Genomic DNA, 69,852 nt, shown 5'->3' with positions numbered 1-69,852 from the left:
TGGAGAGCTTGCAGAGCACTGGGGAAAGGCAGGCAGAGAATTCCCTGCTAGCACCTTCTCTGTGCCTGTTCACATTGCTTCGCAGAATTGCTTTTGTGCAGAAAACAGTAACACTTGTTCAGAACGAAAGAAAGCACAGAGCCCCAGATTCTATGTTGTCCTGGAGAGCTTGCAGAGCACTGGGGAAAGGCAGGCAGAGAATTCCTTGCTAGCACCTTCTCTGTGCCTGGGAAGCAGATGTGTTCACATTGCTTTGCCGAATCGCTTTGTGCAGAAAACAGTAACACTTGTTCAGAACGAAAGAAAGCACAGAGCCCCAGATTCTATGTTGTCCTGGAGAGCTTGCAGAGCACTGGGGAAAGGCAGGCAGAGAATTCCTTGCTAGCACCTTCTCTGTGCCTGGGAAGCAGATGTGTTCACATTGCTTCGCAGAATCGCTTTTGTGCAGAAAACAGTAACACTTGTTCAGAACGAAAGAAAGCAGAGAGCCCCAGATTTTATGTTGTCCTGGAGAGCTTGCAGAGCACTGGGGAAAGGAAGGCAGAGAATTCCTTGCTAGCACCTTCTCTGTGCCTGGGAAGCAGAAGTGTTCACATTGCTTCGCAAGAATCGCTTTTGTGCAGAAAACAGTAACACTTGTTCAGAAGGAAAGAAAGCACAGAGCCCCAGATTTTATGTTGTCCTGGAGAGCTTGCAGAGCACTGGGGAAAGGCAGGCAGAGAATTCCCTGCTAGCACCTTCTCTGTGCCTGGGAAGCAGATGTGTTCACATTGCTTCGCAGAATCGCTTTTGTGCAGAAAACAGTAACACTTGTTCAGAACGAAAGAAAGCAGAGAGCCCCAGATTCTATGTTGTCCTGGAGAGCTTGCAGAGCACTGGGGAAAGGCAGGCAGAGAATTCCCTGCTAGCACCTTCTCTGTGCCTGGGAAGCAGAAGTGTTCACATTGCTTCGCAAGAATCGCTTTTGTGCAGAAAACACTAACACTTGTTCAGAAGGAAAGAAAGCACAGAGCCCCAGATTTTATGTTGTCCTGGAGAGCTTGCAGAGCACTGGGGAAAGGCAGGCAGAGAATTCCCTGCTAGCACCTTCTCTGTGCCTGTTCACATTGCTTCGCACAATCGCTTTTCTGAAGACAACAGTAACACTTGTTCAGAACGAAAGAAAGCAGAGAGCCCCAGATTCTATGTTGTCCTGGAGAGCTTGCAGAGCACTGGGGAAAGGCAGGCAGAGAATTCCTTGCTAGCACCTTCTCTGTGCCTGGGAAGCAGATGTGTTCACATTGCTTTGCAGAATCGCTTTTGTGCAGAAAACAGTAACACTTGTTCAGAACGAAAGAAAGCAGAGAGCCCCAGATTTTATGTTGTCCTGGAGAGCTTGCAGAGCACTGGGGAAAGGAAGGCAGAGAATTCCTTGCTAGCACCTTCTCTGTGCCTGGGAAGCAGAAGTGTTCAGATTGCTTCGCAAGAATCGCTTTTGTGCAGAAAACAGTAACACTTGTTCAGAAGGAAAGAAAGCACAGAGCCCCAGATTTTATGTTGTCCTGGAGAGCTTGCAGAGCACTGGGGAAAGGCAGGCAGAGAATTCCCTGCTAGCACCTTCTCTGTGCCTGGGAAGCAGATGTGTTCACATTGCTTTGCAGAATCGCTTTTGTGCAGAAAACAGTAACACTTGTTCAGAACGAAAGAAAGCAGAGAGCCCCAGATTCTATGTTGTCCTGGACAGCTTGCAGAGCACTGGGGAAAGGCAGGCAGAGAATTCCCTGCTAGCACCTTCTCTGTGCCTGGGAAGCAGAAGTGTTCACATTGCTTCGCAGAATTGCTTTTGTGCAGAAAACAGTAACACTTGTTCAGAAGGAGAGAAAGCACAGAGCCCCAGATTTTATGTTGTCCTGGAGAGCTTGCAGAGCACTGGGGAAAGGCAGGCAGAGAATTCCCTGCTAGCACCTTCTCTGTGCCTGTTCACATTGCTTCGCAGAATCGCTTTTGTGCAGAAAACAGTAACACTTGTTCAGAACGAAAGAAAGCTCAAATCCCCAGATTCTATGTTGTCCTGGAGAGCTTGCAGAGCACTGGGGAAAGGCAGGCAGAGAATTCCTTGCTAGCACCTTCTCTGTGCCTGGGAAGCAGATGTGTTCACATTGCTTCGCAGAATCGCTTTTGTGCAGAAAACAGTAACACTTGTTCAGAACGAAAGAAAGCACAGAGCCCCAGATTCTATGTTGTCCTGGAGAGCTTGCAGAGCACTGGGGAAAGGCAGGCAGAGAATTCCTTGTTAGCACCTTCTCTGTGCCTGGGAAGCAGATGTGTTCACATTGCTTCGCAGAATCGCTTTTGTGCAGAAAACAGTAACACTTGTTCAGAACGAAAGAAAGCACAGAGCCCCAGATTTTATGTTGTCCTGGAGAGCCTGCAGAGCACTGGGGAAAGGCAGGCAGAGAATTCCTTGCTAGCACCTTCTCTGTCCCTGGGAACAGAAGTGTTCACATTGCTTCGCAGAATCGCTTTTGTGCAGAAAACAGTAACACTTGTTCAGAAGGAAAGAAAGCACAGAGCCCCAGATTTTATGTTGTCCTGGAGAGCTTGCAGAGCACTGGGGAAAGGCAGGCAGAGAATTCCCTGCTAGCACCTTCTCTGTGCCTGTTCACATTGCTTCGCAGAATCGCTTTTGTGCAGAAAACAGTAACACTTGTTCAGAACGAAAGAAAGCTCAAATCCCCAGATTCTATGTTGTCCTGGAGAGCTTGCAGAGCACTGGGGAAAGGCAGGCAGAGAATTCCTTGCTAGCACCTTCTCTGTGCCTGGGAAGCAGATGTGTTCACATTGCTTCGCAGAATCGCTTTTGTGCAGAAAACAGTAACACTTGTTCAGAACGAAAGAAAGCACAGAGCCCCAGATTCTATGTTGTCCTGGAGAGCTTGCAGAGCACTGGGGAAAGGCAGGCAGAGAATTCCTTGTTAGCACCTTCTCTGTGCCTGGGAAGCAGATGTGTTCACATTGCTTCGCAGAATCGCTTTTGTGCAGAAAACAGTAACACTTGTTCAGAACGAAAGAAAGCACAGAGCCCCAGATTTTATGTTGTCCTGGAGAGCCTGCAGAGCACTGGGGAAAGGCAGGCAGAGAATTCCTTGCTAGCACCTTCTCTGTCCCTGGGAACAGAAGTGTTCACATTGCTTCGCAGAATCGCTTTTGTGCAGAAAACAGTAACACTTGTTGAGAAGGAAAGAAAGCACAGAGCCCCAGATTTTATGTTGTCCTGGAGAGCTTGCAGAGCACTGGGGAAAGGCAGGCAGAGAATTCCCTGCTAGCACCTTCTCTGTGCCTGTTCACATTGCTTCGCAGAATCGCTTTTGTGCAGAAAACAGTAACACTTGTTCAGAACGAAAGAAAGCACAGAGCCCCAGATTCTATGTTGTCCTGGAGAGCTTGCAGAGCACTGGGGAAAGGCAGGCAGAGAATTCCTTGCTAGCACCTTCTCTGTGCCTGGGAAGCAGAAGTGTTCACATTGCTTCGCAGAATCGCTTTTGTGCAGAAAACAGTAACACTTGTTCAGAAGGAAAGAAAGCACAGAGCCCCAGATTCTATGTTGTCCTGGAGAGCTTGCAGAGCACTGGGGAAAGGCAGGCAGAGAATTCCCTGCTAGCACCTTCTCTGTGCCTGTTCACATTGCTTCGCAGAATCGCTTTTGTGCAGAAAACACTAACACTTGTTCAGAACGAAAGAAAGCAGAGAGCCCCAGATTCTATGTTGTCCTGGAGAGCTTGCAGAGCACTGGGGAAAGGCAGGCAGAGAATTCCCTGCTAGCACCTTCTCTGTGCCTGGGAAGCAGAAGTGTTCACATTGCTTCGCAAGAATCGCTTTTGTGCAGAAAACACTAACTCTTGTTCAGAAGGAAAGAAAGCACAGAGCCCCAGATTTTATGTTGTCCTGGAGAGCTTGCAGAGCACTGGGGAAAGGCAGGCAGAGAATTCCCTGCTAGCACCTTCTCTGTGCCTGTTCACATTGCTTCGCAGAATTGCTTTTGTGCAGAAAACAGTAACACTTGTTCAGAACGAAAGAAAGCTCAAATCCCCAGATTCTATGTTGTCCTGGAGAGCTTGCAGAGCACTGGGGAAAGGCAGGCAGAGAATTCCCTGCTAGCACCTTCTCTGTGCCTTGGAAGCAGATGTGTTCACATTGCTTTGCCGAATCGCTTTGTGCAGAAAACAGTAACACTTGTTCAGAACGAAAGAAAGCAGAGAGCCCCAGGTTTTATGTTGTCCTGGAGAGCTTGCAGAGCACTGGGGAAAGGCAGGCAGAGAATTCCTTGCTAGCACCTTCTCTGTGCCTGGGAAGCAGAAGTGTTCACATTGCTTCGCAAGAATCGCTTTTGTGCAGAAAACAGTAACACTTGTTCAGAAGGAAAGAAAGCACAGAGCCCCAGATTTTATGTTGCCCTGGAGAGCTTGCAGAGCACTGGGGAAAGGCAGGCAGAGAATTCCCTGCTAGCACCTTCTCTGTGCCTGTTCACATTGCTTCGCAGAATCGCTTTTTGCAGAAAACAGTAACACTTGTTCAGAACGAAAGAGAGCACAGAGCCCCTGATTCTATGTTGTCCTGGAGAGCTTGCAGAGCACTGGGGAAAGGCAGGCAGAGAATTCCCTGCTAGCACCTTCTCTGTGCCTGGGAAGCAGATGTGTTCACATTGCTTCGCAGAATCGCTTTTGTGCAGAAAACACTAACACTTGTTCAGAAGGAAAGAAAGCACAGAGCCCCAGATTTTATGTTGTCCTGGAGAGCTTGCAGAGCACTGGGGAAAGGCAGGCAGAGAATTCCCTGCTAGCACCTTCTCTGTGCCTGGGAAGCAGAAGTGTTCACATTGCTTCGCAGAATCGCTTTTGTGCAGAAAACAGTAACACTTGTTCAGAACGAAAGAAAGCAGAGAGCCCCAGATTCTATGTTGTCCTGGAGAGCTTGCAGAGCACTGGGGAAAGGCAGGCAGAGAATTCCCTGCTATCACCTTCTCTGTGCCTGGGAAGCAGATGTGTTCACATTGCTTCGCAGAATCGCTTTTGTGCAGAAAACAGTAACACTTGTTCAGAACAAAAGAAAGCAGAGAGCCCCAGATTTTATGTTGTCCTGGAGAGCTTGCAGAGCACTGGGGAAAGGCAGGCATAGAATTCCTTGCTAGCACCTTCTCTGTGCCTGGGAAGCAGAAGTGTTCACATTGCTTCGCAATTATCGCTTTTGTGCAGAAAACAGTAGCACTTGTTCAGAAGGAAAGAAAGCACAGAGCCCCAGATTTTATGTTGTCCTGGAGAGCTTGCAGAGCACTGGGGAAAGGCAGGAAGAGAATTCCCTGCTAGCACCTTCTCTGTGCCTGTTCACATTGCTTCGCAGAATCGCTTTTGTGCAGATAACAGTAACACTTGTTCAGAACGAAAGAAAGCACAGAGCCCCAGATTCTATGTTGTCCTGGAGAGCTTGCAGAGCACTGGGGAAAGGCAGGCAGAGAATTCCTTGCTAGCCCCTTCTCTGTTCCTGGGAAGCAGATGTATTCACATTGCTTCGCAGAATTGCTTTTGTGCAGAAAACAGTAACACTTGTTCAGAAGGAGAGAAAGCACAGAGCCCCAGATTTTATGTTGTCCTGGAGAGCTTGCAGAGTACTGGGGAAAGGCAGGCAGAGAATTCCCTGCTAGCACCTTCTCTGTGCCTGTTCACATTGCTTCGCAGAATCGCTTTTGTGCAGAAAACAGTAACACTTGTTCAGAACGAAAGAAAGCAGAGAGCCCCAGATTCTATGTTGTCCTGGAGATCTTGCAGAGCACTGGGGAAAGGCAGGCAGAGAATTCCTTGCTAGCAACTTCTCTGTGCCTGGGAAGCAGAAGTGTTCACATTGCTTCACAGAATCGCTTTTGTGCAGAAAACAGTAACACTTGTTCAGAACGAAAGAAAGCACAGAGCCCCAGATTCTATGTTGTCCTGGAGAGCTTGCAGAGCACTGGGGAAAGGCAGGCAGAGAATTCCTTGCTAGCACCTTCTCTGTGCCTGGGAAGCAGATGTGTTCACATTGCTTCGCAGAATCGCTTTTGTGCAGAAAACAGTAACACTTGTTCAGAACAAAAGAAAGCAGAGAGCCCCAGATTTTATGTTGTCCTGGAGAGCCTGCAGAGCACTGGGGAAAGGCAGGCAGAGAATTCCTTGCTAGCACCTTCTCTGTCCCTGGGAACAGAAGTGTTCACATTGCTTCGCAGAATCGCTTTTGTGCAGAAAACAGTAACACTTGTTGAGAAGGAAAGAAAGCACAGAGCCCCAGATTTTATGTTGTCCTGGAGAGCTTGCAGAGCACTGGGGAAAGGCAGGCAGAGAATTCCCTGCTAGCACCTTCTCTGTGCCTGTTCACATTGCTTCGCAGAATCGCTTTTGTGCAGAAAACAGTAACACTTGTTCAGAACGAAAGAAAGCACAGAGCCCCAGATTCTATGTTGTCCTGGAGAGCTTGCAGAGCACTGGGGAAAGGCAGGCAGAGAATTCCTTGCTAGCACCTTCTCTGTGCCTGGGAAGCAGAAGTGTTCACATTGCTTCGCAGAATCGCTTTTGTGCAGAAAACAGTAACACTTGTTCAGAAGGAAAGAAAGCACAGAGCCCCAGATTCTATGTTGTCCTGGAGAGCTTGCAGAGCACTGGGGAAAGGCAGGCAGAGAATTCCCTGCTAGCACCTTCTCTGTGCCTGTTCACATTGCTTCGCAGAATCGCTTTTGTGCAGAAAACAGTAACACTTGTTCAGAACGAAAGAAAGCAGAGAGCCCCAGATTCTATGTTGTCCTGGAGAGCTTGCAGAGCACTGGGGAAAGGCAGGCAGAGAATTCCCTGCTAGCACCTTCTCTGTGCCTGGGAAGCAGAAGTGTTCACATTGCTTCGCAAGAATCGCTTTTGTGCAGAAAACACTAACACTTGTTCAGAAGGAAAGAAAGCACAGAGCCCCAGATTTTATGTTGTCCTGGAGAGCTTGCAGAGCACTGGGGAAAGGCAGGCAGAGAATTCCCTGCTAGCACCTTCTCTGTGCCTGTTCACATTGCTTCGCAGAATTGCTTTTGTGCAGAAAACAGTAACACTTTTTCAGAACGAAAGAAAGCTCAAATCCCCAGATTCTATGTTGTCCTGGAGAGCTTGCAGAGCACTGGGGAAAGGCAGGCAGAGAATTCCTTGCTAGCACCTTCTCTGTGCCTGGGAAGCAGATGTGTTCACATTGCTTTGCAGAATCGCTTTGTGCAGAAAACAGTAACACTTGTTCAGAACGAAAGAAAGCAGAGAGCCCCAGATTCTATGTTGTCCTGGAGAGCTTGCAGAGCACTGGGGAAAGGCAGGCAGAGAATTCCTTGCTAGCACCTTCTCTGTGCCTGGGAAGCAGAAGTGTTCACATTGCTTCGCAAGAATCGCTTTTGTGCAGAAAACAGTAACACTTGTTCAGAAGGAAAGAAAGCACAGAGCCCCAGATTTTATGTTGCCCTGGAGAGCTTGCAGAGCACTGGGGAAAGGCAGGCAGAGAATTCCCTGCTAGCACCTTCTCTGTGCCTGGGAAGCAGAAGTGTTCACATTGCTTCGCAGAATCGCTTTTTGCAGAAAACAGTAACACTTGTTCAGAACGAAAGAGAGCACAGAGCCCCTGATTCTATGTTGTCCTGGAGAGCTTGCAGAGCACTGGGGAAAGGCAGGCAGAGAATTCCCTGCTAGCACCTTCTCTGTGCCTGGGAAGCAGATGTGTTCACATTGCTTCGCAGAATTGCTTTTGTGCAGAAAGCAGTAACACTTGTTCAGAACGAAAGAAAGCAGAGAGCCCCAGATTTTATGTTGTCCTGGAGAGCTTGCAGAGCACTGGGGAAAGGCAGGCAGAGAATTCCCTGCTAGCACCTTCTCTGTGCCTGGGAAGCAGAAGTGTTCACATTGCTTCGCAGAATTGCTTTTGTGCAGAAATCAGTAACACTTGTTCAGAAAGAAAGAAAGCACAGAGCCCCAGATTTTATGTTGTCCTGGAGAGCTTGCAGAGCACTGGGGAAAGGCAGGCAGAGAATTCCCTGCTAGCACCTTCTCTGTGCCTGTTCACATTGCTTCGCAGAATTGCTTTTGTGCAGAAAACAGTAACACTTGTTCAGAACGAAAGAAAGCTCAAATCCCCAGATTCTATGTTGTCCTGGAGAGCTTGCAGAGCACTGGGGAAAGGCAGGCAGAGAATTCCTTGCTAGCACCTTCTCTGTGCCTGGGAAGCAGATGTGTTCACATTGCTTTGCCGAATCGCTTTGTGCAGAAAACAGTAACACTTGTTCAGAACGAAAGAAAGCAGAGAGCCCCAGGTTTTATGTTGTCCTGGAGAGCTTGCAGAGCACTGGGGAAAGGCAGGCAGAGAATTCCTTGCTAGCACCTTCTCTGTGCCTGGGAAGCAGAAGTGTTCACATTGCTTCGCAAGAATCGCTTTTGTGCAGAAAACAGTAACACTTGTTCAGAAGGAAAGAAAGCACAGAGCCCCAGATTTTATGTTGTCCTGGAGAGCTTGCAGAGCACTGGGGAAAGGCAGGCAGAGAATTCCCTGCTAGCACCTTCTCTATGCCTGGGAAGCAGATGTGTTCACATTGCTTCGCAGAATTGCTTTTGTGCAGAGAACAGTAACACTTGTTCAGAACGAAAGAAAGCACAGAGCCCCAGATTTTATGTTGTCCTGGAGAGCTTGCAGAGCACTGGGGAAAGGCAGGCAGAGAATTCCCTGATAGCACCTTCTCTGTGCCTGGGAAGCAGAAGTGTTCACATTGCTTCGCAGAATTGCTTTTGTGCAGAAATCAGTAACACTTGTTCAGAACGAAAGAAAGCACAGAGCCCCAGATTTTATGTTGTCCTGGAGAGCTTGCAGAGCACTGGGGAAAGGCAGGCAGAGAATTCCCTGCTAGCACCTTCTCTGTGCCTGTTCACATTGCTTCGCAGAATCGCTTTTGTGCAGAAAACAGTAACACTTGTTCAGAACGAAAGAAAGCAGAGAGCCCCAGATTCTATGTTGTCCTGGAGAGCTTGCAGGGCACTGGGGAAAGGCAGGCAGAGAATTCCTTGCTAGCACCTTCTCTGTGCCTGGGAAGCAGATGTGTTCACATTGCTTTGCAGAATCGCTTTTGTGCAGAAAACAGTAACACTTGTTCAGAACGAAAGAAAGCAGAGAGCCCCAGATTTTATGTTGTCCTGGAGAGCTTGCAGAGCACTGGGGAAAGGAAGGCAGAGAATTCCTTGCTAGCACCTTCTCTGTGCCTGGGAAGCAGAAGTGTTCACATTGCTTCGCAAGAATCGCTTTTGTGCAGAAAACAGTAACACTTGTTCAGAAGGAAAGAAAGCACAGAGCCCCAGATTTTATGTTGTCCTGGAGAGCTTGCAGAGCACTGGGGAAAGGCAGGCAGAGAATTCCCTGCTAGCACCTTCTCTGTGCCTGGGAAGCAGATGTGTTCACATTGCTTCGCAGAATCGCTTTTGTGCAGAAAACAGTAACACTTGTTCAGAACGAAAGAAAGCAGAGAGCCCCAGATTCTATGTTGTCCTGGAGAGCTTGCAGAGCACTGGGGAAAGGCAGGCAGAGAATTCCCTGCTAGCACCTTCTCTGTGCCTGTTCACATTGCTTCGCAGAATCGCTTTTGTGCAGAAAACACTAACACTTGTTCAGAACGAAAGAAAGCAGAGAGCCCCAGATTCTATGTTGTCCTGGAGAGCTTGCAGAGCACTGGGGAAAGGCAGGCAGAGAATTCCCTGCTAGCACCTTCTCTGTGCCTGGGAAGCAGAAGTGTTCACATTGCTTCGCAAGAATCGCTTTTGTGCAGAAAACACTAACACTTGTTCAGAAGGAAAGAAAGCACAGAGCCCCAGATTTTATGTTGTCCTGGAGAGCTTGCAGAGCACTGGGGAAAGGCAGGCAGAGAATTCCCTGCTAGCACCTTCTCTGTGCCTGTTCACATTGCTTCGCAGAATTGCTTTTGTGCAGAAAACAGTAACACTTGTTCAGAACGAAAGAAAGCTCAAATCCCCAGATTCTATGTTGTCCTGGAGAGCTTGCAGAGCACTGGGGAAAGGCAGGCAGAGAATTCCTTGCTAGCACCTTCTCTGTGCCTGGGAAGCAGATGTGTTCACATTGCTTTGCGGAATCGCTTTTGTGCAGAAAACAGTAACACTTGTTCAGAACGAAAGAAAGCAGAGAGCCCCAGGTTTTATGTTGTCCTGGAGAGCTTGCAGAGCACTGGGGAAAGGCAGGCAGAGAATTCCTTGCTAGCACCTTCTCTGTGCCTGGGAAGCAGAAGTGTTCACATTGCTTCGCAAGAATCGCTTTTGTGCAGAAAACAGTAACACTTGTTCAGAAGGAAAGAAAGCAGAGAGCCCCAGATTTTATGTTGCCCTGGAGAGCTTGCAGAGCACTGGGGAAAGGCAGGCAGAGAATTCCCTGCTAGCACCTTCTCTGTGCCTGTTCACATTGCTTCGCAGAATCGCTTTTTGCAGAAAACAGTAACACTTGTTCAGAACGAAAGAGAGCACAGAGCCCCAGATTCTATGTTGTCCTGGAGAGCTTGCAGAGCACTGGGGAAAGGCAGGCAGAGAATTCCCTGCTAGCACCTTCTCTGTGCCTGGGAAGCAGATGTGTTCACATTGCTTCGCAGAATTGCTTTTGTGCAGAGAACAGTAACACTTGTTCAGAACGAAAGAAAGCACAGAGCCCCAGATTTTATGTTGTCCTGGAGAGCTTGCAGAGCACTGGGGAAAGGCAGGCAGAGAATTCCCTGCTAGCACCTTCTCTGTGCCTGGGAAGCAGAAGTGTTCACATTGCTTCGCAGAATTGCTTTTGTGCAGAAATCAGTAACACTTGTTCAGAAAGAAAGAAAGCACAGAGCCCCAGATTTTATGTTGTCCTGGAGAGCTTGCAGAGCACTGGGGAAAGGCAGGCAGAGAATTCCCTGCTAGCACCTTCTCTGTGCCTGTTCACATTGCTTCGCAGAATCGCTTTTGTGCAGAAAACAGTAACACTTGTTCAGAACGAAAGAAAGCACAGAGCCCCAGATTCTATGTTGTCCTGGAGAGCTTGCAGAGCACTGGGGAAAGGCAGGCATAGAATTCCTTGCTAGCACCTTCTCTGTGCCTGGGAAGCAGAAGTGTTCACATTGCTTCGCAAGAATCGCTTTTGTGCAGAAAACAGTAACACTTGTTCAGAAGGAAAGAAAGCACAGAGCCCCAGATTTTATGTTGTCCTGGAGAGCTTGCAGAGCACTGGGGAAAGGCAGGCAGAGAATTCCCTGCTAGCACCTTCTCTGTGCCTGTTCACATTGCTTCGCACAATCGCTTTTGTGCAGAAAACAGTAACACTTGTTCAGAACGAAAGAAGGCACAGAGCCCCAGATTCTATGTTGTCCTGGAGAGCTTGCAGAGCACTGGGGAAAGGCAGGCAGAGAATTCCCTGCTAGCACCTTCTCTGTGCCTGTTCACATTGCTTCGCAGAATTGCTTTTGTGCAGAAAACAGTAACTTGTTCAGAACGAAAGAAAGCAGAGAGCCCCAGATTCTATGTTGTCCTGGAGAGCTTGCAGAGCACTGGGGAAAGGCAGGCAGAGAATTCCTTGCTAGCACCTTCTCTGTGCCTGGGAAGCAGATGTGTTCACATTGCTTCGCAGAATCGCTTTTGTGCAGAAAACAGTAACACTTGTTCAGAACGAAAGAAAGCAGAGAGCCCCAGATTCTATGTTGTCCTGGAGAGCTTGCAGAGCACTGGGGAAAGGCAGGCAGAGAATTCCCTGCTAGCACCTTCTCTGTGCCTGGGAAGCAGATGTCTTCACATTGCTTCGCAGAATCGCTTTTGTGCAGAAATCAGTAACACTTGTTCAGAAAGAAAGAAAGCACAGAGCCCCAGATTTTATGTTGTCCTGGAGAGCTTGCAGAGCACTGGGGAAAGGCAGGCAGAGAATTCCCTGCTAGGACCTTCTCTGTGCCTGTTCACATTGCTTCGCAGAATCGCTTTTGTGCAGAAAACAGTAACACTTGTTCAGAACGAAAGAAAGCACAGAGCCCCAGATTCTATGTTGTCCTGGAGAGCTTGCAGAGCACTGGGGAAAGGCAGGCATAGAATTCCTTGCTAGCACCTTCTCTGTGCCTGGGAAGCAGAAGTGTTCACATTGCTTCGCAAGAATCGCTTTTGTGCAGAAAACACTAACACTTGTTCAGAAGGAAAGAAAGCACAGAGCCCCAGATTTTATGTTGTCCTGGAGAGCTTGCAGAGCACTGGGGAAAGGCAGGCAGAGAATTCCCTGCTAGCACCTTCTCTGTGCCTGTTCACATTGCTTCGCACAATCGCTTTTGTGCAGAAAACAGTAACACTTGTTCAGAACGAAAGAAGGCACAGAGCCCCAGATTCTATGTTGTCCTGGAGAGCTTGCAGAGCACTGGGGAAAGGCAGGCAGAGAATTCCCTGCTAGCACCTTCTCTGTGCCTGGGAAGCAGAAGTGTTCACATTGCTTCGCAGAATCGCTTTTGTGCAGAAAACAGTAACACTTGTTCAGAAGGAAAGAAAGCACAGAGCCCCAGATTTTATGTTGTCCTGGAGAGCTTGCAGAGCACTGGGGAAAGGCAGGCAGAGAATTCCTTGCTAGCACCTTCTCTGTGCCTGGGAAGCAGAAGTGTTCACATTGCTTCGCAAGAATCGCTTTTGTGCAGAAAACAGTAACACTTGTTCAGAAGGAAAGAAAGCACAGAGCCCCAGATTTTATGTTGTCCTGGAGAGCTTGCACAGCACTGGGGAAAGGCAGGCAGAGAATTCCCTGCTAGCACCTTCTCTGTGCCTCTTCACATTGCTTCGCAGAATCGCTTTTGTGCAGAAAACAGTAACACTTGTTCAGAACGAAAGAAAGCACAGAGCCCCATATTCTATGTTGTCCTGGAGAGCTTGCAGAGCACTGGGGAAAGGCAGGCAGAGAATTCCTTGCTAGCACCTTCTCTGTGCCTGGGAAGCAGATGTGTTCACATTGCTTCGCAGAATCGCTTTTGTGCAGAAAACAGTAACACTTGTTCAGAACGAAAGAAAGCAGAGAGCCCCAGATTCTATGTTGTCCTGGAGAGCTTGCAGAGCACTGGGGAAAGGCAGGCAGAGAATTCCCTGCTAGCACCTTCTCTGTGCCTGGGAAGCAGAAGTGTTCACATTGCTTCGCAGAATCGCTTTTGTGCAGAAAACAGTAACACTTGTTCAGAACGAAAGAAAGCACAGAGCCCCAGATTTGCTGTTGTCCTGGAGAGCTTGCAGAGCACTGGGGAAAGGCAGGCAGAGAATTCCCTGCTAGCACCTTCTCTGTGCCTGTTCACATTGCTTCGCATAATCGCTTTGTGCAGAAAACACTAACACTTGTTCAGAACGAAAGAAAGCACAGAGCCCCAGATTCTATGTTGTCCTGGAGAGCTTGCAGAGCACTGGGGAAAGGCAGGCAGAGAATTCCTTGCTAGCACCTTCTCTGTGCCTGGGAAGCAGATGTGTTCACATTGCTTCGCAGAATCGCTTTTGTGCAGAAAACAGTAACACTTGTTCAGAACGAAAGAAAGCACAGAGCCCCAGATTCTATGTTGTCCTGGAGAGCTTGCAGAGCACTGGAGAAATGCAGGCAGAGAATTCCCTGCTAGCACCTTCTCTGTGCCTGGGAAGCAGAAGTGTTCACATTGCTTCGCAAGAATCGCTTTTGTGCAGAAAACAGTAACACTTGTTCAGAAGGAAAGAAAGCAGAGAGCCCCAGATTCTATGTTGTCCTGGAGAGCTTGCAGAGCACTGGGGAAAGGCAGGAAGAGAATTCCCTGCTAGCACCTTCTCTGTGCCTGGGAAGCAGAAGTGTTCACATTGCTTCACAGAATCGCTTTTGTGCAGAAAACAGTAACACTTGTTCAGAACGAAGGAAAGCAGAGTGCCCCAAATTTTATGTTGTCCTGGAGAGCTTGCAGAGCACTGGGGAAAGGCAGGCATAGAATTCCTTGCTAGCACCTTCTCTGTGCCTGGGAAGCAGAAGTGTTCACATTGCTTCGCAAGAATCGCTTTTGTGCAGAAAACAGTAACACTTGTTCAGAAGGAAAGAAAGCACAGAGCCCCAGATTTTATGTTGTCCTGGAGAGCTTGCAGAGCACTGGGGAAAGGCAGGCAGAGAATTCCCTGCTAGCACCTTCTCTGTGCCTGTTCACATTGCTTCGCACAATCGCTTTTGTGCAGAAAACAGTAACACTTGTTCAGAACGAAAGAAGGCACAGAGCCCCAGATTCTATGTTGTCCTGGAGAGCTTGCAGAGCACTGGGGAAAGGCAGGCAGAGAATTCCCTGCTAGCACCTTCTCTGTGCCTGGGAAGCAGAAGTGTTCACATTGCTTCGCAGAATCGCTTTTGTGCAGAAATAGGTAACACTTGTTAAGAAAGAAAGAAAGCACAGAGCCCCAGATTTTATGTTGTCCTGGAGAGCTTGCAGAGCACTGGGGAAAGGCAGGCAGAGAATTCCCTGCTAGCACCTTCTCTGTGCCTGTTCACATTGCTTCGCAGAATCGCTTTTGTGCAGAAAACAGTAACTTGTTCAGAACGAAAGAAACCACAGAGCCCCAGATTCTATGTTGTCCTGGAGAGCTTGCAGAGCACTGGGGAAAGGCAGGCAGAGAATTCCTTGCTAGCACCTTCTCTGTGCCTGTTCACATTGCTTCGCAGAATCGCTTTTGTGCAGAAAACAGTAACACTTGTTCAGAACGAAAGAAAGCACAGAGCCCCAGATTCTATGTTGTCCTGGAGAGCTTGCAGAGCACTGGGGAAAGGCAGGCATAGAATTCCTTGCTAGCACCTTCTCTGTGCCTGGGAAGCAGAAGTGTTCACATTGCTTCGCAAGAATCGCTTTTGTGCAGAAAACAGTAACACTTGTTCAGAAGGAAAGAAAGCACAGAGCCCCAGATTTTATGTTGTCCTGGAGAGCTTGCAGAGCACTGGGGAAAGGCAGGCAGAGAATTCCCTGCTAGCACCTTCTCTGTGCCTGTTCACATTGCTTCGCACAATCGCTTTTGTGCAGAAAACAGTAACACTTGTTCAGAACGAAAGAAGGCACAGAGCCCCAGATTCTATGTTGTCCTGGAGAGCTTGCAGAGCACTGGGGAAAGGCAGGCAGAGAATTCCCTGCTAGCACCTTCTCTGTGCCTGGGAAGCAGAAGTGTTCACATTGCTTCGCAGAATCGCTTTTGTGCAGAAATCAGTAACACTTGTTCAGAAAGAAAGAAAGCACAGAGCCCCAGATTTTATGTTGTCCTGGAGAGCTTGCAGAGCACTGGGGAAAGGCAGGCAGAGAATTCCCTGCTAGCACCTTCTCTGTGCCTGTTCACATTGCTTCGCAGAATCGCTTTTGTGCAGAAAACAGTAACTTGTTCAGAACGAAAGAAACCACAGAGCCCCAGATTCTATGTTGTCCTGGAGAGCTTGCAGAGCACTGGGGAAAGGCAGGCAGAGAATTCCTTGCTAGCACCTTCTCTGTGCCTGGGAAGCAGATGTGTTCACATTGCTTCGCAGAATCGCTTTTGTGCAGAAAACAGTAACACTTGTTCAGAACGAAAGAAAGCAGAGAGCCCCAGATTCTATGTTGTCCTGGAGAGCTTGCAGAGCACTGGGGAAAGGCAGGCAGAGAATTCCCTGCTAGCACCTTCTCTGTGCCTGGGAAGCAGAAGTGTTCACATTGCTTCGCAGAATCGCTTTTGTGCAGAAATCAGTAACACTTGTTCAGAAGGAAAGAAAGCACAGAGCCCCAGATTTTATGTTGTCCTGGAGAGCTTGCAGAGCACTGGGGAAAGGCAGGCAGAGAATTCCCTGCTAGCACCTTCTCTGTGCCTGTTCACATTGCTTCGCAGAATCGCTTTTGTGCAGAAAACAGTAACACTTGTTCAGAACGAAAGAAAGCACAGAGCCCCAGATTCTATGTTGTCCTGGAGAGCTTGCAGAGCACTGGGGAAAGGCAGGCAGAGAATTCCTTGCTAGCACCTTCTCTGTGCCTGGGAAGCAGAAGTGTTCACATTGCTTTGCAGAATCGCTTTTGTGCAGAAAACAGTAACACTTGTTCAGAACAAAAGAAAGCAGAGAGCCCCAGATTTTATGTTGTCCTGGAGAGCTTGCAGAGCACTGGGGAAAGGCAGGCAGAGAATTCCTTGCTAGCACCTTCTCTGTGCCTGGGAAGCAGAAGTGTTCACATTGCTTCGCAAGAATCGCTTTTGTGCAGAAAACAGTAACACTTGTTCAGAAGGAAAGAAAGCACAGAGCCCCAGATTTTATGTTGTCCTGGAGAGCTTGCAGAGCACTGGGGAAAGGCAGGCAGAGAATTCCCTGCTAGCACCTTCTCTGTGCCTGTTCACATTGCTTCGCAGAATCGCTTTTGTGCAGAAAACAGTAACACTTGTTCAGAACGAAAGAAAGCACAGAGCCCCATATTCTATGTTGTCCTGGAGAGCTTGCAGAGCACTGGGGAAAGGCAGGCAGAGAATTCCTTGCTAGCACCTTCTCTGTGCCTGGGAAGCAGATGTGTTCACATTGCTTCGCAGAATCGCTTTTGTGCAGAAAACAGTAACACTTGTTCAGAACGAAAGAAAGCAGAGAGCCCCAGATTCTATGTTGTCCTGGAGAGCTTGCAGAGCACTGGGGAAAGGCAGGCAGAGAATTCCCTGCTAGCACCTTCTCTGTGCCTGGGAAGCAGAAGTGTTCACATTGCTTCGCAGAATCGCTTTTGTGCAGAAAACAGTAACACTTGTTCAGAACGAAAGAAAGCACAGAGCCCCAGATTTGCTGTTGTCCTGGAGAGCTTGCAGAGCACTGGGGAAAGGCAGGCAGAGAATTCCCTGCTAGCACCTTCTCTGTGCCTGTTCACATTGCTTCGCAGAATCGCTTTGTGCAGAAAACACTAACACTTGTTCAGAACGAAAGAAAGCACAGAGCCCCAGATTCTATGTTGTCCTGGAGAGCTTGCAGAGCACTGGGGAAAGGCAGGCAGAGAATTCCTTGCTAGCACCTTCTCTGTGCCTGGGAAGCAGATGTGTTCACATTGCTTGGCAGAATCGCTTTTGTGCAGAAAACAGTAACACTTGTTCAGAAGGAAAGAAAGCAGAGAGCCCCAGATTCTGTGTTGTCCTGGAGAGCTTGCAGAGCACTGGGGAAAGGCAGGAAGAGAATTCCCTGCTAGCACCTTCTCTGTGCCTGGGAAGCAGAAGTGTTCACATTGCTTCACAGAATCGCTTTTGTGCAGAAAACAGTAACACTTGTTCAGAACGAAGGAAAGCAGAGTGCCCCAAATTTTATGTTGTCCTGGATAGCTTGCAGAGCACTGGGGAAAGGCAGGCATAGAATTCCTTGCTAGCACCTTCTCTGTGCCTGGGAAGCAGAAGTGTTCACATTGCTTCGCAAGAATCGTTTTTGTGCAGAAAACAGTAACACTTGTTCAGAAGGAAAGAAAGCACAGAGCCCCAGATTTTATGTTGTCCTGGAGAGCTTGCAGAGCACTGGGGAAAGGCAGGCAGAGAATTCCCTGCTAGCACCTTCTCTGTGCCTGTTCACATTGCTTCGCACAATCGCTTTTGTGCAGAAAACAGTAACACTTGTTCAGAACGAAAGAAGGCACAGAGCCCCAGATTCTATGTTGTCCTGGAGAGCTTGCAGAGCACTGGGGAAAGGCAGGCAGAGAATTCCCTGCTAGCACCTTCTCTGTGCCTGGGAAGCAGAAGTGTTCACATTGCTTCGCAGAATTGCTTTTGTGCAGAAATCAGTAACACTTGTTCAGAAAGAAAGAAAGCACAGAGCCCCAGATTTTATGTTGTCCTGGAGAGCTTGCAGAGCACTGGGGAAAGGCAGGCAGAGAATTCCCTGATAGCACCTTCTCTGTGCCTGTTCACATTGCTTCGCAGAATCGCTTTTGTGCAGAAAACAGTAACACTTGTTCAGAAGGAAAGAAACCACAGAGCCCCAGATTCTATGTTGTCCTGGAGAGCTTGCAGAGCACTGGGGAAAGGCAGGCAGAGAATTCCTTGCTAGCACCTTCTCTGTGCCTGGGAAGCAGATGTGTTCACATTGCTTCGCAGAATCGCTTTTGTGCAGAAAACAGTAACACTTGTTCAGAACGAAAGAAAGCAGAGAGCCCCAGATTCTATGTTGTCCTGGAGAGCTTGCAGAGCACTGGGGAAAGGCAGGCAGAGAATTCCCTGCTAGCACCTTCTCTGTGCCTGGGAAGCAGAAGTGTTCACATTGCTTCGCAGAATCGCTTTTGTGCAGAAAACAGTAACACTTGTTCAGAAGGAAAGAAAACACAGAGCCCCAGATTTTATGTTGTCCTGGAGAGCTTGCAGAGCACTGGGGAAAGGCAGGCAGAGAATTCCCTGCTAGCACCTTCTCTGTGCCTGTTCACATTGCTTCGCAGAATCGCTTTTGTGCAGAAAACAGTAACACTTGTTCAGAAGGAAAGAAAGCACAGAGCCCCAGATTCTATGTTGTCCTGGAGAGCTTGCAGAGCACTGGGGAAAGGCAGGCATAGAATTCCTTGCTAGCACCTTCTCTGTGCCTGGGAAGCAGAAGTGTTCACATTGCTTCGCAGAATCGCTTTTGTGCAGAAAACAGTAACACTTGTTCAGAAGGAAAGAAAGCACAGAGCCCCAGATTTTATGTTGTCCTGGAGAGCTTGCAGAGCACTGGGGAAAGGCAGGCAGAGAATTCCCTGCTAGCACCTTCTCTGTGCCTGTTCACATTGCTTCGCAGAATCGCTTTTGTGCAGAAAACAGTAACACTTGTTCAGAAGGAAAGAAAGCACAGAGCCCCAGATTTTATGTTGTCCTGGAGAGCTTGCAGAGCACTGGGGAAAGGCAGGCATAGAATTCCTTGCTAGCACCTTCTCTGTGCCTGGGAAGCAGATGTTTTCACATTGCTTCGCAGACTCGCTTTTGTGCAGAAAACAGTAACACTTGTTCAGAACGAAAGAAAGCACAGAGCCCCAGATTCTATGTTGTCCTGGAGAGCTTGCAGAGCACTGGAGAAATGCAGGCAGAGAATTCCCTGCTAGCACCTTCTCTGTGCCTGGGAAGCAGAAGTGTTCACATTGCTTCGCAGAATCGCTTTTGTGCAGAAAACAGTAACACTTGTTCAGAAGGAAAGAAAGCAGAGAGCCCCAGATTCTATGTTGTCCTGGAGAGCTTGCAGAGCACTGGGGAAAGGCAGGCAGAGAATTCCCTGCTAGCACCTTCTCTGTGCCTGGGAAGCAGAAGTGTTCACATTGCTTCACAGAATCGCTTTTGTGCAGAAAACAGTAACACTTGTTCAGAACGAAGGAAAGCAGAGTGCCCCAGATTTTATGTTGTCCTGGAGAGCTTGCAGAGCACTGGGGAAAGGCAGGCAGAGAATTCCTTGCTAGCACCTTCTCTGTGCCTGGGAAGCAGAAGTGTTCACATTGCTTCGCAAGAATCGCTTTTGTGCAGAAAACACTAACACTTGTTCAGAAGGAAAGAAAGCACAGAGCCCCAGATTTTATGTTGTCCTGGAGAGCTTGCAGAGCACTGGGGAAAGGCAGGCAGAGAATTCCCTGCTATCACCTTCTCTGCGCCTGTTCACATTGCTTCGCAGAATCGCTTTTGTGCAGAAAACAGTAACACTTGTTCAGAACGAAAGAAAGCACAGAGCCCCAGATTCTATGTTGTCCTGGAGAGCTTGCAGAGCACTGGCGAAAGGCAGGCAGAGAATTCCCTGCTAGCACCTTCTCTGTGCCTGTTCACATTGCTTCGCACAATCGCTTTTCTGAAGACAACAGTAACACTTGTTCAGAACGAAAGAAAGCAGAGAGCCCCAGATTCTATGTTGTCCTGGAGAGCTTGCAGAGCACTGGGGAAAGGCAGGCAGAGAATTCCCTGCTAGCACCTTCTCTGTGCCTGGGAAGCAGAATTGTTCACATTGCTTCGCAAGAATCGCTTCTGTGCATAAAACACTAACACTTGTTCAGAAGGAAAGAAAGCACAGAGCCCCAGATTTTATGTTGTCCTGGAGAGCTTGCAGAGCACTGGGGAAAGGCAGGCAGAGAATTCCCTGCTAGCACCTTCTCTGTGCCTGTTCACATTGCTTCGCAGAATCGCTTTTGTGCAGAAAACAGTAACACTTGTTCAGAACGAAAGAAAGCACAGAGCCCCAGATTCTATGTTGTCCTGGAGAGCTTGCAGAGCACTGGGGAAAGGCAGGCAGAGAATTCCCTGCTAGCACCTTCTCTGTGCCTGGGAAGCAGAAGTGTTCACATTGCTTCGCAGAATCGCTTTTGTGCAGAAAACAGTAACACTTGTTCAGAAGGAAAGAAAGCACAGAGCCCCAGATTCTATGTTGTCCTGGAGAGCTTGCAGAGCACTGGGGAAAGGCAGGCAGAGAATTCCTTGCTAGCACCTTCTCTGTGCCTGGGAAGCAGAAGTGTTCACATTGCTTCGCAAGAATCGCTTTTGTGCAGAAAACAGTAACACTTGTTCAGAAGGAAAGGAAGCACAGAGCCCCAGATTTTATGTTGTCCTGGAGAGCTTGCAGAGCACTGGGGAAAGGCAGGCACAGAATTCCCTGCTAGCACCTTCTTTGTGCCTGTTCACATTGCTTCGCACAATCGCTTTTGTGCAGAAAACAGTAACACTTGTTCAGAACGAAAGAAAGCAGAGAGCCCCAGATTCTATGTTGTCCTGGAGAGCTTGCAGAGAACTGGGGAAAGGCAGGCAGAGAATTCCCTGCTAGCACCTTCTCTGTGCCTGGGAAGCAGAAGTGTTCACATTGCTTCGCAAGAATCGCTTTTGTGCAGAAAACACTAACACTTGTTCAGAAGGAAAGAAAGCACAGAGCCCCAGATTTTATGTTGTCCTGGAGAGCTTGCAGAGCACTGGCGAAAGGCAGGCAGAGAATTCCCTGCTAGCACCTTCTCTGTGCCTGTTCACATTGTTTCGCAGAATCGCTTTTGTGCAGAAAACACTAACACTTGTTCAGAACGAAAGAAAGCACAGAGCCCCAGATTCTATGTTGTCCTGGAGAGCTTGCAGAGCACTGGGGAAAGGCAGGCAGAGAATTCCTTGCTAGCACCTTCTCTGTGCCTGGGAAGCAGAAGTGTTCACATTGCTTCGCAGAATCGCTTTTGTGCAGAAAACAGTAACACTTGTTCAGAAGGAAAGAAAGCACAGAGCCCCTGATTCTATGTTGTCCTTGAGAGTTTGCAGAGCACTGGGGAAAGGCAGGCAGAAAATTCCCTGCTAGCACCTTCTCTGTGCCTGGGAAGCAGATGTGTTCACATTGCTTCGCAGAATCGCTTTTGTGCAGAAAACAGTAACACTTGTTCAGAACGAAAGAAAGCACAGAGCCCCAGATTCTATGTTGTCCTGGAGAGCTTGCAAAGCACTGGGGAAAGGCAGGCAGAGAATTCCCTGCTAGCACCTTCTCTGTGCCTGGGAAGCAGAAGTGTTCACATTGCTTCGCAGAATCGCTTTTGTGCAGAAAACAGTAACACTTGTTCAGAAGGAAAGAAAGCAGAGAGCCCCAGATTCTATGTTGTCCTGGAGAGCTTGCAGAGCACTGGGGAAAGGCAGGCAGAGAATTCCCTGCTAGCACCTTCTCTGTGCCTGGGAAGCAGAAGTGTTCACATTGCTTCACAGAATCGCTTTTGTGCAGAAAACAGTAACACTTGTTCAGAACGAAGGAAAGCAGAGTGCCCCAGATTTTATGTTGTCCTGGAGAGCTTGCAGAGCACTGGGGAAAGGCAGGCAGAGAATTCCTTGCTAGCACCTTCTCTGTGCCTGGGAAGCAGAAGTGTTCACATTGCTTCGCAAGAATCGCTTTTGTGCAGAAAACACTAATACTTGTTCAGAAGGAAAGAAAGCACAGAGCCCCAGATTTTATGTTGTCCTGGAGAGCTTGCAGAGCACTGGGGAAAGGCAGGCAGAGAATTCCCTGCTAGCACCTTCTCTGTGCCTGTTCACATTGCTTCGCAGAATCGCTTTTGTGCAGAAAACACTAACACTTGTTCAGAAGGAAAGAAAGCACAGAGCCCCAGATTCTATGTTGTCCTGGAGAGCTTGCAGAGCACTGGGGAAAGGCAGGCAGAGAATTCCCTGCTAGCACCTTCTCTGTGCCTGTTCACATTGCTTCGCAGAATCGCTTTTGTGCAGAAAACAGTAACACTTGTTCAGAACGAAAGAAAGCAGAGAGCCCCAGATTTTATGTTGTCCTGGAGAGCTTGCAGAGCACTGGGGAAAGGCAGGCAGAGAATTCCTTGCTAGCACCTTCTCTGTGCCTGGGAAGCAGATGTGTTCACATTGCTTTGCAGAATCGCTTTTGTGCAGAAAACAGTAACACTTGTTCAGAACAAAAGAAAGCAGAGAGCCCCAGATTTTATGTTGTCCTGGAGAGCTTGCAGAGCACTGGGGAAAGGCAGGCAGAGAATTCCTTGCTAGCACCTTCTCTGTGCCTGGGAAGCAGATGTGTTCACATTGCTTCGCAAGAATCGCTTTTGTGCAGAAAACAGTAACACTTGTTCAGAAGGAAAGAAAGCACAGAGCCCCAGATTTTATGTTGTCCTGGAGAGCTTGCAGAGCACTGGGGAAAGGCAGGCAGAGAATTCCCTGCTAGCACCTTCTCTGTGCCTGTTCACATTGCTTCGCAGAATCGCTTTTGTGCAGAAAACAGTAACACTTGTTCAGAACGAAAGAAAGCACAGAGCCCCAGATTCTATGTTGTCCTGGAGAGCTTGCAGAGCACTGGGGAAAGGCAGGCAGAGAATTCCTTGCTAGCACCTTCTCTGTGCCTGGGAAGCAGAAGTGTTCACATTGCTTTGCAAAATCGCTTTTGTGCAGAAAACAGTAACACTTGTTCAGAAGGAAAGAAAGCAGAGAGCCCCAGATTCTATGTTGTCCTGGAGAGCTTGCAGAGCACTGGGGAAAGGCAGGCAGAGAATTCCCTGCTAGCACCTTCTCTGTGCCTGGGAAGCAGAAGTGTTCACATTGCTTCGCAGAATCGCTTTTGTGCAGAAAACAGTAACACTTGTTCAGAACGAAAGAAAGCACAGAGCCCCAGATTTGCTGTTTTCCTGGAGAGCTTGCAGAGCACTGGGGAAAGGCAGACAGAGAATTCCCTGCTAGCACCTTCTCTGTGCCTGTTCACATTGCTTCGCAGAATCGCTTTTGTGCAGAAAACAGTAACACTTGTTCAGAACGAAAGAAAGCACAGAGCCCCAGATTCTATGTTGTCCTGGAGAGCTTGCAGAGCACTGGGGAAAGGCAGGCAGAGAATTCCTTGCTAGCACCTTCTCTGTGCCTGGGAAGCAGATGTGTTCACATTGCTTCGCAGAATCGCTTTTGTGCAGAAAACAGTAACACTTGTTCAGAACGAAAGAAAGCACAGAGCCCCAGATTCTATGTTGTCCTGGAGAGCTTGCAGAGCACTGGAGAAATGCAGGCAGAGAATTCCCTGCTAGCACCTTCTCTGTGCCTGGGAAGCAGAAGTGTTCACATTGCTTCGCAAGAATCGCTTTTGTGCAGAAAACAGTAACACTTGTTCAGAAGGAAAGAAAGCAGAGAGCCCCAGATTCTATGTTGTCCTGGAGAGCTTGCAGAGCACTGGGGAAAGGCAGGCAGAGAATTCCCTGCTAGCACCTTCTCTGTGCCTGGGAAGCAGAAGTGTTCACATTGCTTCACAGAATCGCTTTTGTGCAGAAAACAGTAACACTTGTTCAGAACGAAGGAAAGCAGAGTGCCCCAGATTTTATGTTGTCCTGGAGAGCTTGCAGAGCACTGGGGAAAGGCAGGCAGAGAATTCCTTGCTAGCACCTTCTCTGTGCCTGGGAAGCAGAAGTGTTCACATTGCTTCGCAGAATCGCTTTTGTGCAGAAAACATTAACACTTGTTCAGAAGGAAAGAAAGCACAGAGCCCCAGATTTTATGTTGTCCTGGAGAGCTTGCAGAGCACTGGGGAAAGGCAGGCAGAGAATTCCCTGCTATCACCTTCTCTGTGCCTGTTCACATTGCTTCGCAGAATCGCTTTTGTGCAGAAAACAGTAACACTTGTTCAGAAGGAAAGAAAGCACAGAGCCCCAGATTCTATGTTGTCCTGGAGAGCTTGCAGAGCACTGGGGAAAGGCAGGCAGAGAATTCCCTGCTAGCACCTTCTCTGTGCCTGTTCACATTGCTTCGCACAATCGCTTTTCTGAAGACAACAGTAACACTTGTTCAGAACGAAAGAAAGCAGAGAGCCCCAGATTCTATGTTGTCCTGGAGAGCTTGCAGAGCACTGGGGAAAGGCAGGCAGAGAATTCCCTGCTAGCACCTTCTCTGTGCCTGGGAAGCAGAAGTGTTCACATTGCTTCGCAAGAATCGCTTTTGTGCATAAAACACTAACACTTGTTCAGAAGGAAACAAAGCACAGAGCCCCAGATTTTATGTTGTCCTGGAGAGCTTGCACAGCACTGGGGAAAGGCAGGCAGAGAATTCCCTGCTAGCACCTTCTCTGTGCCTGTTCACATTGCTTCGCAGAATCGCTTTTGTGCAGAAAACAGTAACACTTGTTCAGAAGGAAAGAAAGCACAGAGCCCCAGATTCTATGTTGTCCTGGAGAGCTTGCAGAGCACTGGGGAAAGGCAGGCAGAGAATTCCCTGCTAGCACCTTCTCTGTGCCTGTTCACATTGCTTCGCAGAATCGCTTTTGTGCAGAAAACAGTAACACTTGTTCAGAACGAAAGAAAGCACAGAGCCCCAGATTCTATGTTGTCCTGGAGAGCTTGCAGAGCACTGGGGAAAGGCAGGCAGAGAATTCCTTGCTAGCACCTTCTCTGTGCCTGGGAAGCAGATGTGTTCACATTGCTTTGCAGAATCGCTTTTGTGCAGAAAACAGTAACACTTGTTCAGAACAAAAGAAAGCAGAGAGCCCCAGATTTTATGTTGTCCTGGAGAGCTTGCAGAGCACTGGGGAAAGGCAGGCAGAGAATTCCTTGCTAGCACCTTCTCTGTGACTGGGAAGCAGATGTGTTCACATTGCTTCGCAAGAATCGCTTTTGTGCAGAAAACAGTAACACTTGTTCAGAAGGAAAGAAAGCACAGAGCCCCAGATTTTATGTTGTCCTGGAGAGCTTGCAGAGCACTGGGGAAAGGCAGGCAGAGAATTCCCTGCTAGCACCTTCTCTGTGCCTGGGAAGCAGAAGTGTTCACATTGCTTTGCAAAATCGCTTTTGTGCAGAAAACAATAACACTTGTTCAGAAGGAAAGAAAGCAGAGAGCCCCAGATTCTATGTTGTCCTGGAGAGCTTGCAGAGCACTGGGGAAAGGCAGGCAGAGAATTCCCTGCTAGCACCTTCTCTGTGCCTGGGAAGCAGAAGTGTTCACATTGCTTCGCAGAATCGCTTTTGTGCAGAAAACAGTAACACTTGTTCAGAACGAAAGAAAGCACAGAGCCCCAGATTTGCTGTTTTCCTGGAGAGCTTGCAGAGCACTGGGGAAAGGCAGACAGAGAATTCCCTGCTAGCACCTTCTCTGTGCCTGTTCACATTGCTTCGCAGAATCGCTTTTGTGCAGAAAACACTAACACTTGTTCAGAACGAAAGAAAGCACAGAGCCCCAGATTCTATGTTGTCCTGGAGAGCTTGCAGAGCACTGGGGAAAGGCAGGCAGAGAATTTCTTGCTAGCACCTTCTCTGTGCCTGGGAAGCAGATGTGTTCACATTGCTTCGCAGAATCGCTTTTGTGCAGAAAACAGTAACACTTGTTCAGAACGAAAGAAAGCACAGAGCCCCAGATTCTATGTTGTCCTGGAGAGCTTGCAGAGCACTGGAGAAATGCAGGCAGAGAATTCCCTGCTAGCACCTTCTCTGTGCCTGGGAAGCAGAAGTGTTCACATTGCTTCGCAGAATCGCTTTTGTGCAGAAAACAGTAACACTTGTTCAGAAGGAAAGAAAGCAGAGAGCCCCAGATTCTATGTTGTCCTGGAGAGCTTGCAGAGCACTGGGGAAAGGCAGGCAGAGAATTCCCTGCTAGCACCTTCTCTGTGCCTGGGAAGCAGAAGTGTTCACATTGCTTCACAGAATCGCTTTTGTGCAGAAAACAGTAACACTTGTTCAGAACGAAGGAAAGCAGAGTGCCCCAGATTTTATGTTGTCCTGGAGAGCTTGCAGAGCACTGGGGAAAGGCAGGCAGAGAATTCCTTGCTAGCACCTTCTCTGTGCCTGGGAAGCAGAAGTGTTCACATTGCTTCGCAGAATCGCTTTTGTGCAGAAAACATTAACACTTGTTCAGAAGGAAAGAAAGCACAGAGCCCCAGATTTTATGTTGTCCTGGAGAGCTTGCAGAGCACTGGGGAAAGGCAGGCAGAGAATTCCCTGCTATCACCTTCTCTGTGCCTGTTCACATTGCTTCGCAGAATCGCTTTTGTGCAGAAAACAGTAACACTTGTTCAGAAGGAAAGAAAGCACAGAGCCCCAGATTCTATGTTGTCCTGGAGAGCTTGCAGAGCACTGGGGAAAGGCAGGCAGAGAATTCCCTGCTAGCACCTTCTCTGTGCCTGTTCACATTGCTTCGCACAATCGCTTTTCTGAAGACAACAGTAACACTTGTTCAGAACGAAAGAAAGCAGAGAGCCCCAGATTCTATGTTGTCCTGGAGAGCTTGCAGAGCACTGGGGAAAGGCAGGCAGAGAATTCCCTGCTAGCACCTTCTCTGTGCCTGGGAAGCAGAGTGTTCACATTGCTTCGCAAGAATCGCTTTTGTGCATAAAACACTAACACTTGTTCAGAAGGAAACAAAGCACAGAGCCCCAGATTTTATGTTGTCCTGGAGAGCTTGCACAGCACTGGGGAAAGGCAGGCAGAGAATTCCCTGCTAGCACCTTCTCTGTGCCTGTTCACATTGCTTCGCAGAATCGCTTTTGTGCAGAAAACAGTAACACTTGTTCAGAAGGAAAGAAAGCACAGAGCCCCAGATTCTATGTTGTCCTGGAGAGCTTGCAGAGCACTGGGGAAAGGCAGGCAGAGAATTCCCTGCTAGCACCTTCTCTGTGCCTGTTCACATTGCTTCGCAGAATCGCTTTTGTGCAGAAAACAGTAACACTTGTTCAGAACGAAAGAAAGCACAGAGCCCCAGATTCTATGTTGTCCTGGAGAGCTTGCAGAGCACTGGGGAAAGGCAGGCAGAGAATTCCTTGCTAGCACCTTCTCTGTGCCTGGGAAGCATATGTGTTCACATTGCTTTGCAGAATCGCTTTTGTGCAGAAAACAGTAACACTTGTTCAGAACAAAAGAAAGCAGAGAGCCCCAGATTTTATGTTGTCCTGGAGAGCTTGCAGAGCACTGGGGAAAGGCAGGCAGAGAATTCCTTGCTAGCACCTTCTCTGTGCCTGGGAAGCAGATGTGTTCACATTGCTTCGCAAGAATCGCTTTTGTGCAGAAAACAGTAACACTTGTTCAGAAGGAAAGAAAGCACAGAGCCCCAGATTTTATGTTGTCCTGGAGAGCTTGCAGAGCACTGGGGAAAGGCAGGCAGAGAATTCCCTGCTAGCACCTTCTCTGTGCCTGTTCACATTGCTTCGCAGAATCGCTTTTGTGCAGAAAACAGTAACACTTGTTCAGAACGAAAGAAAGCACAGAGCCCCAGATTCTATGTTGTCCTGGAGAGCTTGCAGAGCACTGGGGAAAGGCAGGCAGAGAATTCCTTGCTAGCACCTTCTCTGTGCCTGGGAAGCAGAAGTGTTCACATTGCTTTGCAAAATCGCTTTTGTGCAGAAAACAGTAACACTTGTTCAGAAGGAAAGAAAGCAGAGAGCCCCAGATTCTATGTTGTCCTGGAGAGCTTGCAGAGCACTGGGGAAAGGCAGGCAGAGAATTCCCTGCTAGCACCTTCTCTGTGCCTGGGAAGCAGAAGTGTTCACATTGCTTCGCAGAATCGCTTTTGTGCAGAAAACAGTAACACTTGTTCAGAACGAAAGAAAGCACAGAGCCCCAGATTTGCTGTTTTCCTGGAGAGCTTGCAGAGCACTGGGGAAAGGCAGACAGAGAATTCCCTGCTAGCACCTTCTCTGTGCCTGTTCACATTGCTTCGCAGAATCGCTTTTGTGCAGAAAACACTAACACTTGTTCAGAACGAAAGAAAGCACAGAGCCCCAGATTCTATGTTGTCCTGGAGAGCTTGCAGAGCACTGGGGAAAGGCAGGCAGAGAATTCCTTGCTAGCACCTTCTCTGTGCCTGGGAAGCAGATGTGTTCACATTGCTTCGCAGAATCGCTTTTGTGCAGAAAACAGTAACACTTGTTCAGAACGAAAGAAAGCACAGAGCCCCAGATTCTATGTTGTCCTGGAGAGCTTGCAGAGCACTGGAGAAATGCAGGCAGAGAATTCCCTGCTAGCACCTTCTCTGTGCCTGGGAAGCAGAAGTGTTCACATTGCTTCGCAGAATCGCTTTTGTGCAGAAAACAGTAACACTTGTTCAGAAGGAAAGAAAGCAGAGAGCCCCAGATTCTATGTTGTCCTGGAGAGCTTGCAGAGCACTGGGGAAAGGCAGGCAGAGAATTCCCTGCTAGCACCTTCTCTGTGCCTGGGAAGCAGAAGTGTTCACATTGCTTCACAGAATCGCTTTTGTGCAGAAAACAGTAACACTTGTTCAGAACGAAGGAAAGCAGAGTGCCCCAGATTTTATGTTGTCCTGGAGAGCTTGCAGAGCACTGGGGAAAGGCAGGCAGAGAATTCCTTGCTAGCACCTTCTCTGTGCCTGGGAAGCAGAAGTGTTCACATTGCTTCGCAGAATCGCTTTTGTGCAGAAAACATTAACACTTGTTCAGAAGGAAAGAAAGCACAGAGCCCCAGATTTTATGTTGTCCTGGAGAGCTTGCAGAGCACTGGGGAAAGGCAGGCAGAGAATTCCCTGCTATCACCTTCTCTGTGCCTGTTCACATTGCTTCGCAGAATCGCTTTTGTGCAGAAAACAGTAACACTTGTTCAGAAGGAAAGAAAGCACAGAGCCCCAGATTCTATGTTGTCCTGGAGAGCTTGCAGAGCACTGGGGAAAGGCAGGCAGAGAATTCCCTGCTAGCACCTTCTCTGTGCCTGTTCACATTGCTTCGCACAATCGCTTTTCTGAAGACAACAGTAACACTTGTTCAGAACGAAAGAAAGCAGAGAGCCCCAGATTCTATGTTGTCCTGGAGAGCTTGCAGAGCACTGGGGAAAGGCAGGCAGAGAATTCCCTGCTAGCACCTTCTCTGTGCCTGGGAAGCAGAAGTGTTCACATTGCTTCGCAAGAATCGCTTTTGTGCATAAAACACTAACACTTGTTCAGAAGGAAACAAAGCACAGAGCCCCAGATTTTATGTTGTCCTGGAGAGCTTGCACAGCACTGGGGAAAGGCAGGCAGAGAATTCCCTGCTAGCACCTTCTCTGTGCCTGTTCACATTGCTTCGCAGAATCGCTTTTGTGCAGAAAACAGTAACACTTGTTCAGAAGGAAAGAAAGCACAGAGCCCCAGATTCTATGTTGTCCTGGAGAGCTTGCAGAGCACTGGGGAAAGGCAGGCAGAGAATTCCCTGCTAGCACCTTCTCTGTGCCTGTTCACATTGCTTCGCAGAATCGCTTTTGTGCAGAAAACAGTAACACTTGTTCAGAACGAAAGAAAGCACAGAGCCCCAGATTCTATGTTGTCCTGGAGAGCTTGCAGAGCACTGGGGAAAGGCAGGCAGAGAATTCCTTGCTAGCACCTTCTCTGTGCCTGGGAAGCAGATGTGTTCACATTGCTTTGCAGAATCGCTTTTGTGCAGAAAACAGTAACACTTGTTCAGAACAAAAGAAAGCAGAGAGCCCCAGATTTTATGTTGTCCTGGAGAGCTTGCAGAGCACTGGGGAAAGGCAGGCAGAGAATTCCTTGCTAGCACCTTCTCTGTGACTGGGAAGCAGATGTGTTCACATTGCTTCGCAAGAATCGCTTTTGTGCAGAAAACAGTAACACTTGTTCAGAAGGAAAGAAAGCACAGAGCCCCAGATTTTATGTTGTCCTGGAGAGCTTGCAGAGCACTGGGGAAAGGCAGGCAGAGAATTCCCTGCTAGCACCTTCTCTGTGCCTGTTCACATTGCTTCGCACAATCGCTTTTCTGAAGACAACAGTAAAACTTGTTCAGAACGAAAGAAAGCAGAGAGCCCCAGATTCTATGTTGTCCTGGAGAGCTTGCAGAGCACTGGGGAAAGGCAGGCAGAGAATTCCCTGCTAGCACCTTCTCTGTGCCTGGGAAGCAGAAGTGTTCACATTGCTTCGCAAGAATCGCTTTTGTGCATAAAACACTAACACTTGTTCAGAAGGAAACAAAGCACAGAGCCCCAGATTTTATGTTGTCCTGGAGAGCTTGCACAGCACTGGGGAAAGGTAGGCAGAGAATTCCCTGCTAGCACCTTCTCTGTGCCTGTTCACATTGCTTCGCAGAATCGCTTTTGTGCAGAAAACAGTAACACTTGTTCAGAAGGAAAGAAAGCACAGAGCCCCAGATTCTATGTTGTCCTGGAGAGCTTGCAGAGCACTGGGGAAAGGCAGGCAGAGAATTCCCTGCTAGCACCTTCTCTGTGCCTGTTCACATTGCTTCGCAGAATCGCTTTTGTGCAGAAAACAGTAACACTTGTTCAGAACGAAAGAAAGCACAGAGCCCCAGATTCTATGTTGTCCTGTTGAGCTTGCAGAGCACTGGGGAAAGGCAGGCAGAGAATTCCTTGCTAGCACCTTCTCTGTGCCTGGGAAGCAGATGTGTTCACATTGCTTTGCAGAATCGCTTTTGTGCTGAAAACAGTAACACTTGTTCAGAACAAAAGAAAGCAGAGAGCCCCAGATTTTATGTTGTCCTGGAGAGCTTGCAGAGCACTGGGGAAAGGCAGGCAGAGAATTCCTTGCTAGCACCTTCTCTGTGACTGGGAAGCAGATGTGTTCACATTGCTTCGCAAGAATCGCTTTTGTGCAGAAAACAGTAACACTTGTTCAGAAGGAAAGAAAGCACAGAGCCCCAGATTTTATGTTGTCCTGGAGAGCTTGCAGAGCACTGGGGAAAGGCAGGCAGAGAATTCCCTGCTAGCACCTTCTCTGTGCCTGTTCACATTGCTTCGCAGAATCGCTTTTGTGCAGAAAACAGTAACACTTGTTCAGAAGGAAAGAAAGCACAGAGCCCCAGATTTTATGTTGTCCTGGAGAGCTTGCAGAGCACTGGGGAAAGGCAGGCAGAGTATTCCCTGCTAGCACCTTCTCTGTGCCTGGGAAGCAGAAGTGTTCACATTGCTTCGCAGAATTGCTTTTGTGCAGAAATCAGTAACACTTGTTCAGAAAGAAAGAAAGCACAGAGCCCCAGATTTTATGTTGTCCTGGAGAGCTTGCAGAGCACTGGGGAAAGGCAGGCATAGAATTCCTTGCTAGCACCTTCTCTGTGCCTGTTCACATTGCTTCGCAGAATCGCTTTTGTGCAGAAAACAGTAACACTTGTTCAGAAGGAAAGAAAGCACAGAGCCCCAGATTCTATGTTGTCCTGGAGAGCTTGCAGAGCACTGGGGAAAGGCAGGCAGAGAATTCCCTGCTAGCACCTTCTCTGTGCCTGGGAAGCAGAAGTGTTCACATTGCTTCGCAAGAATCGCTTTTGTGCAGAAATCAGTAACACTTGTTCAGAAAGAAAGAAAGCACAGAGCCCCAGATTTTATGTTGTCCTGGAGAGCTTGCAGAGCACTGGGGAAAGGCAGGCAGAGAATTCCCTGCTAGCACCTTCTCTGTGCCTGTTCACATTGCTTCGCAGAATCGCTTTTGTGCAGAAAACAGTAACACTTGTTCAGAACGAAAGAAAGCACAGAGCCCCATATTCTATGTTGTCCTGGAGAGCTTGCAGAGCACTGGGGAAAGGCAGGCAGAGAATTCCTTGCTAGCACCTTCTCTGTGCCTGGGAAGCAGATGTGTTCACATTGCTTCGCAGAATCGCTTTTGTGCAGAAAACAGTAACACTTGTTCAGAACGAAAGAAAGCACAGAGCCCCAGATTCTATGTTGTCCTGGAGAGCTTGCAGAGCACTGGAGAAATGCAGGCAGAGAATTCCCTGCTAGCACCTTCTCTGTGCCTGGGAAGCAGAAGTGTTCACATTGCTTCGCAAGAATCGCTTTTGTGCAGAAAACAGTAACACTTGTTCAGAAGGAAAGAAAGCAGAGAGCCCCAGATTCTATGTTGTCCTGGAGAGCTTGCAGAGCACTGGGGAAAGGCAGGCAGAGAATTCCCTGCTAGCACCTTCTCTGTGCCTGGGAAGCAGAAGTGTTCACATTGCTTCGCAAGAATCGCTTTTGTGCAGAAAACAGTAACACTTGTTCAGAAGGAAAGAAAGCAGAGTGCCCCAAATTTTATGTTGTCCTGGAGAGCTTGCAGAGCACTGGGGAAAGGCAGGCAGAGAATTCCCTGCTATCACCTTCTCTGTGCCTGTTCACATTGCTTCGCAGAATCGCTTTTGTGCAGAAAACAGTAACACTTGTTCAGAACGAAAGAAAGCACAGAGCCCCAGATTCTATGTTGTCCTGGAGAGCTTGCAGAGCACTGGGGAAAGGCAGGCAGAGAATTCCCTGCTAGCACCTTCTCTGTGCCTGTTCACATTGCTTCGCACAATCGCTTTTCTGAAGACAACAGTAACACTTGTTCAGAACGAAAGAAAGCAGAGAGCCCCAGATTCTATGTTGTCCTGGAGAGCTTGCAGAGCACTGGGGAAAGGCAGGCAGAGAATTCCCTGCTAGCACCTTCTCTGTGCCTGGGAAGCAGAATTGTTCACATTGCTTCGCAAGAATCGCTTCTGTGCATAAAACACTAACACTTGTTCAGAAGGAAACAAAGCACAGAGCCCCAGATTTTATGTTGTCCTGGAGAGCTTGCACAGCACTGGGGAAAGGCAGGCAGAGAATTCCCTGCTAGCACCTTCTCTGTGCCTGTTCACATTGCTTCGCAGAATCGCTTTTGTGCAGAAAACAGTAACACTTGTTCAGAACGAAAGAAAGCACAGAGCCCCAGATTCTATGTTGTCCTGGAGAGCTTGCAGAGCACTGGGGAAAGGCAGGCAGAGAATTCCCTGCTAGCACCTTCTCTGTGCCTGGGAAGCAGATGTGTTCACATTGCTTCGCAGAATCGCTTTTGTGCAGAAAACAGTAACACTTGTTCAGAACGAAAGAAAGCACAGAGCCCCAGATTCTATGTTGTCCTGGAGAGCTTGCAGAGCACTGGGGAAAGGCAGGCAGAGAATTCCTTGCTAGCACCTTCTCTGTGCCTGGGAAGCAGAAGTGTTCACATTGCTTCGCAAGAATCGCTTTTGTGCAGAAAACAGTAACACTTGTTCAGAAGGAAAGGAAGCACAGAGCCCCAGATTTTATGTTGTCCTGGAGAGCTTGCAGAGCACTGGGGAAAGGCAGGCACAGAATTCCCTGCTAGCACCTTCTTTGTGCCTGTTCACATTGCTTCGCACAATCGCTTTTGTGCAGAAAACAGTAACACTTGTTCAGAACGAAAGAAAGCAGAGAGCCCCAGATTCTATGTTGTCCTGGAGAGCTTGCAGAGAACTGGGGAAAGGCAGGCAGAGAATTCCCTGCTAGCACCTTCTCTGTGCCTGGGAAGCAGAAGTGTTCACATTGCTTCGCAAGAATCGCTTTTGTGCAGAAAACACTAACACTTGTTCAGAAGGAAAGAAAGCACAGAGCCCCAGATTTTATGTTGTCCTGGAGAGCTTGCAGAGCACTGGCGAAAGGCAGGCAGAGAATTCCCTGCTAGCACCTTCTCTGTGCCTGTTCACATTGTTTCGCAGAATCGCTTTTGTGCAGAAAACACTAACACTTGTTCAGAACGAAAGAAAGCACAGAGCCCCAGATTCTATGTTGTCCTGGAGAGCTTGCAAAGCACTGGGGAAATGCAGGCAGAGAATTCCCTGCTAGCACCTTCTCTGTGCCTGGGAAGCAGAAGTGTTCACATTGCTTCGCAGAATCGCTTTTGTGCAGAAAACAGTAACACTTGTTCAGAAGGAAAGAAAGCAGAGAGCCCCAGATTCTATGTTGTCCTGGAGAGCTTGCAGAGCACTGGGGAAAGGCAGGCAGAGAATTCCCTGCTAGCACCTTCTCTGTGCCTGGGAAGCAGAAGTGTTCACATTGCTTCACAGAATCGCTTTTGTGCAGAAAACAGTAACACTTGTTCAGAACGAAGGAAAGCAGAGTGCCCCAGATTTTATGTTGTCCTGGAGAGCTTGCAGAGCACTGGGGAAAGGCAGGCAGAGAATTCCTTGCTAGCACCTTCTCTGTGCCTGGGAAGCAGAAGTGTTCACATTGCTTCGCAAGAATCGCTTTTGTGCAGAAAACACTAACACTTGTTCAGAAGGAAAGAAAGCACAGAGCCCCAGATTTTATGTTGTCCTGGAGAGCTTGCAGAGCACTGGGGAAAGGCAGGCAGAGAATTCCCTGCTAGCACCTTCTCTGTGCCTGTTCACATTGCTTCGCAGAATCGCTTTTGTGCAGAAAACACTAACACTTGTTCAGAAGGAAAGAAAGCACAGAGCCCCAGATTCTATGTTGTCCTGGAGAGCTTGCAGAGCACTGGAGAAATGCAGGCAGAGAATTCCCTGCTAGCACCTTCTCTGTGCCTGGGAAGCAGAAGTGTTCACATTGCTTCGCAAGAATCGCTTTTGTGCAGAAATCAGTAACACTTGTTCAGAAAGAAAGAAAGCACAGAGCCCCAGATTTTATGTTGTCCTGGAGAGCTTGCAGAGCACTGGGGAAAGGCAGGCAGAGAATTCCCTGCTAGCACCTTCTCTGTGCCTGTTCACATTGCTTCGCAGAATCGCTTTTGTGCAGAAAACAGTAACACTTGTTCAGAACGAAAGAAAGCACAGAGCCCCATATTCTATGTTGTCCTGGAGAGCTTGCAGAGCACTGGGGAAAGGCAGGCAGAGAATTCCTTGCTAGCACCTTCTCTGTGCCTGGGAAGCAGATGTGTTCACATTGCTTCGCAGAATCGCTTTTGTGCAGAAAACAGTAACACTTGTTCAGAACGAAAGAAAGCACAGAGCCCCAGATTCTATGTTGTCCTGGAGAGCTTGCAGAGCACTGGAGAAATGCAGGCAGAGAATTCCCTGCTAGCACCTTCTCTGTGCCTGGGAAGCAGAAGTGTTCACATTGCTTCGCAAGAATCGCTTTTGTGCAGAAAACAGTAACACTTGTTCAGAAGGAAAGAAAGCAGAGAGCCCCAGATTCTATGTTGTCCTGGAGAGCTTGCAGAGCACTGGGGAAAGGCAGGCAGAGAATTCCCTGCTAGCACCTTCTCTGTGCCTGGGAAGCAGAAGTGTTCACATTGCTTCGCAAGAATCGCTTTTGTGCAGAAAACAGTAACACTTGTTCAGAAGGAAAGAAAGCAGAGTGCCCCAAATTTTATGTTGTCCTGGAGAGCTTGCAGAGCACTGGGGAAAGGCAGGCAGAGAATTCCCTGCTATCACCTTCTCTGTGCCTGTTCACATTGCTTCGCAGAATCGCTTTTGTGCAGAAAACAGTAACACTTGTTCAGAACGAAAGAAAGCACAGAGCCCCAGATTCTATGTTGTCCTGGAGAGCTTGCAGAGCACTGGGGAAAGGCAGGCAGAGAATTCCCTGCTAGCACCTTCTCTGTGCCTGGGAAGCAGAATTGTTCACATTGCTTCGCAAGAATCGCTTCTGTGCATAAAACACTAACACTTGTTCAGAAGGAAACAAAGCACAGAGCCCCAGATTTTATGTTGTCCTGGAGAGCTTGCACAGCACTGGGGAAAGGCAGGCAGAGAATTCCCTGCTAGCACCTTCTCTGTGCCTGTTCACATTGCTTCGCAGAATCGCTTTTGTGCAGAAAACAGTAACACTTGTTCAGAACGAAAGAAAGCACAGAGCCCCAGATTCTATGTTGTCCTGGAGAGCTTGCAGAGCACTGGGGAAAGGCAGGCAGAGAATTCCCTGCTAGCACCTTCTCTGTGCCTGGGAAGCAGATGTGTTCACATTGCTTCGCAGAATCGCTTTTGTGCAGAAAACAGTAACACTTGTTCAGAACGAAAGAAAGCACAGAGCCCCAGATTCTATGTTGTCCTGGAGAGCTTGCAGAGCACTGGGGAAAGGCAGGCAGAGAATTCCTTGCTAGCACCTTCTCTGTGCCTGGGAAGCAGAAGTGTTCACATTGCTTCGCAAGAATCGCTTTTGTGCAGAAAACAGTAACACTTGTTCAGAAGGAAAGGAAGCAGAGAGCCCCAGATTTTATGTTGTCCTGGAGAGCTTGCAGAGCACTGGGGAAAGGCAGGCACAGAATTCCCTGCTAGCACCTTCTTTGTGCCTGTTCACATTGCTTCGCACAATCGCTTTTGTGCAGAAAACAGTAACACTTGTTCAGAACGAAATAAAGCAGAGAGCCCCAGATTCTATGTTGTCCTGGAGAGCTTGCAGAGAACTGGGGAAAGGCAGGCAGAGAATTCCCTGCTAGCACCTTCTCTGTGCCTGGGAAGCAGAAGTGTTCACATTGCTTCGCAAGAATCGCTTTTGTGCAGAAAACACTAACACTTGTTCAGAAGGAAAGAAAGCACAGAGCCCCAGATTTTATGTTGTCCTGGAGAGCTTGCAGAGCACTGGCGAAAGGCAGGCAGAGAATTCCCTGCTAGCACCTTCTCTGTGCCTGTTCACATTGTTTCGCAGAATCGCTTTTGTGCAGAAAACACTAACACTTGTTCAGAAGGAAAGAAAGCACAGAGCCCCAGATTCTATGTTGTCCTGGAGAGCTTGCAAAGCACTGGGGAAATGCAGGCAGAGAATTCCCTGCTAGCACCTTCTCTGTGCCTGGGAAGCAGAAGTGTTCACATTGCTTCGCAGAATCGCTTTTGTGCAGAAAACAGTAACACTTGTTCAGAAGGAAAGAAAGCAGAGAGCCCCAGATTCTATGTTGTCCTGGAGAGCTTGCAGAGCACTGGGGAAAGGCAGGCAGAGAATTCCCTGCTAGCACCTTCTCTGTGCCTGGGAAGCAGAAGTGTTCACATTGCTTCGCAGAATCGCTTTTGTGCAGAAAACAGTAACACTTGTTCAGAACGAAGGAAAGCAGAGTGCCCCAGATTTTATGTTGTCCTGGAGAGCTTGCAGAGCACTGGGGAAAGGCAGGCAGAGAATTCCTTGCTAGCACCTTCTCTGTGCCTGGGAAGCAGAAGTGTTCACATTGCTTCGCAAGAATCGCTTTTGTGCAGAAAACACTAACACTTGTTCAGAAGGAAAGAAAGCACAGAGCCCCAGATTTTATGTTGTCCTGGAGAGCTTGCAGAGCACTGGGGAAAGGCAGGCAGAGAATTCCCTGCTAGCACCTTCTCTGTGCCTGTTCACATTGCTTCGCAGAATCGCTTTTGTGCAGAAAACACTAACACTTGTTCAGAAGGAAAGAAAGCACAGAGCCCCAGATTCTATGTTGTCCTGGAGAGCTTGCAGAGCACTGGGGAAAGGCAGGCAGAGAATTCCCTGCTAGCACCTTCTCTGTGCCTGTTCACATTGCTTCGCAGAATCGCTTTTGTGCAGAAAACAGTAACACTTGTTCAGAACGAAGGAAAGCAGAGTGCCCCAGATTTTATGTTGTCCTGGAGAGATTGCAGAGCACTGGGGAAAAGCAGGCAGAGAACTCCTTGCTAGCACCTTCTCTGTGCCTGGGAAGCAGATGTGTTCACATTGCTTCGCAGAATCGCTTTTGTGCAGAAAACAGTAACACTTGTTCAGAACGAAAGAAAGCAGAGAGCCCCAGATTCTATGTTGTCCTGGAGAGCTTGCAGAGCACTGGGGAAAGGCAGGCAGAGAATTCCCTGCTAGCACCTTCTCTGTGCCTGGGAAGCAGAAGTGTTCACATTGCTTCGCAGAATCGCTTTTGTGCAGAAAACAGTAACACTTGTTCAGAAGGAAAGAAAGCACAGAGCCCCAGATTTTATGTTGTCCTGGAGAGCTTGCAGAGCACTGGGGAAAGGCAGGCAGAGAATTCCCTGCTAGCACCTTCTCTGTGCCTGTTCACATTGCTTCGCAGAATCGCTTTTGTGCAGAAAACAGTAACACTTGTTCAGAACGAAAGAAAGCACAGAGCCCCAGATTCTATGTTGTCCTGGAGAGCTTGCAGAGCACTGGGGAAAGGCAGGCAGAGAATTCCTTGCTAGCACCTTCTCTGTGCCTGGGAAGCAGATGTGTTCACATTGCTTTGCAGAATCGCTTTTGTGCAGAAAACAGTAACACTTGTTCAGAACAAAAGAAAGCAGAGAGCCCCAGATTTTATGTTGTCCTGGAGAGCTTGCAGAGCACTGGGGAAAGGCAGGCAGAGAATTCCTTGCTAGCACCTTCTCTGTGCCTGGGAAGCAGATGTGTTCACATTGCTTCGCAAGAATCGCTTTTGTGCAGAAAACAGTAACACTTGTTCAGAAGGAAAGAAAGCACAGAGCCCCAGATTTTATGTTGTCCTGGAGAGCTTGCAGAGCACTGGGGAAAGGCAGGCAGAGAATTCCCTGCTATCACCTTCTCTGTGCCTGTTCACATTGCTTCGCAGAATCGCTTTTGTGCAGAAAACAGTAACACTTGTTCAGAACGAAAGAAAGCACAGAGCCCCATATTCTATGTTGTCCTGGAGAGCTTGCAGAGCACTGGGGAAAGGCAGGCAGAGAATTCCTTGCTAGCACCTTCTCTGTGCCTGGGAAGCAGAAGTGTTCACATTGCTTCGCAGAATCGCTTTTGTGCAGAAAACAGTAACACTTGTTCAGAACGAAAGAAAGCAGAGAGCCCCAGATTCTATGTTGTCCTGGAGAGCTTGCAGAGCACTGGGGAAAGGCAGGCAGAGAATTCCCTGCTAGCACCTTCTCTGTGCCTGGGAAGCAGAAGTGTTCACATTGCTTCGCAGAATCGCTTTTGTGCAGAAAACAGTAACACTTGTTCAGAACGAAAGAAAGCACAGAGCCCCAGATTTGCTGTTTTCCTGGAGAGCTTGCAGAGCACTGGGGAAAGGCAGACAGAGAATTCCCTGCTAGCACCTTCTCTGTGCCTGTTCACATTGCTTCGCAGAATCGCTTTTGTGCAGAAAACACTAACACTTGTTCAGAACGAAAGAAAGCACAGAGCCCCAGATTCTATGTTGTCCTGGAGAGCTTGCAGAGCACTGGGGAAAGGCAGGCAGAGAATTCCTTGCTAGCACCTTCTCTGTGCCTGGGAAGCAGATGTGTTCACATTGCTTCGCAGAATCGCTTTTGTGCAGAAAACAGTAACACTTGTTCAGAACGAAAGAAATCACAGAGCCCCAGATTCTATGTTGTCCTGGAGAGCTTGCAGAGCACTGGAGAAATGGAGGCAGAGAATTCCCTGCTAGCACCTTCTCTGTGCCTGGGAAGCAGAAGTGTTCAGATTGCTTCGCAGAATCGCTTTTGTGCAGAAAACAGTAACACTTGTTCAGAAGGAAAGAAAGCAGAGAGCCCCAGATTCTATGTTGTCCTGGAGAGCTTGCAGAGCACTGGGGAAAGGCAGGCAGAGAATTCCCTGCTAGCACCTTCTCTGTGCCTGGGAAGCAGAAGTGTTCACATTGCTTCACAGAATCGCTTTTGTGCAGAAAACAGTAACACTTGTTCAGAACGAAGGAAAGCAGAGTGCCCCAGATTTTATGTTGTCCTGGAGAGCTTGCAGAGCACTGGGGAAAGGCAGGCAGAGAATTCCTTGCTAGCACCTTCTCTGTGCCTGGGAAGCAGAAGTGTTCACATTGCTTCGCAGAATCGCTTTTGTGCAGAAAACATTAACACTTGTTCAGAAGGAAAGAAAGCACAGAGCCCCAGATTTTATGTTGTCCTGGAGAGCTTGCAGAGCACTGGGGAAAGGCAGGCAGAGAATTCCCTGCTATCACCTTCTCTGTGCCTGTTCACATTGCTTCGCAGAATCGCTTTTGTGCAGAAAACAGTAACACTTGTTCAGAAGGAAAGAAAGCACAGAGCCCCAGATTCTATGTTGTCCTGGAGAGCTTGCAGAGCACTGGGGAAAGGCAGGCAGAGAATTCCCTGCTAGCACCTTCTCTGTGCCTGGGAAGCAGAAGTGTTCACATTGCTTCGCAAGAATCGCTTTTGTGCAGAAATCAGTAACACTTGTTCAGAAAGAAAGAAAGCACAGAGCCCCAGATTTTATGTTGTCCTGGAGAGCTTGCAGAGCACTGGGGAAAGGCAGGCAGAGAATTCCCTGCTAGCACCTTCTCTGTGCCTGTTCACATTGCTTCGCAGAATCGCTTTTGTGCAGAAAACAGTAACACTTGTTCAGAACGAAAGAAAGCACAGAGCCCCATATTCTATGTTGTCCTGGAGAGCTTGCAGAGCACTGGGGAAAGGCAGGCAGAGAATTCCTTGCTAGCACCTTCTCTGTGCCTGGGAAGCAGATGTGTTCACATTGCTTCGCAGAATCGCTTTTGTGCAGAAAACAGTAACACTTGTTCAGAAGGAAAGAAAGCAGAGAGCCCCAGATTCTATGTTGTCCTGGAGAGCTTGCAGAGCACTGGGGAAAGGCAGGCAGAGAATTCCCTGCTAGCACCTTCTCTGTGCCTGGGAAGCAGAAGTGTTCACATTGCTTCGCAAGAATCGCTTTTGTGCAGAAAACAGTAACACTTGTTCAGAAGGAAAGAAAGCAGAGTGCCCCAAATTTTATGTTGTCCTGGAGAGCTTGCAGAGCACTGGGGAAAGGCAGGCAGAGAATTCCCTGCTATCACCTTCTCTGTGCCTGTTCACATTGCTTCGCAGAATCGCTTTTGTGCAGAAAACAGTAACACTTGTTCAGAACGAAAGAAAGCACAGAGCCCCAGATTCTATGTTGTCCTGGAGAGCTTGCAGAGCACTGGGGAAAGGCAGGCAGAGAATTCCCTGCTAGCACCTTCTCTGTGCCTGTTCACATTGCTTCGCACAATCGCTTTTCTGAAGACAACAGTAACACTTGTTCAGAACGAAAGAAAGCAGAGAGCCCCAGATTCTATGTTGTCCTGGAGAGCTTGCAGAGCACTGGGGAAAGGCAGGCAGAGAATTCCTTGCTAGCACCTTCTCTGTGCCTGGGAAGCAGAATTGTTCACATTGCTTCGCAAGAATCGCTTCTGTGCATAAAACACTAACACTTGTTCAGAAGGAAACAAAGCACAGAGCCCCAGATTTTATGTTGTCCTGGAGAGCTTGCACAGCACTGGGGAAAGGCAGGCAGAGAATTCCCTGCTAGCACCTTCTCTGTGCCTGTTCACATTGCTTCGCAGAATCGCTTTTGTGCAGAAAACAGTAACACTTGTTCAGAACGAAAGAAAGCACAGAGCCCCAGATTCTATGTTGTCCTGGAGAGCTTGCAGAGCACTGGGGAAAGGCAGGCAGAGAATTCCCTGCTAGCACCTTCTCTGTGCCTGGGAAGCAGATGTGTTCACATTGCTTCGCAGAATCGCTTTTGTGCAGAAAACAGTAACACTTGTTCAGAAGGAAAGAAAGCACAGAGCCCCAGATTCTATGTTGTCCTGGAGAGCTTGCAGAGCACTGGGGAAAGGCAGGCAGAGAATTCCTTGCTAGCACCTTCTCTGTGCCTGGGAAGCAGAAGTGTTCACATTGCTTCGCAAGAATCGCTTTTGTGCAGAAAACAGTAACACTTGTTCAGAAGGAAAGGAAGCACAGAGCCCCAGATTTTATGTTGTCCTGGAGAGCTTGCAGAGCACTGGGGAAAGGCAGGCACAGAATTCCCTGCTAGCACCTTCTTTGTGCCTGTTCACATTGCTTCGCACAATCGCTTTTGTGCAGAAAACAGTAACACTTGTTCAGAACGAAAGAAAGCAGAGAGCCCCAGATTCTATGTTGTCCTGGAGAGCTTGCAGAGAACTGGGGAAAGGCAGGCAGAGAATTCCCTGCTAGCACCTTCTCTGTGCCTGGGAAGCAGAAGTGTTCACATTGCTTTGCAAGAATCGCTTTTGTGCAGAAAACACTAACACTTGTTCAGAACGAAAGAAAGCACAGAGCCCCAGATTTTATGTTGTCCTGGAGAGCTTGCAGAGCACTGGCGAAAGGCAGGCAGAGAATTCCCTGCTAGCACCTTCTCTGTGCCTGTTCACATTGTTTCGCAGAATCGCTTTTGTGCAGAAAACACTAACACTTGTTCAGAACGAAAGAAAGCACAGAGCCCCAGATTCTATGTTGTCCTGGAGAGCTTGCAAAGCACTGGGGAAATGCAGGCAGAGAATTCCCTGCTAGCACCTTCTCTGTGCCTGGGAAGCAGAAGTGTTCACATTGCTTCGCAGAATCGCTTTTGTGCAGAAAACAGTAACACTTGTTCAGAAGGAAAGAAAGCAGAGAGCCCCAGATTCTATGTTGTCCTGGAGAGCTTGCAGAGCACTGGGGAAAGGCAGGCAGAGAATTCCCTGCTAGCACCTTCTCTGTGCCTGGGAAGCAGAAGTGTTCACATTGATTCACAGAATCGCTTTTGTGCAGAAAACAGTAACACTTGTTCAGAACGAAGGAAAGCAGAGTGCCCCAGATTTTATGTTGTCCTGGAGAGCTTGCAGAGCACTGGGGAAAGGCAGGCAGAGAATTCCTTGCTAGCACCTTCTCTGTGCTTGGGAAGCAGAAGTGTTCACATTGCTTCGCAAGAATCGCTTTTGTGCAGAAAACACTAACACTTGTTCAGAAGGAAAGAAAGCACAGAGCCCCAGATTTTATGTTGTCCTGGAGAGCTTGCAGAGCACTGGGGAAAGGCAGGCAGAGAATTCCCTGCTAGCACCTTCTCTGTGCCTGTTCACATTGCTTCGCAGAATCGCTTTTGTGCAGAAAACACTAACACTTGTTCAGAAGGAAAGAAAGCACAGAGCCCCAGATTCTATGTTGTCCTGGAGAGCTTGCAGAGCACTGGAGAAATGCAGGCAGAGAATTCCCTGCTAGCACCTTCTCTGTGCCTGGGAAGCAGAAGTGTTCACATTGCTTCGCAAGAATCGCTTTTGTGCAGAAATCAGTAACACTTGTTCAGAAAGAAAGAAAGCACAGAGCCCCAGATTTTATGTTGTCCTGGAGAGCTTGCAGAGCACTGGGGAAAGGCAGGCAGAGAATTCCCTGCTAGCACCTTCTCTGTGCCTGTTCACATTGCTTCGCAGAATCGCTTTTGTGCAGAAAACAGTAACACTTGTTCAGAAGGAAAGAAAGCACAGAGCCCCATATTCTATGTTGTCCTGGAGAGCTTGCAGAGCACTGGGGAAAGGCAGGCAGAGAATTCCTTGCTAGCACCTTCTCTGTGCCTGGGAAGCAGATGTGTTCACATTGCTTCGCAGAATCGCTTTTGTGCAGAAAACAGTAACACTTGTTCAGAACGAAAGAAAGCACAGAGCCCCAGATTCTATGTTGTCCTGGAGAGCTTGCAGAGCACTGGAGAAATGCAGGCAGAGAATTCCCTGCTAGCACCTTCTCTGTGCCTGGGAAGCAGAAGTGTTCACATTGCTTCGCAAGAATCGCTTTTGTGCAGAAAACAGTAACACTTGTTCAGAAGGAAAGAAAGCAGAGAGCCCCAGATTCTATGTTGTCCTGGAGAGCTTGCAGAGCACTGGGGAAAGGCAGGCAGAGAATTCCCTGCTAGCACCTTCTCTGTGCCTGGGAAGCAGAAGTGTTCACATTGCTTCGCAAGAATCGCTTTTGTGCAGAAAACAGTAACACTTGTTCAGAAGGAAAGAAAGCAGAGTGCCCCAAATTTTATGTTGTCCTGGAGAGCTTGCAGAGCACTGGGGAAAGGCAGGCAGAGAATTCCCTGCTATCACCTTCTCTGTGCCTGTTCACATTGCTTCGCAGAATCGCTTTTGTGCAGAAAACAGTAACACTTGTTCAGAACGAAAGAAAGCACAGAGCCCCAGATTCTATGTTGTCCTGGAGAGCTTGCAGAGCACTGGGGAAAGGCAGGCAGAGAATTCCCTGCTAGCACCTTCTCTGTGCCTGGGAAGCAGAATTGTTCACATTGCTTCGCAAGAATCGCTTCTGTGCATAAAACACTAACACTTGTTCAGAAGGAAACAAAGCACAGAGCCCCAGATTTTATGTTGTCCTGGAGAGCTTGCACAGCACTGGGGAAAGGCAGGCAGAGAATTCCCTGCTAGCACCTTCTCTGTGCCTGTTCACATTGCTTTGCAGAATCGCTTTTGTGCTGAAAACAGTAACACTTGTTCAGAACGAAAGAAAGCACAGAGCCCCAGATTCTATGTTGTCCTGGAGAGCTTGCAGAGCACTGGGGAAAGGCAGGCAGAGAATTCCCTGCTAGCACCTTCTCTGTGCCTGGGAAGCAGATGTGTTCACATTGCTTCGCAGAATCGCTTTTGTGCAGAAAACAGTAACACTTGTTCAGAAGGAAAGAAAGCACAGAGCCCCAGATTCTATGTTGTCCTGGAGAGCTTGCAGAGCACTGGGGAAAGGCAGGCAGAGAATTCCTTGCTAGCACCTTCTCTGTGCGTGGGAAGCAGAAGTGTTCACATTGCTTCGCAAGAATCGCTTTTCTGCAGAAAACAGTAACACTTGTTCAGAAGGAAAGGAAGCAGAGAGCCCCAGATTTTATGTTGTCCTGGAGAGCTTGCAGAGCACTGGGGAAAGGCAGGCACAGAATTCCCTGCTAGCACCTTCTTTGTGCCTGTTCACATTGCTTCGCACAATCGCTTTTGTGCAGAAAACAGTAACACTTGTTCAGAACGAAAGAAAGCAGAGAGCCCCAGATTCTATGTTGTCCTGGAGAGCTTGCAGAGAACTGGGGAAAGGCAGGCAGAGAATTCCCTGCTAGCACCTTCTCTGTGCCTGGGAAGCAGAAGTGTTCACATTGCTTCGCAAGAATCGCTTTTGTGCAGAAAACACTAACACTTGTTCAGAAGGAAAGAAAGCACAGAGCCCCAGATTTTATGTTGTCCTGGAGAGCTTGCAGAGCACTGGCGAAAGGCAGGCAGAGAATTCCCTGCTAGCACCTTCTCTGTGCCTGTTCACATTGTTTCGCAGAATCGCTTTTGTGCAGAAAACACTAACACTTGTTCAGAACGAAAGAAAGCACAGAGCCCCAGATTCTATGTTGTCCTGGAGAGCTTGCAAAGCACTGGGGAAATGCAGGCAGAGAATTCCCTGCTAGCACCTTCTCTGTGCCTGGGAAGCAGAAGTGTTCACATTGCTTCGCAGAATCGCTTTTGTGCAGAAAACAGTAACACTTGTTCAGAAGGAAAGAAAGCAGAGAGCCCCAGATTCTATGTTGTCCTGGAGAGCTTGCAGAGCACTGGGGAAAGGCAGGCAGAGAATTCCCTGCTAGCACCTTCTCTGTGCCTGGGAAGCAGAAGTGTTCACATTGCTTCGCAGAATCGCTTTTGTGCAGAAAACAGTAACACTTGTTCAGAACGAAGGAAAGCAGAGTGCCCCAGATTTTATCTTGTCCTGGAGAGCTTGCAGAGCACTGGGGAAAGGCAGGCAGAGAATTCCTTGCTAGCACCTTCTCTGTGCCTGGGAAGCAGAAGTGTTCACATTGCTTCGCAAGAATCGCTTTTGTGCAGAAAACACTAACACTTGTTCAGAAGGAAAGAAAGCACAGAGCCCCAGATTTTATGTTGTCCTGGAGAGCTTGCAGAGCACTGGGGAAAGGCAGGCAGAGAATTCCCTGCTAGCACCTTCTCTGTGCCTGTTCACATTGCTTCGCAGAATCGCTTTTGTGCAGAAAACACTAACACTTGTTCAGAAGGAAAGAAAGCACAGAGCCCCAGATTCTATGTTGTCCTGGAGAGCTTGCAGAGCACTGGGGAAAGGCAGGCAGAGAATTCCCTGCTAGCACCTTCTCTGTGCCTGTTCACATTGCTTCGCAGAATCGCTTTTGTGCAGAAAACAGTAACACTTGTTCAGAACGAAGGAAAGCAGAGTGCCCCAGATTTTATGTTGTCCTGGAGAGATTGCAGAGCACTGGGGAAAGGCAGGCAGAGAACTCCTTGCTAGCACCTTCTCTGTGCCTGGGAAGCAGATGTGTTCACATTGCTTCGCAGAATCGCTTTTGTGCAGAAAACAGTAACACTTGTTCAGAACGAAAGAAAGCAGAGAGCCCCAGATTCTATGTTGTCCTGGAGAGCTTGCAGAGCACTGGGGAAAGGCAGGCAGAGAATTCCCTGCTAGCACCTTCTCTGTGCCTGGGAAGCAGAAGTGTTCACATTGCTTCGCAGAATCGCTTTTGTGCAGAAAACAGTAACACTTGTTCAGAAGGAAAGAAAGCACAGAGCCCCAGATTTTATGTTGTCCTGGAGAGCTTGCAGAGCACTGGGGAAAGGCAGGCAGAGAATTCCCTGCTAGCACCTTCTCTGTGCCTGTTCACATTGCTTCGCAGAATCGCTTTTGTGCAGAAAACAGTAACACTTGTTCAGAACGAAAGAAAGCACAGAGCCCCAGATTCTATGTTGTCCTGGAGAGCTTGCAGAGCACTGGGGAAAGGCAGGCAGAGAATTCCTTGCTAGCACCTTCTCTGTGCCTGGGAAGCAGATGTGTTCACATTGCTTTGCAGAATCGCTTTTGTGCAGAAAACAGTAACACTTGTTCAGAACAAAAGAAAGCAGAGAGCCCCAGATTTTATGTTGTCCTGGAGAGCTTGCAGAGCACTGGGGAAAGGCAGGCAGAGAATTCCTTGCTAGCACCTTCTCTGTGCCTGGGAAGCAGATGTGTTCACATTGCTTCGCAAGAATCGCTTTTGTGCAGAAAACAGTAACACTTGTTCAGAAGGAAAGAAAGCACAGAGCCCCAGATTTTATGTTGTCCTGGAGAGCTTGCAGAGCACTGGGGAAAGGCAGGCAGAGAATTCCCTGCTAGCACCTTCTCTGTGCCTGTTCACATTGCTTCGCAGAATCGCTTTTGTGCAGAAAACAGTAACACTTGTTCAGAAGGAAAGAAAGCACAGAGCCCCATATTCTATGTTGTCCTGGAGAGCTTGCAGAGCACTGGGGAAAGGCAGGCAGAGAATTCCCTGCTAGCACCTTCTCTGTGCCTGGGAAGCAGAAGTGTTCACATTGCTTCGCAAGAATCGCTTTTGTGCAGAAATCAGTAACACTTGTTCAGAAAGAAAGAAAGCACAGAGCCCCAGATTTTATGTTGTCCTGGAGAGCTTGCAGAGCACTGGGGAAAGGCAGGCAGAGAATTCCCTGCTAGCACCTTCTCTGTGCCTGTTCACATTGCTTCGCAGAATCGCTTTTGTGCAGAAAACAGTAACACTTGTTCAGAACGAAAGAAAGCACAGAGCCCCATATTCTGTGTTGTCCTGGAGAGCTTGCAGAGCACTGGGGAAAGGCAGGCAGAGAATTCCTTGCTAGCACCTTCTCTGTGCCTGGGAAGCAGATGTGTTCACATTGCTTCGCAGAATCGCTTTTGTGCAGAAAACAGTAACACTTGTTCAGAACGAAAGAAAGCACAGAGCCCCAGATTCTATGTTGTCCTGGAGAGCTTGCAGAGCACTGGAGAAATGCAGGCAGAGAATTCCCTGCTAGCACCTTCTCTGTGCCTGGGAAGCAGAAGTGTTCACATTGCTTCGCAAGAATCGCTTTTGTGCAGAAAACAGTAACACTTGTTCAGAAGGAAAGAAAGCAGAGAGCCCCAGATTCTATGTTGTCCTGGAGAGCTTGCAGAGCACTGGGGAAAGGCAGGCAGAGAATTCCCTGCTAGCACCTTCTCTGTGCCTGGGAAGCAGAAGTGTTCACATTGCTTCGCAAGAATCGCTTTTGTGCAGAAAACAGTAACACTTGTTCAGAAGGAAAGAAAGCAGAGTGCCCCAAATTTTATGTTGTCCTGGAGAGCTTGCAGAGCACTGGGGAAAGGCAGGCAGAGAATTCCCTGCTATCACCTTCTCTGTGCCTGTTCACATTGCTTCGGAGAATCGCTTTTGTGCAGAAAACAGTAACACTTGTTCAGAACGAAAGAAAGCACAGAGCCCCAGATTCTATGTTGTCCTGGAGAGCTTGCAGAGCACTGGGGAAAGGCAGGCAGAGAATTCCCTGCTAGCACCTTCTCTGTGCCTGTTCACATTGCTTCGCACAATCGCTTTTCTGAAGACAACAGTAACACTTGTTCAGAACGAAAGAAAGCAGAGAGCCCCAGATTCTATGTTGTCCTGGAGAGCTTGCAGAGCACTGGGGAAAGGCAGGCAGAGAATTCCCTGCTAGCACCTTCTCTGTGCCTGGGAAGCAGAATTGTTCACATTGCTTCGCAAGAATCGCTTCTGTGCATAAAACACTAACACTTGTTCAGAAGGAAACAAAGCACAGAGCCCCAGATTTTATGTTGTCCTGGAGAGCTTGCACAGCACTGGGGAAAGGCAGGCAGAGAATTCCCTGCTAGCACCTTCTCTGTGCCTGTTCACATTGCTTCGCAGAATCGCTTTTGTGCAGAAAACAGTAACACTTGTTCAGAACGAAAGAAAGCACAGAGCCCCAGATTCTATGTTGTCCTGGAGAGCTTGCAGAGCACTGGGGAAAGGCAGGCAGAGAATTCCCTGCTAGCACCTTCTCTGTGCCTGGGAAGCAGATGTGTTCACATTGCTTCGCAGAATCGCTTTTGTGCAGAAAACAGTAACACTTGTTCAGAAGGAAAGAAAGCACAGAGCCCCAGATTCTATGTTGTCCTGGAGAGCTTGCAGAGCACTGGGGAAAGGCAGGCAGAGAATTCCTTGCTAGCACCTTCTCTGTGCCTGGGAAGCAGAAGTGTTCACATTGCTTCGCAAGAATCGCTTTTCTGCAGAAAACAGTAACACTTGTTCAGAAGGAAAGAAAGCAGAGAGCCCCAGATTTTATGTTGTCCTGGAGAGCTTGCAGAGCACTGGGGAAAGGCAGGCACAGAATTCCCTGCTAGCACCTTCTTTGTGCCTGTTCACATTGCTTCGCACAATCGCTTTTGTGCAGAAAACAGTAACACTTGTTCAGAACGAAAGAAAGCAGAGAGCCCCAGATTCTATGTTGTCCTGGAGAGCTTGCAGAGAACTGGGGAAAGGCAGGCAGAGAATTCCCTGCTAGCACCTTCTCTGTGCCTGGGAAGCAGAAGTGTTCACATTGCTTCGCAAGAATCGCTTTTGTGCAGAAAACACTAACACTTGTTCAGAAGGAAAGAAAGCACAGAGCCCCAGATTTTATGTTGTCCTGGAGAGCTTGCAGAGCACTGGCGAAAGGCAGGCAGAGAATTCCCTGCTAGCACCTTCTCTGTGCCTGTTCACATTGTTTCGCAGAATCGCTTTTGTGCAGAAAACACTAACACTTGTTCAGAACGAAAGAAAGCACAGAGCCCCAGATTCTATGTTGTCCTGGAGAGCTTGCAAAGCACTGGGGAAATGCAGGCAGAGAATTCCCTGCTAGCACCTTCTCTGTGCCTGGGAAGCAGAAGTGTTCACATTGCTTCGCAGAATCGCTTTTGTGCAGAAAACAGTAACACTTGTTCAGAAGGAAAGAAAGCAGAGAGCCCCAGATTCTATGTTGTCCTGGAGAGCTTGCAGAGCACTGGGGAAAGGCAGGCAGAGAATTCCCTGCTAGCACCTTCTCTGTGCCTGGGAAGCAGAAGTGTTCACATTGCTTCGCAGAATCGCTTTTGTGCAGAAAACAGTAACACTTGTTCAGAACGAAGGAAAGCAGAGTGCCCCAGATTTTATGTTGTCCTGGAGAGCTTGCAGAGCACTGGGGAAAGGCAGGCAGAGAATTCCTTGCTAGCACCTTCTCTGTGCCTGGGAAGCAGAAGTGTTCACATTGCTTCGCAAGAATCGCTTTTGTGCAGAAAACACTAACACTTGTTCAGAAGGAAAGAAAGCACAGAGCCCCAGATTTTATGTTGTCCTGGAGAGCTTGCAGAGCACTGGGGAAAGGCAGGCAGAGAATTCCCTGCTAGCACCTTCTCTGTGCCTGTTCACATTGCTTCGCAGAATCGCTTTTGTGCAGAAAACACTAACACTTGTTCAGAAGGAAAGAAAGCACAGAGCCCCAGATTCTATGTTGTCCTGGAGAGCTTGCAGAGCACTGGGGAAAGGCAGGCAGAGAATTCCCTGCTAGCACCTTCTCTGTGCCTGTTCACATTGCTTCGCAGAATCGCTTTTGTGCAGAAAACAGTAACACTTGTTCAGAACGAAGGAAAGCAGAGTGCCCCAGATTTTATGTTGTCCTGGAGAGATTGCAGAGCACTGGGGAAAGGCAGGCAGAGAACTCCTTGCTAGCACCTTCTCTGTGCCTGGGAAGCAGATGTGTTCACATTGCTTCGCAGAATCGCTTTTGTGCAGAAAACAGTAACACTTGTTCAGAACGAAAGAAAGCAGAGAGCCCCAGATTCTATGTTGTCCTGGAGAGCTTGCAGAGCACTGGGGAAAGGCAGGCAGAGAATTCCCTGCTAGCACCTTCTCTGTGCCTGGGAAGCAGAAGTGTTCACATTGCTTCGCAGAATCGCTTTTGTGCAGAAAACAGTAACACTTGTTCAGAAGGAAAGAAAGCACAGAGCCCCAGATTTTATGTTGTCCTGGAGAGCTTGCAGAGCACTGGGGAAAGGCAGGCAGAGAATTCCCTGCTAGCACCTTCTCTGTGCCTGTTCACATTGCTTCGCAGAATCGCTTTTGTGCAGAAAACAGTAACACTTGTTCAGAACGAAAGAAAGCACAGAGCCCCAGATTCTATGTTGTCCTGGAGAGCTTGCAGAGCACTGGGGAAAGGCAGGCAGAGAATTCCTTGCTAGCACCTTCTCTGTGCCTGGGAAGCAGATGTGTTCACATTGCTTTGCAGAATCGCTTTTGTGCAGAAAACAGTAACACTTGTTCAGAACAAAAGAAAGCAGAGAGCCCCAGATTTTATGTTGTCCTGGAGAGCTTGCAGAGCACTGGGGAAAGGCAGGCAGAGAATTCCTTGCTAGCACCTTCTCTGTGCCTGGGAAGCAGATGTGTTCACATTGCTTCGCAAGAATCGCTTTTGTGCAGAAAACAGTAACACTTGTTCAGAAGGAAAGAAAGCACAGAGCCCCAGATTTTATGTTGTCCTGGAGAGCTTGCAGAGCACTGGGGAAAGGCAGGCAGAGAATTCCCTGCTAGCACCTTCTCTGTGCCTGTTCACATTGCTTCGCAGAATCGCTTTTGTGCAGAAAACAGTAACACTTGTTCAGAACGAAAGAAAGCACAGAGCCCCATATTCTATGTTGTCCTGGAGAGCTTGCAGAGCACTGGGGAAAGGCAGGCAGAGAATTCCTTGCTAGCACCTTCTCTGTGCCTGGGAAGCAGAAGTGTTCATATTGCTTCGCAGAATCGCTTTTGTGCAGAAAACAGTAACACTTGTTCAGAACGAAAGAAAGCAGAGAGCCCCAGATTCTATGTTGTCCTGGAGAGCTTGCAGAGCACTGGGGAAAGGCAGGCAGAGAATTCCCTGCTAGCACCTTCTCTGTGCCTGGGAAGCAGAAGTGTTCACATTGCTTCGCAGAATCGCTTTTGTGCAGAAAACAGTAACACTTGTTCAGAACGAAAGAAAGCACAGAGCCCCAGATTTGCTGTTTTCCTGGAGAGCTTGCAGAGCACTGGGGAAAGGCAGACAGAGAATTCCCTGCTAGCACCTTCTCTGTGCCTGTTCACATTGCTTCGCAGAATCGCTTTTGTGCAGAAAACACTAACACTTGTTCAGAACGAAAGAAAGCACAGAGCCCCAGATTCTATGTTGTCCTGGAGAGCTTGCAGAGCACTGGGGAAAGGCAGGCAGAGAATTCCTTGCTAGCACCTTCTCTGTGCCTGGGAAGCAGATGTGTTCACATTGCTTCGCAGAATCGCTTTTGTGCAGAAAACAGTAACACTTGTTCAGAACGAAAGAAAGCACAGAGCCCCAGATTCTATGTTGTCCTGGAGAGCTTGCAGAGCACTGGAGAAATGGAGGCAGAGAATTCCCTGCTAGCACCTTCTCTGTGCCTGGGAAGCAGAAGTGTTCACATTGCTTCGCAGAATCGCTTTTGTGCAGAAAACAGTAACACTTGTTCAGAAGGAAAGAAAGCAGAGAGCCCCAGATTCTATGTTGTCCTGGAGAGCTTGCAGAGCACTGGGGAAAGGCAGGCAGAGAATTCCCTGCTAGCACCTTCTCTGTGCCTGGGAAGCAGAAGTGTTCACATTGCTTCACAGAATCGCTTTTGTGCAGAAAACAGTAACACTTGTTCAGAACGAAGGAAAGCAGAGTGCCCCAGATTTTATGTTGTCCTGGAGAGCTTGCAGAGCACTGGGGAAAGGCAGGCAGAGAATTCCTTGCTAGCACCTTCTCTGTGCCTGGGAAGCAGAAGTGTTCACATTGCTTCGCAGAATCGCTTTTGTGCAGAAAACATTAACACTTGTTCAGAAGGAAAGAAAGCACAGAGCCCCAGATTTTATGTTGTCCTGGAGAGCTTGCAGAGCACTGGGGAAAGGCAGGCAGAGAATTCCCTGCTATCACCTTCTCTGTGCCTGTTCACATTGCTTCGCAGAATCGCTTTTGTGCAGAAAACAGTAACACTTGTTCAGAACGAAAGAAAGCACAGAGCCCCAGATTCTATGTTGTCCTGGAGAGCTTGCAGAGCACTGGGGAAAGGCAGGCAGAGAATTCCCTGCTAGCACCTTCTCTGTGCCTGTTCACATTGCTTCGCACAATCGCTTTTCTGAAGACAACAGTAACACTTGTTCAGAACGAAAGAAAGCAGAGAGCCCCAGATTCTATGTTGTCCTGGAGAGCTTGCAGAGCACTGGGGAAAGGCAGGCAGAGAATTCCCTGCTAGCACCTTCTCTGTGCCTGGGAAGCAGAAGTGTTCACATTGCTTCGCAAGAATCGCTTTTGTGCATAAAACACTAACACTTGTTCAGAAGGAAACAAAGCACAGAGCCCCAGATTTTATGTTGTCCTGGAGAGCTTGCACAGCACTGGGGAAAGGCAGGCAGAGAATTCCCTGCTAGCACCTTCTCTGTGCCTGTTCACATTGCTTCGCAGAATCGCTTTTGTGCAGAAAACAGTAACACTTGTTCAGAAGGAAAGAAAGCACAGAGCCCCAGATTCTATGTTGTCCTGGAGAGCTTGCAGAGCACTGGGGAAAGGCAGGCAGAGAATTCCCTGCTAGCACCTTCTCTGTGCCTGTTCACATTGCTTCGCAGAATCGCTTTTGTGCAGAAAACAGTAACACTTGTTCAGAACGAAAGAAAGCACAGAGCCCCAGATTCTATGTTGTCCTGGAGAGCTTGCAGAGCACTGGGGAAAGGCAGGCAGAGAATTCCTTGCTAGCACCTTCTCTGTGCCTGGGAAGCAGATGTGTTCACATTGCTTTGCAGAATCGCTTTTGTGCAGAAAACAGTAACACTTGTTCAGAACAAAAGAAAGCAGAGAGCCCCAGATTTTATGTTGTCCTGGAGAGCTTGCAGAGCACTGGGGAAAGGCAGGCAGAGAATTCCTTGCTAGCACCTTCTCTGTGACTGGGAAGCAGATGTGTTCACATTGCTTCGCAAGAATCGCTTTTGTGCAGAAAACAGTAACACTTGTTCAGAAGGAAAGAAAGCACAGAGCCCCAGATTTTATGTTGTCCTGGAGAGCTTGCAGAGCACTGGGGAAAGGCAGGCAGAGAATTCCCTGCTAGCACCTTCTCTGTGCCTGTTCACATTGCTTCGCACAATCGCTTTTCTGAAGACAACAGTAACACTTGTTCAGAACGAAAGAAAGCAGAGAGCCCCAGATTCTATGTTGTCCTGGAGAGCTTGCAGAGCACTGGGGAAAGGCAGGCAGAGAATTCCCTGCTAGCACCTTCTCTGTGCCTGGGAAGCAGAAGTGTTCACATTGCTTCGCAAGAATCGCTTTTGTGCATAAAACACTAACACTTGTTCAGAAGGAAACAAAGCACAGAGCCCCAGATTTTATGTTGTCCTGGAGAGCTTGCACAGCACTGGGGAAAGGCAGGCAGAGAATTCCCTGCTAGCACCTTCTCTGTGCCTGTTCACATTGCTTCGCAGAATCGCTTTTGTGCAGAAAACAGTAACACTTGTTCAGAAGGAAAGAAAGCACAGAGCCCCAGATTCTATGTTGTCCTGGAGAGCTTGCAGAGCACTGGGGAAAGGCAGGCAGAGAATTCCCTGCTAGCACCTTCTCTGTGCCTGTTCACATTGCTTCGCAGAATCGCTTTTGTGCAGAAAACAGTAACACTTGTTCAGAACGAAAGAAAGCACAGAGCCCCAGATTCTATGTTGTCCTGGAGAGCTTGCAGAGCACTGGGGAAAGGCAGGCAGAGAATTCCTTGCTAGCACCTTCTCTGTGCCTGGGAAGCAGATGTGTTCACATTGCTTTGCAGAATCGCTTTTGTGCTGAAAACAGTAACACTTGTTCAGAACAAAAGAAATCAGAGAGCCCCAGATTTTATGTTGTCCTGGAGAGCTTGCAGAGCACTGGGGAAAGGCAGGCAGAGAATTCCTTGCTAGCACCTTCTCTGTGACTGGGAAGCAGATGTGTTCACATTGCTTCGCAAGAATCGCTTTTGTGCAGAAAACAGTAACACTTGTTCAGAAGGAAAGAAAGCACAGAGCCCCAGATTTTATGTTGTCCTGGAGAGCTTGCAGAGCACTGGGGAAAGGCAGGCAGAGAATTCCCTGCTAGCACCTTCTCTGTGCCTGTTCACATTGCTTCGCAGAATCGCTTTTGTGCAGAAAACAGTAACACTTGTTCAGAAGGAAAGAAAGCACAGAGCCCCAGATTTTATGTTGTCCTGGAGAGCTTGCAGAGCACTGGGGAAAGGCAGGCAGAGTATTCCCTGCTAGCACCTTCTCTGTGCCTGGGAAGCAGAAGTGTTCACATTGCTTCGCAGAATTGCTTTTGTGCAGAAATCAGTAACACTTGTTCAGAAAGAAAGAAAGCACAGAGCCCCAGATTTTATGTTGTCCTGGAGAGCTTGCAGAGCACTGGGGAAAGGCAGGCAGAGAATTCCCTGCTAGCACCTTCTCTGTGCCTGTTCACATTGCTTCGCAGAATCGCTTTTGTGCAGAAAACAGTAACACTTGTTCAGAAGGAAAGAAAGCACAGAGCCCCAGATTCTATGTTGTCCTGGAGAGCTTGCAGAGCACTGGAGAAATGCAGGCAGAGAATTCCCTGCTAGCACCTTCTCTGTGCCTGGGAAGCAGAAGTGTTCACATTGCTTCGCAAGAATCGCTTTTGTGCAGAAATCAGTAACACTTGTTCAGAAAGAAAGAAAACACAGAGCCCCAGATTTTATGTTGTCCTGGAGAGCTTGCAGAGCACTGGGGAAAGGCAGGCAGAGAATTCCCTGCTAGCACCTTCTCTGTGCCTGTTCACATTGCTTCGCAGAATCGCTTTTGTGCAGAAAACAGTAACACTTGTTCAGAACGAAAGAAAGCACAGAGCCCCATATTCTATGTTGTCCTGGAGAGCTTGCAGAGCACTGGGGAAAGGCAGGCAGAGAATTCCTTGCTAGCACCTTCTCTGTGCCTGGGAAGCAGATGTGTTCACATTGCTTCGCAGAATCGCTTTTGTGCAGAAAACAGTAACACTTGTTCAGAACGAAAGAAAGCACAGAGCCCCAGATTCTATGTTGTCCTGGAGAGCTTGCAGAGCACTGGAGAAATGCAGGCAGAGAATTCCCTGCTAGCACCTTCTCTGTGCCTGGGAAGCAGAAGTGTTCACATTGCTTCGCAAGAATCGCTTTTGTGCAGAAAACAGTAACACTTGTTCAGAAGGAAAGAAAGCAGAGAGCCCCAGATTCTATGTTGTCCTGGAGAGCTTGCAGAGCACTGGGGAAAGGCAGGCAGAGAATTCCCTGCTAGCACCTTCTCTGTGCCTGGGAAGCAGAAGTGTTCACATTGCTTCACAGAATCGCTTTTGTGCAGAAAACAGTAACACTTGTTCAGAACGAAGGAAAGCAGAGTGCCCCAGATTTTATGTTGTCCTAGAGAGCTTGCAGAGCACTGGGGAAAGGCAGGCAGAGAATTCCTTGCTAGCACCTTCTCTGTGCCTGGGAAGCAGAAGTGTTCACATTGCTTCGCAAGAATCGCTTTTGTGCAGAAAACACTAACACTTGTTCAGAAGGAAAGAAAGCACAGAGCCCCAGATTTTATGTTGTCCTGGAGAGCTTGCAGAGCACTGGGGAAAGGCAGGCAGAGAATTCCCTGCTATCACCTTCTCTGTGCCTGTTCACATTGCTTCGCAGAATCGCTTTTGTGCAGAAAACAGTAACACTTGTTCAGAACGAAAGAAAGCACAGAGCCCCATATTCTATGTTGTCCTGGAGAGCTTGCAGAGCACTGGGGAAAGGCAGGCAGAGAATTCCCTGCTAGCACCTTCTCTGTGCCTGTTCACATTGCTTCGCACAATCGCTTTTCTGAAGACAACAGTAACACTTGTTCAGAACGAAAGAAAGCAGAGAGCCCCAGATTCTATGTTGTCCTGGAGAGCTTGCAGAGCACTGGGGAAAGGCAGGCAGAGAATTCCCTGCTAGCACCTTCTCTGTGCCTGGGAAGCAGAAGTGTTCACATTGCTTCGCAAGAATCGCTTTTGTGCATAAAACACTAACACTTGTTCAGAAGGAAACAAAGCACAGAGCCCCAGATTTTATGTTGTCCTGGAGAGCTTGCACAGCACTGGGGAAAGGCAGGCAGAGAATTCCCTGCTAGCACCTTCTCTGTGCCTGTTCACATTGCTTCGCAGAATCGCTTTTGTGCAGAAAACAGTAACACTTGTTCAGAACGAAAGAAAGCACAGAGCCCCAGATTCTATGTTGTCCTGGAGAGCTTGCAGAGCACTGGGGAAAGGCAGGCAGAGAATTCCCTGCTAGCACCTTCTCTGTGCCTGGGAAGCAGATGTGTTCACATTGCTTCGCAGAATCGCTTTTGTGCAGAAAACAGTAACACTTGTTCAGAAGGAAAGGAAGCACAGAGCCCCAGATTTTATGTTGTCCTGGAGAGCTTGCAGAGCACTGGGGAAAGGCAGGCAGAGAATTCCCTGCTAGCACCTTCTCTGTGCCTGTTCACATTCCTTCGCACAATCGCTTTTGTGCAGAAAACAGTAACACTTGTTCAGAACGAAAGAAAGCTCAAATCCCCAGATTCTATGTTGTCCTGGAGAGCTTGCAGAGCACTGGGGAAAGGCAGGCAGAGAATTCCCTGCTAGCACCTTCTCTGTGCCTGGGAAGCAGAAGTGTTCACATTGCTTCGCAAGAATCGCTTTTGTGCAGAAAACAGTAACACTTGTTCAGAAGGAAAGAAAGCACAGAGCCCCTGATTCTATGTTGTCCTGGAGAGTTTGCAGAGCACTGGGGAAAGGCAGGCAGAAAATTCCCTGCTAGCACCTTCTCTGTTCCTGGGAAGCAGCTGTGTTCACATTGCTTCGCAGAATCGCTTTTGTGCAGAAAACAGTAACACTTGTTCAGAACGAAAGAAAGCACAGAGCCCCAGATTCTATGTTGTCCTGGAGAGCTTGCAGAGCACTGGGGAAATGCTGGCAGAGAATTCCCTGCTAGCACCTTCTCTGTGCCTGGGAAGCAGAAGTGTTCACATTGCTTCGCAGAATCGCTTTTGTGCAGAAAACAGTAACACTTGTTCAGAAGGAAAGAAAGCACAGAGCCCCAGATTCTATGTTGTCCTGGAGAGCTTGCAGAGCACTGGGGAAAGGCAAGCAGAGAATTCCCTGCTAGCCCCTTCTCTGTGCCTGGGAAGCAGAAGTGTTCACATTGCTTCACAGAATCGCTTTTGTGCAGAAAACAGTAACACTTGTTCAGAACGAAAGAAAGCAGAGTGCCCCAGATTTTATGTTGTCCTGGAGAGCTTGCAGAGCACTGGGGAAAGGCAGGCATAGAATTCCTTGCTAGCACCTTCTCTGTGCCTGGGAAGCAGAAGTGTTCACATTGCTTCGCAAGAATCGCTTTTGTGCAGAAAACAGTAACACTTGTTCAGAAGGAAAGAAAGCACAGAGCCCCAGATTTTATGTTGTCCTGGAGAGCTTGCAGAGCACTGGGGAAAGGCAGGCAGAGAATTCCCTGCTAGCACCTTCTCTGTGCCTGTTCACATTGCTTCGCAGAATCGCTTTTGTGCAGAAAACACTAACACTTGTTCAGAAGGAAAGAAAGCACAGAGCCCCAGATTCTATGTTGTCCTGGAGAGCTTGCAGAGCACTGGGGAAAGGCAGGCATAGAATTCCTTGCTAGCACCTTCTCTGTGCCTGGGAAGCAGAAGTGTTCACATTGCTTCGCAGAATCGCTTTTGTGCAGAAAACATTAACACTTGTTCAGAACGAAAGAAAGCACAGAGCCCCAGATTTTATGTTGTCCTGGAGAGCTTGCAGAGCACTGGGGAAAGGCAGGCAGAGAATTCCCTGCTAGCACCTTCTCTGTGCCTGTTCACATTGCTTCGCAGAATCGCTTTTGTGCAGAAAACAGTAACACTTGTTCAGAACGAAGGAAAGCAGAGTGCCCCAGATTTTATGTTGTCCTGGAGAGCTTGCAGAGCACTGGGGAAAGGCAGGCAGAGAATTCCTTGCTAGCACCTTCTCTGTGCCTGGGAAGCAGAAGTGTTCACATTGCTTCGCAAGAATCGCTTTTGTGCAGAAAACACTAACACTTGTTCAGAAGGAAAGAAAGCACAGAGCCCCAGATTTTATGTTGTCCTGGAGAGCTTGCAGAGCACTGGGGAAAGGCAGGCAGAGAATTCCCTGCTATCACCTTCTCTGTGCCTGTTCACATTGCTTCGCAGAATCGCTTTTGTGCAGAAAACAGTAACACTTGTTCAGAAGGAAAGAAAGCACAGAGCCCCAGATTCTATGTTGTCCTGGAGAGCTTGCAGAGCACTGGGGAAAGGCAGGCAGAGAATTCCCTGCTAGCACCTTCTCTGTGCCTGTTCACATTGCTTCGCACAATCGCTTTTCTGAAGACAACAGTAACACTTGTTCAGAACGAAAGAAAGCAGAGAGCCCCAGATTCTATGTTGTCCTGGAGAGCTTGCAGAGCACTGGGGAAAGGCAGGCAGAGAATTCCCTGCTAGCACCTTCTCTGTGCCTGTTCACATTGCTTCGCAGAATCGCTTTTGTGCAGAAAACAGTAACACTTGTTCAGAACGAAAGAAAGCACAGAGCCCCAGATTCTATGTTGTCCTGGAGAGCTTGCAGAGCACTGGGGAAAGGCAGGCAGAGAATTCCCTGCTAGCACCTTCTCTGTGCCTGGGAAGCAGATGTGTTCACATTGCTTCGCAGAATCGCTTTTGTGCAGAAAACAGTAACACTTGTTCAGAAGGAAAGAAAGCAGAGAGCCCCAGATTCTATGTTGTCCTGGAGAGCTTGCAGAGCACTGGGGAAAGGCAGGCAGAGAATTCCTTGCTAGCACCTTCTCTGTGCCTGGGAAGCAGAAGTGTTCACATTGCTTCGCAAGAATCGCTTTTGTGCAGAAAACACTAACACTTGTTCAGAAGGAAAGGAAGCACAGAGCCCCAGATTTTATGTTGTCCTGGAGAGCTTGCAGAGCACTGGGGAAAGGCAGGCACAGAATTCCCTGCTAGCACCTTCTCTGTGCCTGTTCACATTGCTTCGCACAATCGCTTTTGTGCAGAAAACAGTAACACTTGTTCAGAACGAAAGAAAGCAGAGAGCCCCAGATTCTATGTTGTCCTGGAGAGCTTGCAGAGCACTGGGGAAAGGCAGGCACAGAATTCCCTGCTAGCACCTTCTCTGTGCCTGTTCACATTGCTTCGCACAATCGCTTTTGTGCAGAAAACAGTAACACTTGTTCAGAAGGAAAGAAAGCACAGAGCCCCAGATTTTATGTTGTCCTGGAGAGCTTGCAGAGCACTGGCGAAAGGCAGGCAGAGAATTCCCTGCTAGCACCTTCTCTGTGCCTGTTCACATTGCTTCGCAGAATCGCTTTTGTGCAGAAAACACTAACACTTGTTCAGAACGAAAGAAAGCACAGAGCCCCAGATTCTATGTTGTCCTGGAGAGCTTGCAGAGCACTGGGGAAAGGCAGGCAGAGAATTCCCTGCTAGCACCTTCTCTGTGCCTGGGAAGCAGAAGTGTTCACATTGCTTCACAGAATCGCTTTTGTGCAGAAAACAGTAACACTTGTTCAGAACGAAGGAAAGCAGAGTGCCCCAGATTTTATGTTGTCCTGGAGAGCTTGCAGAGCACTGGGGAAAGGCAGGCAGAGAATTCCTTGCTAGCACCTTCTCTGTGCCTGGGAAGCAGAAGTGTTCACATTGCTTCGCAGAATCGCTTTTGTGCAGAAAACATTAACACTTGTTCAGAAGGAAAGAAAGCACAGAGCCCCAGATTTTATGTTGTCCTGGAGAGCTTGCAGAGCACTGGGGAAAGGCAGGCAGAGAATTCCCTGCTATCACCTTCTCTGTGCCTGTTCACATTGCTTCGCAGAATCGCTTTTGTGCAGAAAACAGTAACACTTGTTCAGAAGGAAAGAAAGCACAGAGCCCCAGATTCTATGTTGTCCTGGAGAGCTTGCAGAGCACTGGGGAAAGGCAGGCAGAGAATTCCCTGCTAGCACCTTCTCTGTGCCTGTTCACATTGCTTCGCACAATCGCTTTTCTGAAGACAACAGTAACACTTGTTCAGAACGAAAGAAAGCAGAGAGCCCCAGATTCTATGTTGTCCTGGAGAGCTTGCAGAGCACTGGGGAAAGGCAGGCAGAGAATTCCCTGCTAGCACCTTCTCTGTGCCTGGGAAGCAGAAGTGTTCACATTGCTTCGCAAGAATCGCTTTTGTGCATAAAACACTAACACTTGTTCAGAAGGAAACAAAGCACAGAGCCCCAGATTTTATGTTGTCCTGGAGAGCTTGCACAGCACTGGGGAAAGGCAGGCAGAGAATTCCCTGCTAGCACCTTCTCTGTGCCTGTTCACATTGCTTCGCAGAATCGCTTTTGTGCAGAAAACAGTAACACTTGTTCAGAAGGAAAGAAAGCACAGAGCCCCAGATTCTATGTTGTCCTGGAGAGCTTGCAGAGCACTGGGGAAAGGCAGGCAGAGAATTCCCTGCTAGCACCTTCTCTGTGCCTGTTCACATTGCTTCGCAGAATCGCTTTTGTGCAGAAAACAGTAACACTTGTTCAGAAGGAAAGAAAGCACAGAGCCCCAGATTCTATGTTGTCCTGGAGAGCTTGCAGAGCACTGGGGAAAGGCAGGCAGAGAATTCCTTGCTAGCACCTTCTCTGTGCCTGGGAAGCAGATGTGTTCACATTGCTTTGCAGAATCGCTTTTGTGCAGAAAACAGTAACACTTGTTCAGAACAAAAGAAAGCAGAGAGCCCCAGATTTTATGTTGTCCTGGAGAGCTTGCAGAGCACTGGGGAAAGGCAGGCAGAGAATTCCTTGCTAGCACCTTCTCTGTGACTGGGAAGCAGATGTGTTCACATTGCTTCGCAAGAATCGCTTTTGTGCAGAAAACAGTAACACTTGTTCAGAAGGAAAGAAAGCACAGAGCCCCAGATTTTATGTTGTCCTGGAGAGCTTGCAGAGCACTGGGGAAAGGCAGGCAGAGAATTCCCTGCTAGCACCTTCTCTGTGCCTGTTCACATTGCTTCGCACAATCGCTTTTCTGAAGACAACAGTAACACTTGTTCAGAACGAAAGAAAGCAGAGAGCCCCAGATTCTATGTTGTCCTGGAGAGCTTGCAGAGCACTGGGGAAAGGCAGGCAGAGAATTCCCTGCTAGCACCTTCTCTGTGCCTGGGAAGCAGAAGTGTTCACATTGCTTCGCAAGAATCGCTTTTGTGCATAAAACACTAACACTTGTTCAGAAGGAAACAAAGCACAGAGCCCCAGATTTTATGTTGTCCTGGAGAGCTTGCACAGCACTGGGGAAAGGCAGGCAGAGAATTCCCTGCTAGCACCTTCTCTGTGCCTGTTCACATTGCTTCGCAGAATCGCTTTTGTGCAGAAAACAGTAACACTTGTTCAGAAGGAAAGAAAGCACAGAGCCCCAGATTCTATGTTGTCCTGGAGAGCTTGCAGAGCACTGGGGAAAGGCAGGCAGAGAATTCCTTGCTAGCACCTTCTCTGTGCCTGTTCACATTGCTTCGCAGAATCGCTTTTGTGCAGAAAACAGTAACACTTGTTCAGAACGAAAGAAAGCACAGAGCCCCAGATTCTATGTTGTCCTGGAGAGCTTGCAGAGCACTGGGGAAAGGCAGGCAGAGAATTCCTTGCTAGCACCTTCTCTGTTCCTGGGAAGCAGATGTGTTCACATTGCTTTGCAGAATCGCTTTTGTGCTGAAAACAGTAACACTTGTTCAGAACAAAAGAAAGCAGAGAGCCCCAGATTTTATGTTGTCCTGGAGAGCTTGCAGAGCACTGGGGAAAGGCAGGCAGAGAATTCCTTGCTAGCACCTTCTCTGTGACTGGGAAGCAGATGTGTTCACATTGCTTCGCAAGAATCGCTTTTGTGCAGAAAACAGTAACACTTGTTCAGAAGGAAAGAAAGCACAGAGCCCCAGATTTTATGTTGTCCTGGAGAGCTTGCAGAGCACTGGGGAAAGGCAGGCAGAGAATTCCCTGCTAGCACCTTCTCTGTGCCTGTTCACATTGCTTCGCAGAATCGCTTTTGTGCAGAAAACAGTAACACTTGTTCAGAAGGAAAGAAAGCACAGAGCCCCAGATTTTATGTTGTCCTGGAGAGCTTGCAGAGCACTGGGGAAAGGCAGGCAGAGTATTCCCTGCTAGCACCTTCTCTGTGCCTGGGAAGCAGAAGTGTTCACATTGCTTCGCAGAATTGCTTTTGTGCAGAAATCAGTAACACTTGTTCAGAAAGAAAGAAAGCACAGAGCCCCAGATTTTATGTTGTCCTGGAGAGCTTGCAGAGCACTGGGGAAAGGCAGGCAGAGAATTCCCTGCTAGCACCTTCTCTGTGCCTGTTCACATTGCTTCGCAGAATCGCTTTTGTGCAGAAAACAGTAACACTTGTTCAGAAGGAAAGAAAGCACAGAGCCCCAGATTCTATGTTGTCCTGGAGAGCTTGCAGAGCACTGGAGAAATGCAGGCAGAGAATTCCCTGCTAGCACCTTCTCTGTGCCTGGGAAGCAGAAGTGTTCACATTGCTTCGCAAGAATCGCTTTTGTGCAGAAATCAGTAACACTTGTTCAGAAAGAAAGAAAGCACAGAGCCCCAGATTTTATGTTGTCCTGGAGAGCTTGCAGAGCACTGGGGAAAGGCAGGCAGAGAATTCCTTGCTAGCACCTTCTCTGTGCCTGGGAAGCAGATGTGTTCACATTGCTTCGCAGAATCGCTTTTGTGCAGAAAACAGTAACACTTGTTCAGAACGAAAGAAAGCACAGAGCCCCAGATTCTATGTTGTCCTGGAGAGCTTGCAGAGCACTGGAGAAATGCAGGCAGAGAATTCCCTGCTAGCACCTTCTCTGTGCCTGGGAAGCAGAAGTGTTCACATTGCTTCGCAGAATCGCTTTTGTGCAGAAAACATTAACACTTGTTCAGAACGAAAGAAAGCACAGAGCCCCAGATTTTATGTTGTCCTGGAGAGCTTGCAGAGCACTGGGGAAAGGCAGGCAGAGAATTCCCTGCTAGCACCTTCTCTGTGCCTGTTCACATTGCTTCGCAGAATCGCTTTTGTGCAGAAAACAGTAACACTTGTTCAGAACGAAGGAAAGCAGAGTGCCCCAGATTTTATGTTGTCCTGGAGAGCTTGCAGAGCACTGGGGAAAGGCAGGCAGAGAATTCCCTGCTAGCACCTTCTCTGTGCCTGGGAAGCAGAAGTGTTCACATTGCTTCGCAAGAATCGCTTTTGTGCAGAAATCAGTAACACTTGTTCAGAAAGAAAGAAAGCACAGAGCCCCAGATTTTATGTTGTCCTGGAGAGCTTGCAGAGCACTGGGGAAAGGCAGGCAGAGAATTCCTTGCTAGCACCTTCTCTGTGCCTGGGAAGCAGATGTGTTCACATTGCTTCGCAGAATCGCTTTTGTGCAGAAAACAGTAACACTTGTTCAGAACGAAAGAAAGCACAGAGCCCCAGATTCTATGTTGTCCTGGAGAGCTTGCAGAGCACTGGAGAAATGCAGGCAGAGAATTCCCTGCTAGCACCTTCTCTGTGCCTGGGAAGCAGAAGTGTTCACATTGCTTCGCAGAATCGCTTTTGTGCAGAAAACATTAACACTTGTTCAGAACGAAAGAAAGCACAGAGCCCCAGATTTTATGTTGTCCTGGAGAGCTTGCAGAGCACTGGGGAAAGGCAGGCAGAGAATTCCCTGCTAGCACCTTCTCTGTGCCTGTTCACATTGCTTCGCAGAATCGCTTTTGTGCAGAAAACAGTAACACTTGTTCAGAACGAAGGAAAGCAGAGTGCCCCAGATTTTATGTTGTCCTGGAGAGCTTGCAGAGCACTGGGGAAAGGCAGGCAGAGAATTCCTTGCTAGCACCTTCTCTGTGCCTGGGAAGCAGAAGTGTTCACATTGCTTCGCAAGAATCGCTTTTGTGCAGAAAACACTAACACTTGTTCAGAAGGAAAGAAAGCACAGAGCCCCAGATTTTATGTTGTCCTGGAGAGCTTGCAGAGCACTGGGGAAAGGCAGGCAGAGAATTCCCTGCTATCACCTTCTCTGTGCCTGTTCACATTGCTTCGCAGAATCGCTTTTGTGCAGAAAACAGTAACACTTGTTCAGAAGGAAAGAAAGCACAGAGCCCCAGATTCTATGTTGTCCTGGAGAGCTTGCAGAGCACTGGGGAAAGGCAGGCAGAGAATTCCCTGCTAGCACCTTCTCTGTGCCTGTTCACATTGCTTCGCACAATCGCTTTTCTGAAGACAACAGTAACACTTGTTCAGAACGAAAGAAAGCAGAGAGCCCCAGATTCTATGTTGTCCTGGAGAGCTTGCAGAGCACTGGGGAAAGGCAGGCAGAGAATTCCCTGCTAGCACCTTCTCTGTGCCTGTTCACATTGCTTCGCAGAATCGCTTTTGTGCAGAAAACAGTAACACTTGTTCAGAAGGAAAGAAAGCACAGAGCCCCAGATTCTATGTTGTCCTGGAGAGCTTGCAGAGCACTGGGGAAAGGCAGGCAGAGAATTCCCTGCTAGCACCTTCTCTGTGCCTGGGAAGCAGATGTGTTCACATTGCTTCGCAGAATCGCTTTTGTGCAGAAAACAGTAACACTTGTTCAGAAGGAAAGAAAGCAGAGAGCCCCAGATTCTATGTTGTCCTGGAGAGCTTGCAGAGCACTGGGGAAAGGCAGGCAGAGAATTCCTTGCTAGCACCTTCTCTGTGCCTGGGAAGCAGAAGTGTTCACATTGCTTCGCAAGAATCGCTTTTGTGCAGAAAACACTAACACTTGTTCAGAAGGAAAGGAAGCACAGAGCCCCAGATTTTATGTTGTCCTGGAGAGCTTGCAGAGCACTGGGGAAAGGCAGGCACAGAATTCCCTGCTAGCACCTTCTCTGTGCCTGTTCACATTGCTTCGCACAATCGCTTTTGTGCAGAAAACAGTAACACTTGTTCAGAACGAAAGAAAGCAGAGAGCCCCAGATTCTATGTTGTCCTGGAGAGCTTGCAGAGCACTGGGGAAAGGCAGGCACAGAATTCCCTGCTAGCACCTTCTCTGTGCCTGTTCACATTGCTTCGCACAATCGCTTTTGTGCAGAAAACAGTAACACTTGTTCAGAAGGAAAGAAAGCACAGAGCCCCAGATTTTATGTTGTCCTGGAGAGCTTGCAGAGCACTGGCGAAAGGCAGGCAGAGAATTCCCTGCTAGCACCTTCTCTGTGCCTGTTCACATTGCTTCGCAGAATCGCTTTTGTGCAGAAAACACTAACACTTGTTCAGAACGAAAGAAAGCACAGAGCCCCAGATTCTATGTTGTCCTGGAGAGCTTGCAGAGCACTGGGGAAAGGCAGGCAGAGAATTCCCTGCTAGCACCTTCTCTGTGCCTGGGAAGCAGAAGTGTTCACATTGCTTCACAGAATCGCTTTTGTGCAGAAAACAGTAACACTTGTTCAGAACGAAGGAAAGCAGAGTGCCCCAGATTTTATGTTGTCCTGGAGAGCTTGCAGAGCACTGGGGAAAGGCAGGCAGAGAATTCCTTGCTAGCACCTTCTCTGTGCCTGGGAAGCAGAAGTGTTCACATTGCTTCGCAGAATCGCTTTTGTGCAGAAAACATTAACACTTGTTCAGAAGGAAAGAAAGCACAGAGCCCCAGATTTTATGTTGTCCTGGAGAGCTTGCAGAGCACTGGGGAAAGGCAGGCAGAGAATTCCCTGCTATCACCTTCTCTGTGCCTGTTCACATTGCTTCGCAGAATCGCTTTTGTGCAGAAAACAGTAACACTTGTTCAGAAGGAAAGAAAGCACAGAGCCCCAGATTCTATGTTGTCCTGGAGAGCTTGCAGAGCACTGGGGAAAGGCAGGCAGAGAATTCCCTGCTAGCACCTTCTCTGTGCCTGTTCACATTGCTTCGCACAATCGCTTTTCTGAAGACAACAGTAACACTTGTTCAGAACGAAAGAAAGCAGAGAGCCCCAGATTCTATGTTGTCCTGGAGAGCTTGCAGAGCACTGGGGAAAGGCAGGCAGAGAATTCCCTGCTAGCACCTTCTCTGTGCCTGGGAAGCAGAAGTGTTCACATTGCTTCGCAAGAATCGCTTTTGTGCATAAAACACTAACACTTGTTCAGAAGGAAACAAAGCACAGAGCCCCAGATTTTATGTTGTCCTGGAGAGCTTGCACAGCACTGGGGAAAGGCAGGCAGAGAATTCCCTGCTAGCACCTTCTCTGTGCCTGTTCACCTTGCTTCGCAGAATCGCTTTTGTGCAGAAAACAGTAACACTTGTTCAGAAGGAAAGAAAGCACAGAGCCCCAGATTCTATGTTGTCCTGGAGAGCTTGCAGAGCACTGGGGAAAGGCAGGCAGAGAATTCCCTGCTAGCACCTTCTCTGTGCCTGTTCACATTGCTTCGCAGAATCGCTTTTGTGCAGAAAACAGTAACACTTGTTCAGAACGAAAGAAAGCACAGAGCCCCAGATTCTATGTTGTCCTGGAGAGCTTGCAGAGCACTGGGGAAAGGCAGGCAGAGAATTCCTTGCTAGCACCTTCTCTGTGCCTGGGAAGCAGATGTGTTCACATTGCTTTGCAGAATCGCTTTTGTGCAGAAAACAGTAACACTTGTTCAGAACAAAAGAAAGCAGAGAGCCCCAGATTTTATGTTGTCCTGGAGAGCTTGCAGAGCACTGGGGAAAGGCAGGCAGAGAATTCCTTGCTAGCACCTTCTCTGTGACTGGGAAGCAGATGTGTTCACATTGCTTCGCAAGAATCGCTTTTGTGCAGAAAACAGTAACACTTGTTCAGAAGGAAAGAAAGCACAGAGCCCCAGATTTTATGTTGTCCTGGAGAGCTTGCAGAGCACTGGGGAAAGGCAGGCAGAGAATTCCCTGCTAGCACCTTCTCTGTGCCTGTTCACATTGCTTCGCACAATCGCTTTTCTGAAGACAACAGTAACACTTGTTCAGAACGAAAGAAAGCAGAGAGCCCCAGATTCTATGTTGTCCTGGAGAGCTTGCAGAGCACTGGGGAAAGGCAGGCAGAGAATTCCCTGCTAGCACCTTCTCTGTGCCTGGGAAGCAGAAGTGTTCACATTGCTTCGCAAGAATCGCTTTTGTGCATAAAACACTAACACTTGTTCAGAAGGAAACAAAGCACAGAGCCCCAGATTTTATGTTGTCCTGGAGAGCTTGCACAGCACTGGGGAAAGGCAGGCAGAGAATTCCCTGCTAGCACCTTCTCTGTGCCTGTTCACATTGCTTCGCAGAATCGCTTTTGTGCAGAAAACAGTAACACTTGTTCAGAAGGAAAGAAAGCACAGAGCCCCAGATTCTATGTTGTCCTGGAGAGCTTGCAGAGCACTGGGGAAAGGCAGGCAGAGAATTCCCTGCTAGCACCTTCTCTGTGCCTGTTCACATTGCTTCGCAGAATCGCTTTTGTGCAGAAAACAGTAACACTTGTTCAGAACGAAAGAAAGCACAGAGCCCCAGATTCTATGTTGTCCTGGAGAGCTTGCAGAGCACTGGGGAAAGGCAGGCAGAGAATTCCTTGCTAGCACCTTCTCTGTTCCTGGGAAGCAGATGTGTTCACATTGCTTTGCAGAATCGCTTTTGTGCTGAAAACAGTAACACTTGTTCAGAACAAAAGAAAGCAGAGAGCCCCAGATTTTATGTTGTCCTGGAGAGCCTGCAGAGCACTGGGGAAAGGCAGGCAGAGAATTCCTTGCTAGCACCTTCTCTGTGACTGGGAAGCAGATGTGTTCACATTGCTTCGCAAGAATCGCTTTTGTGCAGAAAACAGTAACACTTGTTCAGAAGGAAAGAAAGCACAGAGCCCCAGATTTTATGTTGTCCTGGAGAGCTTGCAGAGCACTGGGGAAAGGCAGGCAGAGAATTCCCTGCTAGCACCTTCTCTGTGCCTGTTCACATTGCTTCGCAGAATCGCTTTTGTGCAGAAAACAGTAACACTTGTTCAGAAGGAAAGAAAGCACAGAGCCCCAGATTTTATGTTGTCCTGGAGAGCTTGCAGAGCACTGGGGAAAGGCAGGCAGAGTATTCCCTGCTAGCACCTTCTCTGTGCCTGGGAAGCAGAAGTGTTCACATTGCTTCGCAGAATTGCTTTTGTGCAGAAATCAGTAACACTTGTTCAGAAAGAAAGAAAGCACAGAGCCCCAGATTTTATGTTGTCCTGGAGAGCTTGCAGAGCACTGGGGAAAGGCAGGCAGAGAATTCCCTGCTAGCACCTTCTCTGTGCCTGTTCACATTGCTTCGCAGAATCGCTTTTGTGCAGAAAACAGTAACACTTGTTCAGAAGGAAAGAAAGCACAGAGCCCCAGATTCTATGTTGTCCTGGAGAGCTTGCAGAGCACTGGAGAAATGCAGGCAGAGAATTCCCTGCTAGCACCTTCTCTGTGCCTGGGAAGCAGAAGTGTTCACATTGCTTCGCAAGAATCGCTTTTGTGCAGAAATCAGTAACACTTGTTCAGAAAGAAAGAAAGCACAGAGCCCCAGATTTTATGTTGTCCTGGAGAGCTTGCAGAGCACTGGGGAAAGGCAGGCAGAGAATTCCTTGCTAGCACCTTCTCTGTGCCTGGGAAGCAGATGTGTTCACATTGCTTCGCAGAATCGCTTTTGTGCAGAAAACAGTAACACTTGTTCAGAACGAAAGAAAGCACAGAGCCCCAGATTCTATGTTGTCCTGGAGAGCTTGCAGAGCACTGGAGAAATGCAGGCAGAGAATTCCCTGCTAGCACCTTCTCTGTGCCTGGGAAGCAGAAGTGTTCACATTGCTTCGCAAGAATCGCTTTTGTGCAGAAAACAGTAACACTTGTTCAGAAGGAAAGAAAGCAGAGAGCCCCAGATTCTATGTTGTCCTGGAGAGCTTGCAGAGCACTGGGGAAAGGCAGGCAGAGAATTCCTTGCTAGCACCTTCTCTGTGCCTGGGAAGCAGAAGTGTTCACATTGCTTCACAGAATCGCTTTTGTGCAGAAAACAGTAACACTTGTTCAGAACGAAGGAAAGCAGAGTGCCCCAGATTTTATGTTGTCCTGGAGAGCTTGCAGAGCACTGGGGAAAGGCAGGCAGAGAATTCCTTGCTAGCACCTTCTCTGTGCCTGGGAAGCAGAAGTGTTCACATTGCTTCGCAAGAATCGCTTTTGTGCAGAAAACACTAACACTTGTTCAGAAGGAAAGAAAGCACAGAGCCCCAGATTTTATGTTGTCCTGGAGAGCTTGCAGAGCACTGGGGAAAGGCAGGCAGAGAATTCCCTGCTATCACCTTCTCTGTGCCTGTTCACATTGTTTCGCAGAATCGCTTTTGTGCAGAAAACAGTAACACTTGTTCAGAACGAAAGAAAGCACAGAGCCCCAGATTC

The sequence above is a fragment of the Strix aluco genome, chromosome 35, assembly GCF_031877795.1.
Source record: "Strix aluco isolate bStrAlu1 chromosome 35, bStrAlu1.hap1, whole genome shotgun sequence".
Lineage (NCBI taxonomy): Eukaryota > Metazoa > Chordata > Aves > Strigiformes > Strigidae > Strix > Strix aluco.
The sequence above is the reverse complement of the archived record's forward strand: the minus strand, read 5'-3'. Positions refer to the sequence as shown.